The sequence below is a fragment of the Grus americana genome, chromosome 3 (genome assembly GCF_028858705.1).
Source record: "Grus americana isolate bGruAme1 chromosome 3, bGruAme1.mat, whole genome shotgun sequence".
In the NCBI taxonomy this organism is placed as follows: domain Eukaryota; kingdom Metazoa; phylum Chordata; class Aves; order Gruiformes; family Gruidae; genus Grus; species Grus americana.
This window is the reverse complement of record NC_072854.1, coordinates 99587820-99659553: the sequence shown is the minus strand read 5'-3', so window position 1 is coordinate 99659553 and position 71734 is coordinate 99587820. Positions and strand designations below refer to the sequence as shown.

General features: G+C 45.3%; 1 protein-coding gene across 1 annotated transcript; it reads left to right on the top strand.

Moving 5' to 3' along the window:
- The first annotated feature begins 17038 nt into the window (after positions 1 to 17038).
- PKDCC (protein kinase domain containing, cytoplasmic) lies at positions 17039 to 53860 on the top strand. The gene is made up of 7 exons (XM_054821734.1): positions 17039 to 17915; positions 31863 to 31985; positions 35141 to 35412; positions 38889 to 38968; positions 39700 to 39807; positions 49721 to 49894; positions 52628 to 53860. Exons 1-7 carry the CDS (start codon positions 17265 to 17267, stop codon positions 52711 to 52713), a joined length of 1494 nt encoding a protein of 497 aa, XP_054677709.1. The 5' UTR covers positions 17039 to 17264; the 3' UTR covers positions 52714 to 53860.
- Positions 53861 to 71734: the final 17874 nt, after the last annotated feature.

Below are 71734 nucleotides of genomic sequence, written 5' to 3'. Positions count from 1 at the left end.
GGATGGAAAATATGAATGCGACAACTTCATGTTCTTCATTTGCCTTAAAAAAAAAAAAAAAAAAAAAAAGCACAGTGACATCAGCAGTATTAAACATGCAGCAACCAGGTCTTTGGGTAAAAGCTCAACCAAAGAATTTGCTAAGGCAAAAGAGTTTTCAGGCTGCACCTCAAATACTGTGTTCAGTTTTGGGCCCCTCAGTACAAGAAGGACATTGAGGTGCTGGAGCATGTCCAGAGAAGGGCAATGAAGCTGGTGAAGGCACTGGAGCACAAGTCTTATGAGGAGCGGCTGAGGGAACTGGGGTTGTTTAGTCTGGAGAAGAAGAGGCTGAGGGGAGACCTTATCGCTCTCCACAACTACCTGAAAGGAGGTTGTAGTGAGGTGGATGGTGGTCTCTTCTCCCAAGTAACTAGCGAAAGGACAAGAAGAAATGATTTCAAGTTGTGTCAGGGGAGGTTTAGATTGGATATCAGGAAGAATTTCTTCACCGAAAGAGTGGTCAGGTATTGGAACAGGCTGCCCAGAGAGGTGGTGGTGTCACCATCCCTGGAGGTGTTCAAAAAATGTGTAGACGTGGCACTTCAGGACATGGTGGTGTTGGGTTGATGGTTGGACTTGATGATCTTGGAGGTCTTTTCCAACCTTAAAGATTCTATGATTCTAATAAACCTCCCCTGTCCACGTAATTCAAGCTTTCCCTGCCACTTGACACCTGTTCCGGCTGAGCTGCTTGGGTTTAGAGCTTCATGGTATTTTTAATGTTGCTTGACCGCGTCCTCAGTTGAGGGGTGCCACTGTGGCCCCGGGGCGCCCCGCCACAGCTTCAGTGATGGAAGTGCTCTGTTGGGGACGGAGGGTTCAGCACCCACCCTCGGGACTGGGAAACCTTCCCGCGCCCCCTGCTCGGCAAAGGCTGCGCTGCTCCAGCCTGATGCTGCAAGGCACGACTGCCCTTGCGTCCTGCCACACGCGCGACAGAAAGCAGCAGGTACAGAGAAGGCGGAGGATCAGGCATATGTCCATCCCTAATCACCATCTGCTTTAAGGTTTTGTTGCTCTTTTTCACAGTGCACGGTATCTCACTCTGGGAGTAGTGCCCCTGGGCCAGCCATTGATATCTTCTTCACGCTAAGCAGATTTGTATTTTCCTGACAACATAGGAGGACTTAAGTCTTTTATGAGAGTCCTTTTCTCAGATGCTGGGGAAGAGAGGTCTTACTATAAGCATGAAGCAGACCTGGTCTGTGTAGAAAGAGCAAAATCTGTCCATAGTACCACAGCATATAAATAATTTAACTCTGCTTAATTCTGTTACCTTGGAGTCCTAAAGAGTTACAAGAGGCCCCTTAAGTTTCAAAGGGAGTATAAAGAAAGAGTCGAGAGTACTATTTCAAGGCTAAGTCCCATATACCTGTCTCTGAAAATGAGATCTGAAGAGGTCTCAGCTGCAGTATTAACCCTGAGATATTCACTGGGCGCGTTGGGCCAGTTTGGACCCATTTGTTGGCGTCCTGACAGGCCCCTCAAGAACATACATGTTGGGAGTGTGTATCATTTAAACTAACGCAGTTTGCTGTCTCTACCAGTGTCTGCCATCTCACCAGCTTTACGGTAGCCTGGCAAGGGGGAGCTTTTGTTTTACAGCAAAGCTGGCAGCACCAACCCTGGTCGGTATTTGCTGGTATTGGTTCTCTGCGTGGCCACATCCACGCTCGTGCTGGCCAGAGCAAGATGGTTTAGCAGCAATGAGGTGCGGTGGCCAGGGCAGGAGAAGGCAGTGCTGCCTCTGCGGCTGGGCTCGCTCGTGCGCATGTACAGTGCGTGTGCAAGTATGGTCTCGATGCAGGACGCGCGCAGCTCAGTGGGGCTTTTTTCATTGACATCGACAGTTTTTCAGAGCAGGTCTTTGGACAGGATCGGTAGGGAAAAAGCCAATTTACTTGCGGTGTCTTACTGCCCATCGCATTAATCCTGTATATATATATATATAAAATCACATCTGAGTAGTGGTTTCCTTCCCTTGTTTAAATAAATTCAACTGCTCAGCTTCTGATTTCCCCACCAGAACTCCACATCAGTCAGCCCCATTTGTGGAAAAGTCAGCAAGCACGTTTCAGCCAGCGTGGGGTATTAACGTAGGAAGCCAACGCTGGGTTGGTTCTCCTTGTTCCTCTTACTGGCTATAGAGTTTCACAGCCTGGGATATTAGTAAATATTTATGTTTAATTACTTTCACTTAAGAAAAACAACCACAGCCAAGAAAACTACAGAGCAATTTAATGGGTTTTAACTTGCCACACTAAACCGCCTTCTTAAACATAATGAATTACATGAAGTCATCCGGTTTCAGACTCTTTTAAAGAGGTAATTTAATTCAAATAACGTTGCATATTACTAGCTTCAGTGTCTGAAAACATTTATAGTGCCAGTAACTGTTCCATTGCCCTGAGTTATTCTGCAGCCTGGAAGACAATAACAAGCTAAGCTTAGAAAAGTGCGCTGTGGTTTGGTGTCACTGATAGATGAAATTGCTCGGTTTGTTGCCTCAGGCAAGAAGTGCTGGGTGAGGGTGTTGGAGTCTCCTTTTAGGTAAAACAGTCTGGGTTAAAACAAAAACGGGAAAGTAAATATGGCATTAGCTGCTCAGCAGCATTGTTTTTGAATCTTTTCCACAGGAAAGCCTAAACAAGAGCTTCTTCCCTCTGGGTCCTAGCTACAATGCTGCCTTTCTTACGTATGGGGATTAGGTTCAGGTATATGTCCTTTGGCTGATCATTGCAATACGATATAAAGACACTTCTGTTCTCTGGCACCACTGCGGAGCTCATATTCAGGGAGAAAAGAAGGGGAATGTTGGGTTACCTACACAACTCTTTTTTTTTTTTTTTTCCCTGACAGGTAATTAGTAGAAGGAACTAAAGAAAAATACCTGTACTCTTCCATCTAGAGATCCCCAACTGCTGAACTACGTGTAGGATTAGGAACATCCACCAGGGTACTTCTCCCTCGTGAGACAAACTGTTACCATTGGTTTGAGTTTGGCCGTTAAGAACCAGAAGGTCTTGCCACAAAGGCTGTAAAACTTTGTGAGGCTTCCAGTGTCCTTTAAATGGTTGTCCTGTGAAGTAATTGCATACTCTAAAGCTCCTTATGGGGCTTAAGGGCTTTTTTTTGCCTAGGACAATTGCACGCCTTGTGAAAAAAAGCTGTAATCCAAATCCTGAGCTTCATTCTGCCAACTGTCCAGATGTTGATTGCTAAACTTGCGAAGGCTGCTAGATGTTGATTGCTAAGTAGGTAGCCTGCACGTATGTCTGTCAACATGTTAGAAGGTGCGCAGGGAGAGCCCCTATGTTCTTGATGTTTCTGCAAAGTTTGATACACAACATCTATTATGAGCACATATAATGAATGCAAAACTGAGGAAAGATTACTATATTAGAAAGTGCTGCAAGTGTAATAAACAGTCCACGCATAAATGCAGTCCCATCATACTTTAGCTGTTTGCCATGACTAGCTGTGGAGGTAATACTTTGCCCACTTTTGAATAGGACTGTGAGCACAGACAGCATTCAGTGGAACTAGCTTTGATTTCAGAGCTTATGAGGTGCCAGTGAAATTACAAGGCAAGGTTGTTTGACGCTATGTTTTCCAGTCATCTCCTAGTTCAGATACCTTTTCCCATCGATTGAAGTCTTACCTGAGAACACATTCATTCCCCTTGATTCATACGCCAGCTTTGAAGGAATTCCATGCATTTCAAGTTGACTGATAGAAGAGGGAACCTCTGACAGTACTTGTATGGGTAACAATATTGGCTTTTGGATTGTTTGAAATCTTTGAAGATCGCTTCACAGAATGGCAAAGGGTTTCTTTTCAATAACAGACTTGTGGGATAGGGACTGTCCCCTTCCAGGGATCAGGCAGCATCTGGCTGAATGGAACCGTGAGCTTGCAGGCTCTGCAGACTAAGTGACTGTATTAATTTGGTCTGATTGCAAGGTCTTCACTTCCATTGGCATCCAGCTAGCTCTGACTGCTCATTAATTATATGCTTTAAAGTTCTACTCTCGTAATACAAAAGTCACCCCTGGGAAAACATTGCTGAACATGCTCGATCAATGTATGATCTCTTCTTTAAAATAAGCCATGTTTAAAGTTGCTTAGGTGTTCTTACAGAAGACTTCTGATAGGATTAAAAGGGAACATAGAGCAATGGAAAAAATATTCTTCATTAGAAGGGATTACATTTAAACCTTTCAAGACGACTGATTTTTTTTTTTTTTTCCTTTTAACTCAAACTTGAGTCAGCTGTTAAATGGAGCTCAGAGATTATTTCTTGTCAGGACCTATCAAAAAAACCTGAGGTCACTAAGGCATTTGAGCACGCTGAGAATGAAATTTTCACTGCTCTCTATGTTGCGTTTTTACTATGTCTAAAAAACTGTATTCACTTCTAAGGATACTTAGCCATCTTCTAGGAGAACTAATTTCATTTAAGATCATGGTCAGTAATCAGTCTGGAAATGAAACCATTAATTTTAATGCAGTAAGGGCACATATACATTAAATTTTATTGCTTTGTCTGAATTTAAAAGGGCAAAAGTAGGGTAATTTCAGGCCAGTGTAAAGTTGCAGGTGGCTGTACTTTACTGCTCAGCTTTTAAGAAAGAAGAGCTCAGGGTTTCAAACTTTTAGTCCCACATGTCACTGAAATAAACTGGAAAGGTTTCAGGAAGATTTGGATCAGGCTTTTGGACTAGACCATTTACGTGTGAGGATCTTCTCACCTAAAGATACATCATCTGTAAAGCGCACAACAGACTTGACAGTGTGCTACCATTACGATCGGTAACGACACAGATTTCACGAGTCCTGAAACCTGCTACCCAAGCTTGATAAATGTAAAGATCTATTGTGCCAACTATAAATGCATTAAAGAAAGCACAACAATAAGAGCGCAACCAAAGCCAAGAATATTTCTGTTTTTTCAAAGGCTTCCAAACATTTTATATGCCGTAAGATCATATGCAGAGTCTAGGCATCACATTTCAAGTTAAAGTCAGACCTTCAGCTGTAACTTTGAATGTATGGGTTGGAATCAAACACAATATTTTCACATTACTTGAGTTTAGACTTTCTTTGTGGTTTTATGTTCCTGTTCAAAAGAAAGGAAATCCCTGATACCAAGACAAGTAATCTGTGTTCTGAGCCAATAAATCCTCGGGGAATTTGAAGCAGGTAGATTGTAAGAGGCCCTTTTGAGGAGTCTGAAAAGCAATGGGTGACATTAGACGGATCTTAATGAGAGTTGCAGGTGCTCAGCTTTTAGAACGAGGTCATTTCCCGTGTGTTGGCACAATGACAAAGATGGAAGATTGAATGGTTCTTCTAATTCACAACTCAGTAATATATATTCCTTAACTGGAAACGGCTGAAAAGATACCTTTGGAATGCTCTCGGTGCCCTAAACACGTCCTAAAGACTGCAGCCAAGTCTCAGCATCATTAAAGTAATAGATGCAAATAAGAACCAGTGATCAGCAACAGCTCCTTTCCCAACCCTTATCTTTTGGTTACCTGTTTAACAGAGATGTTCTGTGGCTTTGTTGCCATCCTGACTTCAGGAGAAAAAAACCAGCAGTGCCAATGCATGCCTTTGTATTTAATTTTAACGAGAAAAATTGCTCAGGTGGAGACTGGAGAGGCCGAGATGTCTCTCTGAGCCTTCTGGGAAAGCATAAGTTTGACAACATGTCCAGCCGTGGGCCAGGCCTAAAACACCATCTAAAATCACCTAACCTTCCTTGTTTGTCTCTTGACCTCTGTTTGTAGTGTCACAGCTAAATGATTCAATACAAATTCCCTTGAATAAACCTGCAAATAAGACCGAGCATTTACATTTCAAATGGATCGTCATTAAGGTTTCAAGCTGTCAATAGGACCAGCGCAGGAAAATGTTATTATTAGACCTGAAAGTCTTCAAGGGGATGCACGAGAAGAAAGGCTAATATCAGGGGACCAGTAATCTGTTCCTAGCCGTCTTTTAATTCTGCTTTGCAAACATGAATGATTTTGAGCGTTGAATGAAGAAGCAAGCTACAGAACCTGCACCGTGCGTCTAAACTACAGCTGGCTGGAATACTATATGCCTGAAGGCAACATTTTTAAGTTCAAAGGTAAACATTTGGTTTTTTATAGAGAAAATTAGTTGTACAGCATATTTGATTTAGTATACCGCTACCTAGTCCAACTCGTAATTGAAATGTATTAAAAAAATAACCCTACTTCCACTGACAGTATGCAGTTTCCTAGAGAGCCGCATGCTTGCTAGTAAACATCAGTCCTCTGGGCCAGGTCTAGAAGACAGAGGTCAGAACTTCTATAACTTAATATTTTTCAAGGCACCCTAAAGACTTCCTCTTGCCTCCCCATGTAAATTGTTTACAGCCTGCTCCAAAGAGGAACTCCCCTGCAGGACTTTGACGATGCCTGTAAACTGATAAAAAACCTCTCCCTGGAAACTTCCCCTGGTGAACCTCGCCGTAATATTTTATTGTCTTCCATCCTAAGTGTATACACAGGGATCATTTCTGGTAAAAACTCAGGCAATAAATAATGCTGAGCAAGGAGAGGTCTGTACGTTGAACCTTATTAAGGAGTAACGGTGGCATTTTTGTAGTTCTTCTTGCTGTTGGATCAAACGGGTAAAGGGAGCCTTGTAACGCTGCTCCAAACGCCAGCATGCGCTGACCTGCAAAGCTGTCACATAGCATTTGCATGCCATTTTGGACATTTTAGTATGACCCGCTTAGATTTTATTTCTTACAATTGTGAGGCTTTTTTTTTTTTTTCTGTTAAAGTAAACTTTTCAAAAGTGAGGAAAACCTATGCTGCACAATGAGGTATTGAGAGCCATGTGTTCCATGGTACAGAAAGATATGTTATGATTCTTATCTTTGTGAGACTGTGAAAAAATAGTTCTTTGTCCTCAAACTCATTAAAAAGTTATTTAATAAAGAACTTGAAACCATTATCAATATTTACAAAAGAAATGCTTGAGAGCTGAGTTATGTGTTTTGAAATTCACAGAAGGCTCAGTGCATTGAAGCAACAATATATGTGATAGGAAGTATAGCTGACATTTTCCAAATATAAAAACCAGATGATGGAAGGTTTAATTTCTATGAATTGGAGCAGTAGCTGAGAGCCTACTAATCTCTCAGGAGTATTTTCAGCCCATCGGGGTGCTCAAAGAATATAAAATTCTCAGCATTTCTGGAAAAGCAGTTCAGATTAATGTGATTTTGCTAGATTCAGAGGTGGCTCCAGTCTTTGACCTAGATTTGAAGACTAAAACAATTTTTAAGTTGGGTTTTTTCCTGAATAACAGCATATTGGGTTTTTTGTTTGGTTGGTTGGGGTTTTTTTAATTCTCAGGATAAATAGAGCCAATTTAGCAAGGAATATTTTATGAATAATAAAGGGCTTTTTTTACACAAATAGACAGTTTTTTCTACTTGCAAAATAACGCTGCTGACTCTATTGGCTGGGATCTATTATGCTTTAGAGAACGGTGGGAATAAAAAGCTGCCAAAAATACCAAAGGACCAAAAATACGAAGCACCACGTTAGGCAGTACTAGCAGCTCCAGCCTAGGGCACGGGCCCTGCACAACACAGCGATGCCCTGTTGCCCATGTACTTACTATTGCTGCAGGTGTATTTAGGTCTGAAAATTCTCCTCTGGGGTCCACACACACAAATATACAATTACCAAAAGTAGTTATGTGAGATGTTCACTCACATGATGCGTGAAAATCCTGAACGGTTTCGAGTGCAGATCCTGAAGTGCTTTTAAAAGCTCTGTCTTTAGCAGGCAGCTGGGTTTTTATACACGATGCAGTGTTGATGCTGTGTTTTTTCACCATGAGCATACTCCACTGCTCATGCCGTCAGGGCTATACATTTCCTACACTGCAGCAACAGTTGATTAAAAAATATTCGGGCAAAAGACAATAAAACCCCCACCTATTTAATTTTTGATTACACTCCAAGGACTTTAAATCTATACTTTAGCAGGCTCGAAAATGGTCAGACTGGAATGACGAGATGGCAACAGGGTCACAGAATAGACACGGCAACCAGAATCCCTGCAGAAGGTGGGAGCCTGACCACCGAGTGCATTAGTTTTCCCAGATGATTCCAACTCGGTGAGTATTCAATCAATATGCTGAGGCTGAGCTTTAGGCAGTAGTTGGATGAGGTCTAATCCATACATCTGGAAACAGCCTGTGTATCACAGAGAATACGTGCAGAGGGGGCTGCTCGTATATTTGTCCCATGTGTTTGCTTTTATTTGATTTTGTATTTGGGTGGGAAAGGGAAAGAGGAAATTCTCTGACATTTTCACATGCCTTTTTTTTTAAGTGACTCTGAGAAACAATTCAAACATCTTGTCTATTCAAACGAGAGGCTGTAAAGCGACCTGACATCTTTTGTGGATGCAGTCTTGGGTAGGAAGTACCACATTCCCATCTCTAAGAATCACGACTGCGATTATCCTGCCAGCATCCTTGGAGGTAGATACCAAAGGCATAAGAATAAATTACAGATCTAGGTCTTCCTCTTTGCCATATCTTTGTGAACTGGTAGATAGCAAGAAATCATCTTCTGAGTACAAAATACTCTGCTCCTAATCCTAGAAGCAACTAAGATTCAGAAAACACCCTTACACACCTCTTCAGTCTGGCCCTTGTATTTCTGTCCTGATTTTAATCCAAGATTGTTTAGGCCCTCCAAAAATCTACTACTGCTGCAAAGGATTTTACGGCCTGGCAAAATAATTGCATCAGTATCTTCTACAACCATGTGTAAAAGCTCACGGGTCCTAAAGCTCTTCAAGACTATGGCAACAGAGATATTAAAATAAAAACATTGGTGGTGATTAATTATGGATTAACAAAATGCCAGCCTTTGCTAGTTGTTCTGGGAGCCAGGAGGAAAGGAATCAGCATTGCCTCGCTGCAAGTGGCTCTATCACTGCAGCCGTCAAAAGCGAGGAGGAGGAAGAGGGCGCCAGGGCTGAGAAAGCGCCATGTTCTCTGCTGGCAGGAGGAAGGAGCAGAAGCGATGGCCGGAGGGGCTCGCTGCACGGAGGGAAAAGGGGGTGTGCTGGGAGAAGCAGGCTCAGTTGGTGAAGATGGGAAAGACAAGAAGACCACAAGTGGAGCCTGGAGAGGTGAGCGCTACAGACACAGTGGAGGAGGCAGCCGTCCCTCCCGCGGCACCGGGGCAGCGAGGCAGGCAGAGGGCAGCCACTTCCAGGGCAACGCCAGGGCTCTGCCTCCGTGGTTTGAAGTCAAATACTGGAGTTTCAGGCTTTCTGGCATTAATGCTGCAGCTGCCCGGAGCCATGGGTTGTCCCAGGCTTCGGCCTATCCTGATTTCTCAGAACAAGCTCCCAAAGCTTTTTTTTTTTTTTTGGATGGTACTTACAGAAAAAAGCGATAGTGGTAATGGTAAAATATATTGACTTTAATTCATCGGTCCCAAGCCATTCAGTAACCACGTTTGCATGACTGCGCACTATGCTCATGTAGCGTCATGCTTAGCGCAAATGCTCCTGTGACATTGCCTGAACATTGTGCTTCCCATAATAACTCACCGAGCCATGGCCAGAGAGAATCACGCCCCGGGCTCAGCAGCAAGTACAGCACGTGCCCCTGCCCTGCAAAATAGCTCCCTTCCGACCTGATCCTTGGCAGAACCCCCGGTTACACGTGCTGGGTGGTTAGACCCCATGCTGCTGAAGCTGTTCCTTCACTTCTGAGCAGGTTCTTGTTCAATGTCAATTCATAAAGCTCCACAAATGAAGCCTATTCACACCTGGGGCCCATCCCCCTGCATTAAAGTATTATTGTTTATTAGGCTGAACGGATATTATGTACATGTGTGTATGGTTTTTCATTTCAGATTATGAAAAAAAAAACCCGAAGTAAAAGTAAGAATGCCAGGAGTATCCACAAGCCACGAAGAGCTTGGATTGAACTACAAACGCGGGGACAAGGCAAGGTGGTGTGAGTCACTGAGAGGAGCGAGCCCTGCGTTGTCTCCTGGCTGCTGCAGGATCGGAGAGACGTCATTTCCCACTTCCCACCCGAGGTGTGATGCCTTCCGCTTCCCTTTGGGAACAGAGCCTTCTGTGAGCAGCACTGGCACCCCAACTGCTACTCTGGGGTCCTGACGCTGGGGACGCGGGGCATTTCTAATGTAATATAAATCATCAGATGAAAGAGAGGATTTAAAAACAATTTATTTTGTGGCCGGTACTTCAAAATACTTTACAAGTCATATCAAGAGGATTTTTAAAAATCTTTCTTTATGAGTTGCTTTCTTTTCCAGAATAGTATCCTTGGAAATGACCCACTGGTTAAAAACAAAACAATAACAAATCCCTGTGAAAAACAGCCCTTTGAATTTCCATGAATGTCATTACCTTCAAACGCCATAGGAGCCTGCACTGTGTTTGGGTGGCACTGCGGAGAAGACAGAACAGTTGGAACAGAGGACTGGCAGCAATGAGATTACGCAAAGATAACGTCAAATGTCATCCAGGCTGCTGGTAAGTACATTTGTCTGCATACCAGGCTCAAACAAAACGCTTGCAATGTGAATTCAGGTCTGCGCCAGGTCAGGATGCTACAGTTCACATCAACGCGGTCCAGCAAGACGCAGCCATGCCACCACAGTGAAATCAGTGGGAAGGAAAAACCCACAGAGTAAACAACTCACCTAAAGAACTCACCCAGAAGCTCAGTGGCGGTAAGTTCAGGCAGCTGCCTGTGCTTTTACCCCATTTTGCGCTAGATGATGTGACTCTTATTTGCATATAGACATTTGCACCCCAGCTGTGCTGGCAGGTTTTGTTTTTCCAGGTGCCAGGCAGCACCCAGGAGCTTATGTTCTTAGACTAAGCGGACTTGAGGCTTGCTGCCATGTCACTCTCATCAGATCAAACATGTAATTTTTGAAATGCCTGCGAGAGGTGACCTAGAGTCTTTGGCATGTCCTCAGGGAAGGATCAGCCATGGGAACTGACATCAGCTTTTTTAAACAATTACTGGAGGAGTTCGCAGGGATATTATTCACAGGCTAGTTAGTAGAGGGCCTGCCATATGGGAGCTCAGCCTTTCCTCCTGGCACAATGAACTAGGGGAGCTGGGCAGCACCCAGGAGGAGTAAAAAAAACTACTTGAGGTGCTTGGAAACATCTGCCTGTCCTCAGCTTACCTACCCTCACCTTTGTAGAGACGTGGGACAGGCCCTGTCCCTTTGCCAGTCTCAGCATGCCAGGAGGAGCAGGGCTGCCCTGCTGTATGTTTTGAAGGCACCTTCCAAGCTGCCCTCATACCTCTGCACATGGTCCTGCCATTTTATTAAATTCTTCTGAAGTTGCTCCTGACCTAAGCTAAGTACTTTTCTATTGACATCAACTTTTGCCACTTCACTATTCACCCCCAGGTTATTAATAAAGCATTAAACAATATTGGTTTGAGTCCTGCTCTCTAGGGCACCTCATTATTAATCTCTTTCCCTACTAGAATTGGCCATTTATTCCGTACCCATTTATAACCAGATTTTAATCCATGACAGGACTTTACCTCTCACTTTGTGGTTACCAAGTTTCCCTAACAGTTTCTTGTATGGATGTTTATCAAAAGGCTTTTGAATGTCCAAACAAATTACATCCTCTGGTTGTTCTTTGCCCACTATTTTATTAACTCTTAAAAATGTAAAAGGTCTGACTGGCGAGATTTATTCTTATAGTGGCTACGTTACTTTTTTCCTTTGCTCGAGACTTGATATTTCCCTGCAGATTGTAAAATATTTAGAGCAGCGACTCTCTGAACCTTGTGCCTTGAAGCACCAACCAGATATGTTGTCAATGTTTAATTAAAAATAAAAGCGAACGTAATATACCGCTGACTTTCTCAACTACTTCCTTGTAATGAAGTTAAGCTAATAATGTAAAATTTCCATGGGTTCGCCTGTCTGTGTAAATATTTACAAGGTCTTTATCGCTGCAGTACCAGATTTCCACAGGCATTAATGGAGTTATCCTTGTAACACCTCTCTGATACAGGGAAAGTTTAATCCAAATTGCCTGAAGAATCAGGGCACACTGACATCTGGCATATAAAACCCAAACTGCTGTGCTTTGAGAATACAGGTTAGGAGATAAAACACCTTCTTCCACTTACAGACACTGTATTCACAAAAAAATGCAAGAATCATCACAATTCAGAAATGTAATCAAAAAGGCACAGTGCCCTAGCATCTCTTCCCAAGCTCTTTTAAACCCCAAAGTTCATTTTTCCCTTTGGAAAAATGCAGAGCACTGCAGGTAGAGTCCAAGCTTTTCCTTTTTTTACAGACTGCCTGTGCTTGCAGGTTTTTGCTGGCTCTGCTAGTGACCATTTATTTTGGACTCACACCACACATCCAGAGTTTCATTATGCATTTTTGCTCCAGCCAGAACTAATACAATTGGCTGCATCTCAGCTTGCTTCAAATGTACAAGGGAGTGGGTTTCCTGAGAGAAAAGGAACAACATCAAAAAAAGAGATCTTGTTCAAAGTAAAAAGCACTAGAAAGATTTTGCTACGTAAGAAAACTTACAAAAGGCTACAAAATATATGCGTGCAAGGGCCCACCACTGGCCTCACATCCCTGAGGAAAAAGAGGCTTTCCAGCCTGCCCTGAAGGCTGACAAGACCTTGGCAAAGCAGGGAATGACGGAGAGTTTGGACATGGAGGAGCCCTCAGCAAAAAGGCATGCAGGATATGGACTTGCATTTTCAAGGGACTCCTGACCTCACGGCTGAGGCTGGGCTTTCCAAAAAAAGCTCTCCTTCCACATAAGCAGCCAGAACAGGTGGCCAGGAAATCAAAAGGTTATGAAGTCCTTTCAAAAAAAAAATTAACTCCTAAGTGTCAAAGGGGAGTGAGACCAACAGTGGGACGCGCTTGAAGATGCCTGCTTGTGGGTGTAAAAACAGGGATAGTTGAGCTTAGTTTGGCAAATGTCATTGACTCCACGAAGCTGGGCTGGGAACACAGAGGGGGACAGGAGCGTGGGCGCTTGAGGTTGCTCCTGGCCAGATTTGGATGCAGGCTCCCAAACCTCTCTTTCCCATTGCCCGTTCCTGAAACACAAGCTTTGCCTCCAGGACGGCCATGGCTCCTGCAGCAACAAAATGATTTCCCCAAGGAGCAGTCAATATATTGCCACGATCTTAATCTTATTTAGCGTGGTAGCATGGTTTTAATTTTTCCCTGTTTGATCCCTCAGCTTTAGGAATATTGATAGAAATGGGGACTGTGAAGATCAAATAAGGAGCAGCCTGTAGCATATGAAAAAATGCCCCTCGGTCCCCACTCTCTCCGTGGTGATTCAGCTTTTCCAACTGCGCTGCCGAGATAAAAGGCTCGCATGTGAGCACAAGTGTTCGCAAGGTCTGTAATGCTTTCAGCGCACCGGCTTGCAAAAGAGCCTCGGCTGCGGGAGCAGATACCGGCTACTCCTAAATCTCCTTCAGCGGCGGGGAGGCCGGGTGGGGATGCAGAAAAGGCTTTTGCCCCCTTTTCACGCCGGCACGGGCTGGTTGCTGTTCGCCGCAGCTCGCTGTTGACTTTATTCGGTAGCTCTGTTTGTGCATCCGTGTTGATTTTCCCGGCAGCGCGGTGTAAGGAGGCTGGCAGTCCCCCGGGCCGGGCCGAGCCGAGCCGGGCCGGGCCGGGCCGGGCCGGGCCGGGCCGGGCCGGGCCGGGCCGAGCCGAGCCGAGCCGAGCCAGGCCGCCCGCCTCGCCCCGGCACCGCCGCCCTAATCAGTGGCAGGCCCCGGGCGCGGGGTAATTAGAAACATGGCAGGGGCTTTCTGTCTTTTGAAATCTCTCAACATCAAAGTGCTCCGCGCAAGTCGTCCTCCAGAGGTCGGCTCCCATATCTAAATGACTGATGTATTTCATGGTATCTGTCGGGAGGGATATAATGAAGAAAACCGGCATAGAGATGGGGCATGATGTGAAAAACAGGTGGCCCGCTTTACCGGGTTGCGGAGCATCTGTTTTGCAGTCCGGTTGTGTTCCCGTAAACTGCGCAAACACGGCAGCGGGCGCGCAACCTCCGCGGCGTCAGGCGCTGCCCGGGCCGAGCCGGCGCGTTTCTGGGGGGAAGCGAAGGGGAAGGCAGAAGGAAGTAGGGGCTGCTCTCTTTAAACCACTGCCTCCTCACGGTAACAAGCAAAGCCCGACCGCCCCCCTGTCGCTGCAGACCGTCTCCTTCCCGTCCTGCAAGAAGAGCGGGCACAGCCTCCACCTCGGGGAGATGCACACCCCGCCAAACACACCCGCGCCCCGAACCACGCAGGGGTGCAGGTGCCATGCGAGGTCCCTGGCAAAGCAAGCTTCCCCCTCTCTCCGCTCTGGCCCTCAGCCGCTCCCCGAGCCTGCCTGCACCCCCCCGGGCACCCTCCGCTTTCGTGGTGGGCAGGGCCCCTCGGAGGAACCGGCTCCCTCCCCTCCGAGAGGTTGTTGGCCTCGGGTCGCCTCCGGTTTGGCCTGTAAGAAATATTCCGCTGAGATCACGCCGCTTGCTGGTAACGTTTCCAGGGCCTCCTCCTTTCTCGGCTTGCACAACCGCTCCGACTTTATTCTGACTCTGTGCAGTAATAGAAAGTGTTGGCTAACATCAGCTAAGCCATAAATCCAGCCAGGCGTGTACGTTTCATGTGCTCACGGGCAAATCGCCGTGATTTCCCCGGAGGACGCGCGGGACTGCGGGCTGCGCGCCTGCTGCGCGGCAGCTGCGCTCGGCTCGGGAAGCGCGCACTGGCGAACCCCTCCGCGGCGACTTGGCCTGCAACGTGCGGTTTAAGATGACCGGCGGGATAATACCGCACGGTGTCTCCTCGGGAGCCCTCTGCCCTGCTGGGGAGAGGGCGAGGAAGGGCTCCGCACCGGGGGAGGTCCGGTACATTCAGATCTCCAAACCTACCGCGGGAAGGCAATCCGAGCCTCCCGCCGCCTGCGGGGCTGGGGTGGGGGGGGAACCCAATCAAAACAGGGAAGCTTGCAGGTGTCCCAACATCTTTGGAACCGCATTTCGTATCGTTATGAACCCTCTTACTCTGGGGGAAAAAAAAATATCCCGGCCTGAAACCCGGTCCTCCTCTACACCCGTGAAATCCCACTGACCGCAGCAGAAACGGGCTGCCCCGGGAAATCTCCAACGAGGCTGCCCTGGCATGGCTGGAAGGTAAAAAACCCGCTGCTCCCGCTAGATAACAACAGTAACGACTGGGGAGGAGGGGGGACACGACAGACAACGACAACACCAACCCCCAAACCCCAACACCCCCCCACCCCCAAAGAAAAATCCCTACGGGATACAGCAGGCATAAAAACCCGCCTCATCAACACCAGCAGCGAGTTTCGCCCCCACCCCGGCCGTGGTTCCCCCCAGGCCGGGGGGAGGGCAGGTGGCACCGCCCCGGCGGGCGGAGCGAGTTCCGCGGGGCTGCGGGCGGGGAGCGGGGGCTGGGCGGCACGCCACGCCACGCCCGGGAGCCCGCTGCCCCGCCAGGCACAGCCCCTCCCCGCCCCGTGTTATTTTTTATTTTAATTGGTGATTACGCGCCCCCCCCGTTATTTTTATGTGGTGCTTAGTGCCGGGCTCCGGGAGTCCCGCTGGGAAGGGGCGCCCGGTCCGGCGTGCCGCGGGCAGGCAGCTGCCTGCGCTTTTGCCCGCCCCGTGTGCGGGGCCGCGGGTGGGCCGCGCCGCCGGCGACTGCGAAGGGCTCTCGGGAGGCAGCGAAAGAAAGGCGAGGCTGCTGGGAGAGTCGGTGGATCTCCCACATCCCCTCCAGAGGCTGCCTCCGCCCGCCCTCGCCGCTGTCTCCGGCCCCCGAGCGCTTCCCTGCGGGTCCGGGCGCCGGCGGCGGGCGGGCGGGGGCCGGGGCTGAGCTTTCCCGGGCTCCGCTTTCTGTCGGCGCTGGAGGAAATGCTGGCTAGCACGCTAGCTCCTGGGAGCCGCCGCCGATTTTTTTTGTTTGGTGGTGGGGTTTTTTTGTTTTGTTTTGTTTTTTTGGGGGGGGGGGGTGTGTTTTCCCCCTTGTGTGTCCGATGTGTATTACCTAAGTGTCTCGTCCCTTTCCCTTATTGGAAATGAATTCCCACTTCCATTGTGGTGAACTTTGCCTCGCCTGACTCTTTACGGCTTTTCTCTTGTTGATGGGCTTTCCTTTGTGGAAGTTTCGCGGGCTGATTGTATTTGTTAATTAGTTGCTAACAGCATCGTAATGTGGGCTTGATGGATAACCATGTCATTAGCACTCACCCCTGCAATTCACATTTCCAACCGGGCAGGGGCTACCCCATGCCGAGACCGTGATTTGTGGCTGTAGTCTCGTGTGGGTGACACGCACTCCGAGCCCACCTCTCCGCTCCCCTGCCCAGCCCTCCTCCGCGCCCGCGTTGTGCCGGAAAAAGGCATCGGAAATCCCATTTCTGTGGGTACGCGGTGCTTGTGCCCCCTCCGCGGCTGCCAAGGACGGAGACAGGGCATCCCGCACAAACCAATGCCGGCGCGACTTTCACCGCACGGCTCGGACACGCGTGGGAAGGACCACAGCCGCGCAGCTGCCGCCCAGCCCGCAGGCACCGGCCGAGGCCCGCCCTGCCCGGGAGCCCCCGGCCGCGGCACCCGTCAGGGGGGCGGGGGGGGTGTCCGCCCGCTCCGCCCCGCGCCTTCCCCGCCGGGGGGCTCGGCCGAGCCTGGGAGATGTAGTCCCGGCTCCCGGGCCCGCTGGCGGCCGGCGGGGCTTCCGCGGGGGACTACGTTTCCCAGGCCCCCCTGCTGCTCGGCCAGGCCGCGGGAAGGGCCGGGCTGTCAATCAGTGCGCGTCGGCGGGGGTAGCGAGCCGGGAATCCCCCCCGCCCCCCCGCCCTCCTCCGCGTCCCGCTAATAATAAGTGCTTCAGAGGCTTAAAAGCAGGGAGGCAAGTGTCATGCGGGCGCGCCGTAAGGGGCTGAGCTCCGGCTGAGCGCCCGGGTCCGCTCTGCCGCCGGCACAGCCTGGAGAAAAAAAAAAGAAAAAAAACCCCAAAACCAAAAAAACCCCAAAAGCCTCGGAGCTCGTTCCCGGGAAAGGGGCGAGAGGAGAGAAGCCCGAAAGGCTGGACAAGCCGGCAGCGAAGTGGCGATGAGGCGCAGGAAGACGGCGGTGGCGGCCGGCTGCTGCCTCGCCTTCCTCCTGGGCACCCTGCTCAACCTCCTCTTCATCCCCGGCTCCGAGCACCCGCCGCCCCGCGACGGGACGCCCCCCTCCCCGCCCGGCGCCCCCCTCTACCCGCCGGAGGAGGAGGGCGGCGGCGGCCGGGCCGCCCTGGCGCAGCAGATCCGCGAGCGCTACGAGGAGGTGCTGCGCTACCGGCAGCACCGGGCGGCGGCGGCGGGGCGGCGGCCGCTGCGGCCGCGGGAGCGGCGCCTGATGGACCTGGCGCCGCCGCGTACCTCGGCGGAGCAGCCGGGGCCGCGGGGCCGAGCGGCGGCGGGGCCGCGGGCGGGCGCCTCGGCCGAGCTCTCGCTGGAGCCGCCGCTGCTGGGCTGCCGCGACATCCGCAATGTCAGCGGCGTGCAGTACTTGGGCTCGGGGTACACCAAGGCGGTCTACAAGGCGGTCCTCAACCGCACGCTGGCCGTGGCGCTGAAGGCGGTGGATTTCGGCGGGCACGACATCGCCCACTGCGTGCGGCAGTTCTCCGCCCTGGGGGACTGCTACCGCCTGGCCGCCTACAAGATCGTCAAGGAGATGATCCTGCTGCAGCGGCTGCGCCACGCCAACGTCCTGCAGGTACGCGGGTCCTGCGCGGGCGGCCGCGGAGCCCCGCCGAGGCGGGTGGGTTGCGCCGGTTTTCCGCCGTTTCCTTGGCCTCGCCGCGGGCAACCTGTCGGCGCTACCGCCGCCGGCCCCAGCGTGAGCAGGGAGCCGGCCGGGGCCGTGCCGCGGAGCCCCCCCCCTCGAGAGTTTAACTCGCCTCCCTCCATCGGGAGCCGCAGCCCCGTCGAGAGGCGCGGTGGGGGCCGGCGGTGTTGGCACAGAGGCAGAGAGGTCCCTGCGGGCATGGCGGCTCTTCACCTCCACTCCCCATCGCGGGTCCGCGGGGAAGGCGGGAGGCGCGTCGATGGGCGCTTTCTGCCGGCAGCCGCACACCATCAGCGGTGCTCGCCCCCCCGCCCGTAAGTGATTCGCGCCGGGCCCGGGCTCAAGGCCGATGAAGGGTTCGGGATGCGGCGCGTTCCGCCGGCCGCCTGGTGCGGGGCGAACCTGGCGTCCTCCCGCCACGGCCCGGCCTTGCGGCTTGCTTTCTGATCGCCCTGGTAAATAATGCTGAGGTGAGGAAGGGGGCGAGGGAGAGCGCTTAGGGAGGACGGGGGACCCCTGGCAGTGTCTGCGGTGGCTCCCGGCGGGCGCAGCCGCTGAGACGGCGCCGTGCTGGGTACGCGCAGCCCTGGCACACGGGTCAGCCCACGCAGTAACCAAGTGGGACAGGCCGAGTGTTTGTCTCGTTAGCCAGCGCGCCGACACCGCGGCACTTGCCAGAAGGGCTGCATAGTAGGACTGTTACACATCAGCGTGAATCTCAACGGGTCCATTTGGATGTAAATGCTGGTATGGAAATTCCTATTGCGTTTCGCATAGCACGAGCGTTGCAGTAGAATAAAAAATGAACGTTAGACCAGACGGTCTCACAGTAGGTGCTTTTTGAACTGAATCGAGTAAAGGAGTTTTGTGTTTCTTCAGCAGCAGCAGCAGCAGGAGTACCAGCTCCCCCACGAGAACTTCAGATCCCAGGGATCAAAGCTCTCGAGTTTCATATGCTGTTCAAAGAAAGGGTAGTCATGATTTATCCACAAGAAAATAGATATTAAAATTCCTTCCTTCCTTCCTTCCTTCCTTCCTTCCTTCCTTCCTTCCTTCCTATTTCCATATTCTTTCCTCCGTGGTGCTGGGTCTAACTATAATACACAAGGAGAACAGCATCTAGCAAGCTACACAGAGCTGTGCTCCTAGTAAGGATGTTACTTGCCCCTCTGCTGCTGTGATGAATTCTTGTTGGAGAACCCGTGCTGGGGTGCAGCCATCGTTACTGATTGAGTTGACAGCAGCAAATACACCCTACAGTTGTAAACGCGGAGAGGATTTTTTTTCCCCCCCCGAGGCTGTTTTTCTTGCTCAGTGGAAGGGAGCTGGCCAGGTTGAGTTTGGTGGGCGCTAGTGTTTCTTCCCCATGTTACTCGTGGGTAGTTCTCTGCTCTGGAGAGATTAATTCGGCATTAGTTTGGATTAATCCTCCTCACAAAATGGAAGGGGGCTGCGTTGTCTGTGAAGGGTCCCGAGCAGAAGCCGCGGTGTTCCCGCGTGTGCGGGCAGGGGGACCCCCGGCAGCGGGCTGGCAGCGCTGCTGAAGCTGCGTGGAGCACCGCTGCCTCTGCAGCAAACCTCAGAGGAGCCGCAGTAATTCACTCCTCCGTTTCGCGATGTCAGGTGGACTCTGGAGGGGGAAGCGAAGGCGAGGTGTGGGGTGTCCCTTGGCGAGGAGGGCTGGGGCTGGAGCAGCTGGAGGATGAGCAGGCGCTTCCACAAGCGCCGGGAGGAGAAACACGCCCAGCCTCCGCGCTGGGAAAATGCTCTCACGGGCAAAAATCCCGCCTGTTAATTAGGGCTTCATATTTACATGCCACCCAATTTAAAAATAGGTTACACTTAAATCAGAAACATGTTTTCAGTTTCGTTCCGATTTTGTCATCGCGTTTCCTTTTGTCTGTCCTCCGTCTCCATCAGCCCCTGGCAGAGCTGCCTGGCTGAGATCAGAGGAGCCCTGACTACATCACCCACCTTTCCGTTTAACGTATTTCATTCTAGGGACGCACGGGGCGAGGTTACTGCGGCGTAAATGAGGGATAAACGTTTGATAAGACGTTACCTTGAAAGGAGACTGTAAAAATCGACCCGATGGGCTTTATCTAGGCATGGTTGGGGCAGCCGTGAGCGCCAGAAATAGGTCTCTGGTGTCAGGCCAGAGTCGTGAAACCGATGCAGAAAATGGGCACCAGCGAGCAACGTGAAATGTCTTGATTATGTCTCTGTTAAAATCTCAAAGGCGATAGGATCTACCGACCTCAAGACTGATTTTTAGCTTGTTTTCAGCGGAAGCCGGCCCAGGGCTTGGAAATCACTGTCCAGGGTTTGCGGCCGAGGGACAGAAAGCAGTGCAAAATCTCCTCCCCTCTTCTGGCTTTTGACAGGCGCTTCAGCTTCCACTGGAGCACTAGGACCCGTACTGCCTGCGGATGCCACAGGCACCGCACAGCGTCTACTGGGCCAGCAAAGGCCGGGACCTTTTCTGCTTTCCTCCTTACCTCTTTCTTTTTTTTTTTTTTTTTTTTTTTGCTCCTTACCTCCTCCCGGCGGCTCCCAAATACGAGCCGGCTGCTATAAATAGCCCGAAGGACGTGCCACCCTCCTGCCACCCTGCCGTGCCGGGGGAGGGGTTGGCGGGCAGCCTGCAGCAGCCCCGGCTCGGGGCAGGAAGGGGGCAACCGGGAGGATTTTGGGCACGGAGGCGGGCGAAGCTGTCCCCCCCACGCCGCGGCGGGAGCCAGCACCCTCCCGCGCTGCCACCGCGGCTGGAGCCGGCGGGATCCCCGCAGCCGCCCGCCGGGAGCTGGAGACGATCCGGGGCTGGCTTGAGGCAAACGGGAGGTCTTCCTCCCCCTCCCCACGCCGCGGGGCGGGGAAGCGGGTTCGGCACCCGCGGACCCATCCACGGACGCCGCTGGGTCGCCGTGGGCAGCGGAGCAACAGCCGCCCTTCCCCGGGCTGCCTCGTCCTCCTCTGCGCCCGGCCCCTCCGGAGCATCCCCGGCCCCGGTCAGGGGCTATTCGGGGTGAATGCGTTCGTGAGTTTCTTTTGCTGGAAATAAAATTCCGTGTAGGTTCAGTCCTAGGAAGGGTTTTTTTCCTGTAAATCTCTGGCAGCTGACAGCCTGAAGTGTAGTTTGTAAGATAACAGGCTTGTTCTTTACTGTCTCAGCAGTTCCCATTCTGGCCTGTCTCTTGTCAAAATCAGCTTTTTTTTTTTTTTAAGCCATCCTTTTAAAAGACTCGATTATTGTACAATATATGATAGAGGGGAAAAGAGTTCTTTCCAGAAAGTACCACTGCCTTCAGACAACATGTTGACATATCCACCGTGCCCTCCGCCTGGGGAAGGAGCCAGATGTGTCGGCTCCAGCAGATGTGGCGAATCAAATCTATCAAAAGAAACATGGAAAACCGGCAAGAGGGAGAGTAGTTCCGCATTAGCCAACGCTGAGGCGAAGGCAGCTTGCCTTCTTATTTTTATTTCCCTCCGTGATGCTCTGCCCATCACTTGTATGCCCGCCGCAGTGCTAGCGCTGGGCCATCGCCCCCCTTCCCCCCGCAGTCTGGGGTGCCCCCCCCCCCCCCGCCGCCCCCCTTGCTGCTCGCCCGGGCTGCCGGAGGCTCCCTGGGCCGCAGGGAAGGGCAGGTGCAGTCTGCAGTGGAAATATATTTGGTTTGGAGTGGGGAAGAGAGGGGTGGTTCATTAAAGTTGATTCTATAATGAAGGGCACTGGGGAAGAGGGGGGGAACTGGGTCACTGATTTATTGTAACAGAGGATTTAGTGGCCCGCTAATTGCTTTGCAGTCGCTCTGTGTCAAATGCGGTGCCTGATCTTTTCCTTTCCCTCCGTGCTGCGGTTTCTTTTCTTGCAAAGTTCAAATGCTGCTGTCTGAATCCTGGCTTTCCTTGCATTTTAGTGGGGAAGATGATTTAGTGTGCTTTAATTCCTCCCTGCCCGTATTTGAGGAAGAAAAGAAAATCAAACCATTTGCAGTTAATTTCAAACAATGAGCGCGATTGTAAAGACACAAAGGCAATGTTTGATTTACTGTAATAATGTAATTATAGCCCTGGAGTATCAGAATTAGGGGTGTTGCCATTCATGGGCATAAGCGGTTCTTTGGAGGAATTCTTTCTTCCTCTGCCTTGCTGAAACCGAAGAGAGGGGAGGGAAGGTTTGAAACTGCAGATGTTTAGAAAAGTGCAAGCTTATTTCTGTGACAGCTATTTATCAGCACTTCTAGTGTGAGTTCACAATGATTCATTTAAGAAGGAGCTACCGCTTTCTTAAAAACAAACACAAAAGCTCAAGGAAAAGGCTTGGCTTTGTCTGAAGCCAGTGGAAGACACCAGCTGCTAACAGACCCAGTGGTTTGCTCACTGCCCGGACAAGGCCATTTCATTTGGCTTCTTTAGCTTTAGTGTAAAGTTAAAACATGCAGATGAAATACTGGGATGGCATCAACAGCAAAAAAAATCACTATCCAAGTTATGATGTCAAAGCAGTTTCTGTATGGATTGGTTCAGTCAGCACTGGTATATTTTTTTTTTATTGATTTGTTTTAAATGGTCATGATTATGGTGAGAATATTTATCGCTTAGAAAATTCTTGAATAAAATAGTGCTGAAAATAATACATCACTTGCTGTTGACAAGTTCAGTAGACTTAAGATGTGCTAGCCGGTCATGATATTTTTAAATACCTATGTTTAAATAAGATTTTCTTTTCTTTACATGTGATAATTAGCAGACATTTTACCCTGATGGCTTCCCTATACATATGCATAGCCAGCAGCATAAGGCAGTTTTAGTTTTAATGTGACAATTAAAATAGTAAAGCTTTGTATACGGTTTGCTTATTCCAAGTGGAAATAGTCTTTCCAAGTCTGAAGAAAGTCAATATACAATTAATTTCCAGTGGAAATACATTTGCATAGGGAGCCTATGGACTCTTGAAGGTCTGGTCCTTCCCCATCCTTCCTGCATGAATCCACTGTTGTTTTCGCAGAAAGGAAGGGGGAAGGGGAGATCAAGCCGTGGTGGAAACAGCTACTCAGGGATCTTTTCCCTGTTGCCAGCGGGTGGGCATTGAATGCCCTTTGTGGTGGCAATGGTGCAGGATTCCCAGCAACAAGCCTTGATCTGCAGTTGGCTGGAGTTTGACCATGACAGCTTTGGGAACAGCTAGGGATTGCTGATACTAGCTGGTGGGTGACTACATGGAGAATTTGTCATTCTGAATTTTGGATGGGGCAGCAGAAGTTCACAGTTCTGGGGAGCAAACCTTTCAAAACCAAGCACCTAATGAGAATTAACCTTCCAGGCTGGGGCTGGCTGGGGTCTGACCATGCGCTGCACACGCGGTCATCCGTAGGGGATTGCTGCCAAGTAGGAGGGTTGGTTCAGACTGGGAATTTTTTCTAATGCTTTTTTAAAGTGGCTCAGTTGAGCTTCTTGGGACAGGTTGGCTGAAGATGAATGAGGCCACCACACACGGTGCAAGACCAGGCTGACACCTTTTGTTTCACTGGCGTTAGGATCAGAGGAACATCAGGTCCCAGGCAGATGAACCTGCCAAATCCTGATGAGGTGGCAGGAGAGGTTCACACTGCTAGCTTGCCACCTCATTCCTCCAGTAAAGCTGCCACCACCGCTGCCTGGCAAGCAGAGATGGAACTGCTTCTTTGTCCCAGTCACTCTACTGCTTGACATTGCCGTAGGTGCACCTTGCAGGACACAAGGCGTCTAAGGCACTTGGGCATCCGTCAGAATTGTTAGTGGTGGTCGGTATAGGGTGTCAGCACTGGACATTTCCGTGGGTGGAGAGAAAAAAAGCAGGCAGTGCCACCTACTGATGGCTTGGTGGAGACAGCTCGCTGCTGCTAACAGATGTCCCCACAGCCCCAAGGAGCTCGGGGTGGAGTGGAGAAGGGCAGAGGGAGCAGACAGATGCGGTTTGGCGAGGAAAGAAGAATTACACAAAGTGCTTCTTTATTGCAAGACTGCTTCCCAAAAGGCCCAGATGTTATCCTGCACTTTTAAGAGTGAAGAAAGGATCTGTTAACAAGAACTCCAGAGCTGCTGGAAGCGCAGAGCTGATACAATTGCAAACCAACTCTAACCGTTCGTGTCACTGGAAGGCAAGCTGTACGTCTTGATGCTGAACTCGCCAAATAACCTTTTTTCCCATTGAGTTGCATGGGATGGCAGAGGGCGTTCAACTCGCAAAGCCGTTGGCAGGAACAGCTTTCCATAAGGCACGTGCCATCACATAAGTTAAAAGAGCTACATCGTCCTTTTGAAAGCAGCATTCATAAAACTAATCCCAATCATTTGTTGAATGATTTCTATGATTGCTTCTCAGTTTTATGTGCCATGTAAATCATTCCAGAAGACTCTGGTTTGAATTTCTGCCTCCTTTATGGGAGCTGATGACTTGTAATGTCATCCAGTTTCCTTCAGGGGAGCCCAGCACTGCTCCTTCTGCACAGCAGCTTGGGGAGATCAGTGGTCACCACGGGACGCTGTGGGCACGATCAAGTTCTCCCTTGCTGCTCTCCTTCGTTCATAAGGAGCGACATTGAGTGAACAAGGCCACTCCACCCTGTGAATATCCTGGCCCAGAAATTAGTTATGACCAGGGCAGAATTGCAAGGGACAGCACGTGGGTTTTAGAGCTTCTCTTTTCATTCCCCCAAGCGTGGGGTAGCTAGGTAAACCTCTTCTCCCTGGTATCCAGTGACAGGATGCTTGGGAACGGTTCAAAGCTGGGCCAGGGGAGGTTCAGACTGGACATGAGGAAGCATTTCTTTACCAAGAGGGTGGTCAAACACTGGAACAGGCTTCCTGGAGAGGTGGTCGATGCCTGGAGCCTGTCAAAGTTGAAGAGGCATTTGGACAATGCCCTTAATAACATGATTTAACTTCTGGGTCAGCCCTGAAGTGGTCAGGCAGTTGGACTAGATGATCGTTGTAGGTCCCTTCCAACTGAAATAGTTGTGTTCTCTTCTGTTCTGTCCCGGAAGGGCTCACCAGGGCTGGCAGAGCTCCGCTCCTCTGGCCCTCTACTCGCCGCACAGACACAGAGCGTTGGTGGACTCAGGCGTGAGCTGGCCCATGCTTAGAAGGGTTGCAGTCCTGATTTATGAAGTGTCTGTGTCAGATATACAAGCTGGTTTTTTTTTAAAGGACTTTTTCATGGATTTTTGTGCCAACACAGTCATCTGATGGTTCAGATTGGTGCTTTGTGGCATCTAACTCCCATTGCAATTTTTCATTTCTGTGATGGCCATGAAAAACTTGACAAGAACTAGTTCTCACAGGCACTATGCTAATACTAATATTGACTCTAGACTAATTTTAAAGGAGTTGTTATTTTTTGTCACACTCAGCTGAACCACTCAGTTTAGGTAGTAGACACCAAACATGGATGTTTTATATTGTTTTAGGCCAATTTGGAACAACATAGTTTGGAAAGAGTTGCTTTTTTCTTGGACTGTGTAGCGGCAGATAGACTCCAAGCTTATTTAAAGCTCACCATGATAAAGTACACGGTGACATGGCTCAGATACCTGAGAAATAAGAATTATAGAGATGGGTCTAATGAATCCAAGTCAAGCTTTTCCGAACGTGCAATGCACAGAGGTCGTTTGATAGTTTTGTAGTGCAAAATCACGTCGTAACGAAGGGTTAATCTGGCGGTGTGGTGGAGCTGAATGCAGTCCTGTGGATGGAGGTCAGGGGAGCTTCTGGTCTGGCTATTTACAAGATAATGAACTGCGCCTCCAGTGATATCAGCCCATTTCCATTGAAATCATGGTTGTATGAGTGATCTATTTGTCTCCACTGGAAGGCTTTACAAGAGCAGGCTACTTGTGTGACTAAATATTTGCAGGGTTGGGCCTTGAGCTTGTGCAGTGCAATGCAAATTCACAGTGCTGTAAATGTTTTTAGTAGAAGAATTTTCCACTTCAGAGTCTGAGGAAAGCAGGGAGAGTAAAAGGGAGATAACGTTACTAAACCATAAGATTACAGCCAACGTAATATGTGTCAGAACAGCAGGTATATATGGGTATGTATACACACACATATATGTAAAATATATGGAGATATCTGTGGATCTCTGTGGATAGACAGACAGATATGGTTAGATATACATACGTGTGTGTTTCCAAATAACACATTCCAGTTTTTCTATTAATGAACTTGCATGTTTAGTAACCGTGCCAGGTATGAGATTCTTGTACCTTCTTGCTCTTCTGAAGTTTAGTGCTAATCATAATAATACATTTATAAATAAAAGCCTCGGCAGACCTGTGAATGTAGAGCTTAGTATTTGAATTACCCACGGCTTGCTGTCGGTTGCAGTACCCAGCAGCAGAGGAAATCCTGCCGTACAGCTTTCAGCGCACAGTTTCGGTCCCGCTCTTGAAAGGTTCTGGCGTGGTGCTGGGGATGCCCTGTGTGAAAGTCTTTTTCCAGTGAAGCTCAGCGCTTGGCAGGGCTTGATTGCTAGATTTCAGTGAGGAAAATCAATTCACTTCTCATGAGTCATCTCTGTATATCCTGTAGCAGGAAGGCTGATGTTTGATCAATCTTTATTAAGTTTAGGCCTTTCAGGGAACCCATCTTTTTTCCAGGGAGATGTACGTTACAGGTTTGCAAATGCTTTTGGGCTGACTAGGTGTGGCAATGTATAAAAATATTTTAATATATAGTTATATATAAAACATTAAAATATAGATGCAAATATTATGTCTATAAGTTATATATAGAAACACACATATGCACATATGTATATATACACAGGTATAGACATATATTATATGGACATATAGGACATATATATGTGCTTGTGTGTATATTTATATATTTATATACCATCGGCAATGAAGGGAAATATTTAAAACCCGAGGGATGACTAGATCTTAGAGTGACATAAACGTCTTAAATCACGTGCAGGTAAATCACAGCTGTATCAGGCAGTGCTGTATGTTCCTGCTCTCTCAAGGACCGTCCCGGTGCTCCGGGAATGAAAGGTGAATCCAAGGATTTGTTGCATAAAAAATATTACCTTCACCTTGCTAACAATAAAGTAGCAAGGGCTTCTAAAATGTGCTGTTCTGGTTTTGACATGTAGCAGCTCAAACAAATAGCTCATCAAATGGCTACACTGTCAGTCAGTGTTTTTTATTTTCCCTGGGCACCAAGTCACTACAAAATACAATCTCAACACCACCAGTTCTGATTAGCTAACCCTGTGTCCGTGTATTTTTGAAATTAAAGGCTGTGGCAAGTGTTGACTACTGTTGTTCTTCGTAAAAGTGATATTTTTTTTTAATTGCACATTTCTATTGTGGGCAGCGGTTAGGCATTGCTGTAGTAAGTTTGGGCAAATCCAAATTAAAGGAGAAGAGAATTAGGTTTCTAGAAATTACTTCTGGTGTAATGCAGTTGAGCCTGTCACTTATATTGCAGCTAGCAATAGTGTTCTCGAAGTTTCTGTTCCTGGAGTCATGGAAGTCTCATGTTCATTAAAGAAAAAAGCTTTTGTGGTTGTAGAGAAAAATCTAAAGATTGTGAACATTAAGGGCTAAAAACTAGCAAGGCAAAGAAAAAGATTCACAACGTGTTGTAATTTTTAGGGAAATCGCATGGTCTGTACAGGGGAGTTTTGCCCGCCAGAAGCCGGGGCGACGATTCTGCGGCAGCCCGGCAGCGGGGCAGAGCCGAGTCCGGCTTGGCTTGGGGAGGGTGGCCGGTCCCACCGTTCCCGACTGAGCAACCAGCCTCTATAAATGAAATGTAACATTTTGGCGGAGGTTCTGGCTTGACGTTTATTTTTCTGAAAATCCAGCTAGGGTGCCTACGCTAATGCAGCAGGGCCCGTTGTTTGCACAGACTTACCCTGCTGATGACAGCTTAATAAGCTCCTTTATTTTGTGTTTTTATTCAGTAAGCTTGCCAGCTTTTGTTTAGGGGCTGACCTCTGCTTTCGCCCTCCCTCCCCGCCCCAGCTCCTCTGAAAGGGGCACCTCTGTCCCCATAATTTGTAGTAAAAGGGAATTGTAAAGGGAGGTGAACTGACCGGCTGTAGGGACATGGGATCCTACAAAGCGATATAACTTTTGCAGGAGCTGAGCCTGTGTGCCCAGCGTGCCTAAAAACTGTTGAAGCCAGTGGGATTTTTGGGTGGATAAAGATAAGGACCGAGCCTTTATGACTGAGAAAATCCAAACGGAGAGGGAAGGATTCGGTAAACAGGTCTACTCGAAATGAATTACGGCAAACGATGTGAGAACAGGTCAACATTTTGTATCTGGCATACGTTTTTCTAAACAGACAGAAAGGCATCCCAATATTGTGACTGTTTGCTATTAGATTCTACACAAAAATCTATTGGGGTGGCATTTAAATGCAGTGACTCGAGATAGCAAAAAGATGTGGGATTGTATTTCTTTCCATTCATTTAATTGGAACCATGCTGAAGAGGCGTATGAAAACCATCACTCTTGAATGTATCTGAAGTGTAGCTTTGCGATGCTGAGAATGATGTCCAACCTAATAGAATTTCAGATAGAGGAGATATTTTGGCTCATCTTTTGCTTCCAGCTATATTCAGTTTCCCCGTGTGGTTATTTTTCTTGTTATTGTATGCATCCAGCTATCTGTTTCTTACTTCACCGTCTGGGAATACCAACCATTTTGCTCATTTCAGACCTTAAAAAGGATTGGACAAAAAACACAAAGGAGGGGGGGGGGGAGGGGAAGTATTTTGGGTAGTACCTCTGTACTTGTTGTTTCTGTGTCTTAATAAGTCAGCTTCTTAAACGAAACGCCTAAGAATTACTGTCTGGGAATATTTTGCATCTATATATATTCTGTATTTTGTAACATCTGTATGCTGGGTGGTGGTTCATCAGGAGGGGATGAATGTAACCATTTTAGATGCTTAACTGGCTGTTGGGACTTGCCCAGTTTGTAATCATGGTAATTGCACATACAAATATGGCCATGTAATTACATGTGCATTTTTGCATTTAGTTTCAGGAGTTCATTTAGAAAAATATAAATGCGGCCCAATAAATTCTTTATATCTCGGCCTTCTGTGCTTTTATAACTCTATATAATTATGTAATAACACTGCATCTGAGAGGTTTCGCTTCAGTAAAAGCAATAAAGAGCTCACGTTAGATTATATATTTTTTGAGTTAGACCTACACTAACTTGCTCAGTATTGTGTTCTTCAGCTTGTAAGATTAAGTTCAGCAGTACTCGTGCAAGGAAATTTTCTGGTGAGAACAGAGAGCAATTTAATACGAAACCAAAACTGAATCAGGTAATTTAAGCTTCCACAATGACAGAAATGATTAAATGGGCATTGATATAGTAAAATACACCAAATACTCAGATACTCGGGCAGTAAAGACTTTTGCCAAGGTACAAATTGGATACTAAAATGGAAGAATTACTTACGAGCAAAGTTCCAGCTCTCCGAGAACAAATCTAAATCATTATTATTACTATTGGCATTCATGGATTGAGATAAAATAGATACAAATAGGTAGTGTAATTCATTACTACTTATGCATTCATATGCACATAAATAGATAATAAGACTAATGTCTCAATATTTTGCATGTACAGATATGTATGTATTATGTTTTTATAATCAAATGAGTATATAATTGTTGTTTGTCTGCCGTATTTCTATTCCTGGAATGGTTTTCACAAACGTTGAGAATGACTAATGAAGACTGATGGCTTTTTTGTATTCATTGTTACTGTAAACCAACAGTTATTGCGATACTGTCGTTTCCCAGTCTGTATTCCTTGCTAATTTCCCTTATGGCTTTTTTCCCAGTGGATAGTATTACTCTGCTGAAGACAAGAGCTGAACTCTGCAGATGATACAGAAACAGATGTTAGATTTTGACACTCAGAAGTGAGGGTTTTCAAACCTACCCAGCTTCATCCTGCCGCCTTAGTCTGCCCTCACGCAAGGGAGACGTGAAATACCTCGTGAGAACTGCAGCATCCAGCTTGTCTCTGAGAAACGATATATATTGTATTAAATATTTTCATTTCATTTCAAGCCTCTTCTCAGAAGGCTTAGACAGAATTGTGCCAATGCGATCCTCTAAGGTAGTTTGCAGCACACGAAGATTTAACTCCTGTCAATGAGCTGCACAAAAATGGTGTACCAGATGATAAGGAATGAGCCCAAGTCTGCTCTGAATGGCTCTAGATTAAGAAATGATTGGTGTTGCAACCTTTGTCGTGGTTATGGCAGTAAAGAGAAAGGTCCGTTTTCCTATTTGAAATGCTCATATCGGCATCCATCACAAACCTCTGTTGTGCATTGATGCCAAAATCTTTCTGGCATGTTTTAAAATAAAATCATCTAGCTCTTTTTTTGTTTAGGTTAATGTCTGTGTTTAAGCAGCTGTTTTGAAATGCAGTGCCATTTTTACACCAAAAAGAAAAATTGTTTACTTCTTTTACATTTTTTTGGCACCCTTTTTTCCTTTAAAAAAACACAGTCAGAGCTAGCAGAGCGGTTCATAACAAATCCCGTGTTTGCTGACTTTAGCCTGGTCTTGGCTTTTCTGTCTGGGAGGGTCACAAGGCGTAAGGATGTGCTCGATACTGGAATCTGCGCGGAGCGGCCGTGTTCAGCCTCACCGCGCTCCCTCCAGCCGTGGCACTCGCCAGCCTGGCGCTCTGCTGTCCTGGTGAATTAGGGTCGGTCCCCGTTCTGGTCTGCGTGAGCCTGGCTGCTTCTGCAGGGCCATATCCGAGTCCCCTCGGCTCAGAGGAGATCCCCGCCAGCTTCCCTGAGCTTTTTAAAACTAAAAGAGGTTTGAGAAGTCAAATTACTCGGGGCAAGGCAGTGGAGGAATAGCAGTGGGGCATTTTTGAATGCTACATTTTCACACAGACCCTTTTACTGTATGGTTTATTTGACTGGGGGCAGAGATTACATTTAATTTTATTTCATGTGCATGCTGTTCTGGCTGGAAAGTTGCAATCAGATCCTTATCAGGCTCATTTAACCGCCGCTCTGCCAGAGCTTGGCAGGGAGTTTGTAAAAAGCCTGTCCCCCAGCCCTGTCAGACGTTGTCCCACTCCATATAAAGCAAGACATCGCTTCTCCACAGTCTTTAAATATTCTTCTTGTGCAATTATTTGTGCAAGTGAAAATTAATCATTCAAATGTCCTTGGAAAGCAAATACAAGAAGGAGCTGGAGCATAGCCGAAATTGCCATTTAAATGCTTTTAAATTGACGAAGCTACTGGCAGATAATATTTTGGAGTATTTGCCCTTCTTTAACGATACTGCACACAAAAGTCCAAGTATAGCGAGAGACAGTTTCTGGCTGGGAAAAGATAAGTTTTGGCACTTCAGTTGTTTTTCAAGCTACTGTGTCATCGAAATACACATTGCCACTCAATGACAAACAGCAGTCCTATGGGAAATGTCATTAAAAGCTATTTTGTGATGTCTTTTAAGCAGAAAGGCAAGGATTGCATGGGCAACTTTTCCTCCAATAGAATTCTGATTTCCCCCCCCCCTTCTCTTAAACATTCATTGGTGTAGGATCCTGTACAGAGGGATACGCACGGAGCACTTCACTGGCCTTGTGCTGTGCGATGCTCGCAAGAGACTCTGCTAGCTAATTTGGGAGTTTCAAGGGAGCGTCACTCACACGAGAGGATATGAAAGCTATTGGAGGGGCACTTCAAGGCAATACAGTATGTAGAGCTCAGGGCCTTGTAAGAAATGCTCACTTTGCACCTCAGCCACAGAGAAACGTAAAAGCACGCAAAGACGTGTTACACTGATATTGCCTGGTTGTGATTTTTTTCAGCTCTATGGCTATTGTTACCAAGACAGCAATGACATCCCAGACACGCTGACGACCATCACTGAACTAGGCTCGCCTTTAGAGATGATTCAGCTTTTACAGACTTCCTGGGAAGACAGATTTCGAGTGAGTAACAACTGTTTTAAAAGGCCTTTTAGGAGAGCAATGAATACAAAATAACATCAGGCATGAAGCAGGGGTTATGTACTGTGCGGTGCAATTCATATTTATTAAACATTTGCTTTGCTTATGATTACATCTTGGTTTAGAAACAACATTTAGCACTCCCTTTCTGCAGCGTTTAAGATAATGTGCTATTTTGTCTGTTGATGTTATCTAATTGTAGCCGGTCATATGCTTTTTATGTGATATCTTCTAACATTTCTTACTTGTTAAAGCTCGAGGCCCAGAATTTTTGGCGTTGAGCGTTGTGTTCTGCAACTGGGATTTAAACAATAGAAGGATGTTAGATTTCTCTCCTGATCCTTATCATAAGTTGGTTTTATAATTGTCTTCTACTGCTTCCTGCTCTGTTCGTCTCTTACTGGGGGAAGAGTGAAATAAATGTACACGAATCTCAAACCCGGGCTGTCCACCATGTTGGCAATTTACCAGGAGCACGAAGGTCACATTTATTTGTCCAGAATGAAGCCAGACTGCAGCAATGCTTTGATCAGGACAGCGCTGTCTCGCTCAATGTATGTTGGGACGTGTCGTCGGCTGAGGTTAATTCCCTAGGGCGTTGCAAGGCAGCAGCAGTCTTCATCTGAAACACTTTGGATCGCATGGCTGCATCTGTACCAGAAAATTAAAAGTGCTCCTGACTGATCTCGGAGACGAACCAGGGAGGTGCAGTCCGCGTCTGTACTATTGAATTTTTGTGCTCTCTGAAGGCCGGGTGGCTGCACGCAGGATGCCCGTCGGAAGCAGGATGCCCATCGGAAGCGGTCCCTGGGCTGTGCTGCCTTCTGGATCGCGCCTGGGGACCGTGCAGGAGAGCAGCCTTGGTCCCGGTCAGACCCGTGCCGGAGACCATGCTAGCAAGCGTGCGGGTGGGATTAAGTTCCTGTGCCCAGGAATGTTCCCTGCCTGGCAGAGTTTATTTTACTAATACAGATGGAGCAAGTGTGTTCCTGGCGTTAAGCTTCAGCTCCCTTTTCCTGAAAGAAGTATGGTTTTAAAAAGCGGTAGAGGTGTTCGTCACGGCTCCCAAAATACAGGACCTGTCTGTGGCTCATCTCATCCGGGCAATGCAAACAATGGACTGACAGCAACTACGTACGAAGTAAATGGCCATGAGATATGTTAGATTATGGGTAATAAACAGGGAAGTTTCCTTCCAGCATGGATATTTCTGAGTGAGCAATTGCAAAGGGAGAATTGGATGAAGGTGCTGAGCTGATTCACAGAGGTGGAATTCCAGATGAAACATTCCTGTGACCGCTGTAATGACGTCTTAGATAATGTCGTGCTCATTAGTTTGTCTAGGATGCATCTAACACAGAGGAGGAGGAAATAAAATCATACCTACCTGATATGTGAGACTTGTTTGTGGTCCGGTCCTGAAAACGGCTGTGTAAATATTTGACCTTATTCCTACAAATAACAATTTCCTTGTGTTGAAGGACTCGGCAGTGAGCTTGCTCCCCAGATGAGCACCTCTGCGCTCAGCAGAGGTGCGTGATTCAGAGCAAAGCCTTCATCTGTGTGCTCAAAGCTTGACGTGAAGCCTCCATCTGTGTGCTGCAAGCGTGCCGTGCAGGGGTGCTGGCAGTCCCAGCCTGGCAGCAGGTACACAGGGCAGTGGCCCGTCAGGGGTGGTCACAGAGGTTGTCACTGCAGGGGCAGGTGTTTGAGAAGAGGCAAAAATGCCAGATGACAACCTGTGTTTTTATCCAAGCTAAATTCTGCATTCATGGGCGATTGAAGATGCCTGCACCATAGGTTAGTTTGGGCTGGATGTGCCTTTTATATACAGCGTATTGCGGGATGGCACGTACATGAATCCTGTGTCCTTCCAGAGGGAGGAAGGGATGGTCAGGTCTGGCGTCCTGTAACCAGACCTGTGTTCATCCACACCTACGGGCATCTCCATGCGAACTGTGGTATCCTGCAAGTAGGACAACAGTGTTGTAGTCCGGTCAAGCAGGAGAGTGATTATAGAAGCATGAGATAGTCCTAATGTCCCATGGGTGAAGGGTTTGTGAGAGATAACCTCAGACATAATCAGCTTTCTTATGAAGGATGCATTTAGGTGCTCCCCTCAGAATACCGTTTATGCTCCGAGATTGAATTTGGATTTGACTACTTCAGTGCATGTGGCCTTAACAGTGTATTTTAAGAGAAAACAACGATTATATATGAACGATAAAAAGCTTGCTAGACTGAATAAGACCTGTTATTAATTTAATGCATAGAACAAAAATTCCAGTATTTAACTGTGTTCATATTAATGCTACATTTGCATTAATACATTACGTAGCGGACCCTAAAGGAATGCTTGAATTGAAAACAGTACTTTGGTAAGGGGACTGAGTTCAACGTTCATGGAGTTTGCTGTCTAGTAACAGTCACTCAGGTTTCTAACCTGCGATTGAAAAGTGCAGCATCAGCACAGAGCTCCCACCCCAGCCGCAAAGTGGCACGGGAGGGTCCACCAAGGTAGACCCACCAAGGCAGACGGACGTACGTGCTTACCCTGAGGTACACTGAAGAGTTATGGAGAAGCTGTGGAGCTCTTCTTTCTGGGAATTTGCTTCCTTCTCCCCTGGAAAGACGCAAATGTAAGAGGAACCAGTGGAAAAAAAGTAGAAAAGCAGTCCAAGTCCAAAGCCGGGGTCAGTATGGAGGCAATACAGACACCGTCTGCAGTTGGAGCTCCAGGCACCGGTGCAGGGCGGTCCGGCCAAAACACCCAGATCTGGAGTTTGTAAAAGAGCAGAATCAGACTGCGTGGTCAAAGCCTGTGCGTAATGTGTTATTAAAAGTTAATGCTTTTATTTCTATTAAAAGTAAGAATAGAAACCATGAGCCCTGCTTCAGGAATAGTGTGGGAAAGCACTGGTAAAGAAGCTTATTTTTGTTTCAAGTCTCTAAGGGTTTTACAGTTAACTATGGTAATCCTATGAAAAATACCTTAGTTGCAACATTCAGTTTTGAAGATAAATTATAATGCTTATATTAAGTCATATATTTATGAATATATCTTCAGCTAAAGTGGTTTCATTTATATACTTTACACTGAGAAAATAACACAAGGTACCCACATTTTTGCATTTCAGATATGTCTCAGCTTAGTTCGACTTCTGCATTATTTGGCTCACTCTCCTCTGGGCTCCGTGACGTTACTGGATTTTCGCCCTCGGCAGTTTGTGATCGTGGATGGGGAACTGAAGGTGACGGATCTGGATGATGCCAGCATCGAGGAGAGCTCTTGCACCAGTAACAGCGACTGCTTCATGGAATTCCCTGCCAGGAACTTCACCCTGCCCTGTTCTGTTGAGGGACGGTGTCAGAGTATGAACGAAAAGAGGAATCTCTACAATGCCTACAGGTACGTGGTCGGGTAAGACAAAAGAGAATTGAAAGCGGGCAAAAAGTCTCCAGCGTCCTTGATAGTTATTCACGTCAACGAGTACGTATTGTCTCAGAACCGTTACCCAAGAGTAAGCGAAGCCATGAATAATTGTTTCATTTGTGAAAACACAGCGTTTATAACTTTGGAAATGTTTTGCATACTTTGAGTGTGATTCACCGCTTTTCGTCTAATTTTACGTTGGTTTCATTCCCCTGAGTTCTTCACACAAGTAGAGATTTTCATAGGAGGGAAGCAGGGGTGCCTGGGGAGGTGGGGGCCCTTTGGCTCCGTGATGAGATGCTGGTGTGAGTTAAGAGGGGTCATCATGCGTTTTCCACCGCCGGCTGAGGAAGGGGCTGGCTTCAGAGGCGGTGTTAGACCTCAGCTCTCATCCTGCACTCCAGCTCGATGCTCCCCACCTCACCGGAGCCTGCCTCGGTAGGGTGGCAGCAGTCCCCGGTGCAGCCGCGGGGCCACAAAGAGCACCGTCAGTTGCTGATGATCTGGGGCACGATGCCAAACCTTTGAAAGCAAGGGGGTGCTCCCTTTCGCCCCCCTCCCCTCCCAGCCCCTGGTCTCTGTGTGGGCAGGCGCTGGGGGACTGGCTCCTGGTGCTGCTCCCGCACCGTGGCAGCACTGTGCCCGTGATGGGGGACGTGTAGGTGGCCGGCCACGCCAGACCAGTCAGCCATGCTGGAGAAAGTGTTCAGCCGATGCAGCCGGCTGACGGGTGCTGCTGGAGCAGGCGTCCGCCTTGTCTGATCCAGATAGGAGGATCTCAAAGCAATGCCATAATGGTGTGCTCATTTCTTAGACTTCCCTTTCAAGTATCGTGCCATTCACTGCCTGCCAGACCACAGCGAGGAGAGGCTGCTCCAAAGAGAGTCTTCTGCTTCGGTCCCAGGGCGCTCACCAGCATGTGTGTTGCATTAGCTGACCACACTGAAATGGGCCGCGCCACATGACAGCCATCTGCAGTTGTGCAGCGCAGTTTTTAGTGTGTCCTGCAAATTTTTCCGTTTCCATCTGCTCGGCTTAAAGATCCTGCTTAGCTTGCTAGCTTTTGGTTAAGACAGTTTTCCTGCTCTGGCTAAGCAGCCTTCAATAGGCACCCATCCATCTCGGTCGTGAGTGGGGATCCGTCTGCGGTGTGGTGGGCTTGCGGCAGGTTGCTGGTCTCGCCGAGGGAAGCGGTCTTTTTCTATTACAGTTCGTAATACTGCCTCCGAACCGCGCACCGGCACGTAACGCGCGCACAGTGCCCCAGTGTTTTCAGCCCCTCCTTTTGCTTAATTCGATGGAGACAGTGGGGTTTTGTTCAAAAGCAGATTCACGCTATAGCAGGCTGCGACCACCCGTGCTAGGGCATTAGCAAGGAAACTGCACGCTTGTTTCAGAAGGCTAAATCTTCGGTTCGTTAGGTATCGGCTACTAAATGTTGTATTTTCGTGGATGCGCTCTGTTGCTGTAGGGTTAGAGATTGCCCTCAGGAAAGGGTTGCTGGTGCTGTTAGGTAGAAGCCAAAAGCAGCAATATGTCAAACAATCCATAAAACCCTTGTCATTTTAAAGTACAGCGTGCCCTAGCCTTGAAAGCGTAATTAGCCTATCTAGCTGGTTTCTTTATGAGGTAAATAATTAAAGGAGAGAAAACATTTTGGAAAAAACTCTACTGTGCAAAACTGGCCCATCTTGACTTTCAGATGGTTACCTTCTGTTACAAATGTGCCTCTATGGGTTTTCCTCCGAATGTTTGGAGGTACAATTTTCAAAGCACTGGAGAGTTTTAAAAGTAAGGATGATTTTGAACTATTAACTAATGGCTGATACAAATTTTCCATCATTGACGATTCTTAAATTAAGAGCAGATAGTTCTCAAAAAGAAGAAAGAAAGGAAAAAAAAGCCTGTAGGAACAAATGTAAAAGGATCTGACGATCCGTGTTATGCAGATCACAAAGGATGCCACTGGCCCTGGAATCAATGAATAACAAATGTTCCTGCAATTAAGTTGTGCAGGCGCCAGCGTCTCTACATGTCAGAATTTCACATGTGGGTGTTTGCATTAGAACAAGTCGTATATTTATATAGCCACGGAAAAACAATAACCTTCGTGAGTCCCATCCCTCCAGTGTTTAGCAAAGTAAATGACAGCTACTGAATTGTTGCAAAGAACTATTCACAATCAGTCGGACTCTGCTTATGGATAATCTCTAAGCAGAAAAATAAGGTAAAATGTACCAGGCAAATTATTCTTTATAAATGTTATGCTGCTCTTTAGATTTCTGTGTATATTTATATTGGCTATTTCATACTTACCGCTAAGAAAACTTACCTGGGGATAATCCTGCTTAATAACTATATTTAAATATATAAATACTATAAGTATTATTTATAAATAGATAATATAATTTTTGTAAAGGATGAAAAAGGGAGTTAAAATCTCAATGAAATATTCATTGTCTAAGTGGAATATGTCAGCTTAATAATACCTGTGTCTATGATCAATTTTTGTTTTACTTTTTATTGATAGTCACTTAATTTTTTAATTTGTGCTTATGTAAGATGTCTGCTAGTCTCCCTCCTGAGCGTGAGTCCCTGGAGGTCTCTCTTTGACAATGTGGTCTCTGTACATGAAGAAACATTTACTTTGCAGGTTAGATGTAAAGCAGGGCAATTTCCAGTTGTGTTCCTTTTCTGCTCATTACCTGATATTTATGATATTCCTGAACTGTCCATCTCTATCTTAGGTTGCTGACACTGTGTTTACAGTGGGTAGTAATATTGGCAGAGTAGTAGAAATTTGAAGGAACAATATGAAAATTAAGTGATGATAAAGGCATATTGTTTTTTTCTTTTGTAATTAAGAATGTTAAAATGGAGAATATACATCCATCGATGAATACCTACATGAATGCATCTTGAATTTAGATAAATGGTGAGAACAGAGAAGACATTCTGAATGGCAGTGGCGTTAATAGGAAAAAGTCTTTCTCCTGGCCATTCATTTGAAAGTCTAAGAAAACTGTGGAAAAGAAAATAACAGTCAATTATTTGAAACGAGCTGAAATTTCATTTATGCACTTTCAAGGTTTGGAAAAAAGCCCCCAAGACTTTTGGGGTTGATGGCATCCTTTTAGTTTGTTAAAGTACAGACAGCCTGGCAAATAGTCACAATCCATGGGGCTTCACAGCAAATTTCTGTATTAATGGAACATTTACACGTAGTTACAAGGCAGCCTTGTGTATAACAGCGTGGTCTAGGTATGCCAGACAGCTACGTGAATAGTCTCAGCTATATATTTATTTGACTATAGAATATGATTATATTTCCTGAATAGGTCTGTGGCTTATAAGCAATAGGAATTTTATTCTTTATGTTGTTCAGTAGTTACCAGACATTTGTTAAACTCTTTTAGTAAAATTTTTTAATACGGGTTACTTTTCCATTGCAGGTTTTTTTTTACGTATCTTCTTCCACACAGTGCTCCAACCTCACTGAGACCATTACTGGATAAGATAGTCAACGCAACAGGTAATGGCAGTAAACGTGGTAATGCCAAGTTTTTCCTTTTTTTAGTGTGACTATCATGTTTGGGACGGTGGGGATGCTGCTCTTCCATTCAGTGCAATAGTTCACTGGGGAGAACTGCATCAGAATGCAATTCCTTGCAGGATCTGGAGGAACCCCTGTCTCTGGCAAGGGGAATTTTAATGATAAAACAGGATACTTCCCCACTGCCAATGGCAGCAGCAGTGCTTTTATACCTCAGAAGCCAGAGGCAAGTGACATTACCATAGATCTTTACTAATTACCAAGGTGTAGTGCCTTTGGGACAAGAGTTTGCATGTGCCTGTAAATCTAATTGAGGGCTTTCAGTGCATTGGTCTAGGGGTTTTATACCTTGTACTGTGTGTATTCAGCGGGGACTTTAATGATGCTGGGCTACAGCTAATGAACAAGCAAAGCCTTTGGAGTTGCCTGTATTGGCTGAAGTTTGTCGCTGGTGGGGAGCTCACCGCAGTGTTCCCTGCCCGCAGGCCTGGGGCTCCCAGCTGGACGAGCCGGCCTTTGACATGCCTGGCTCACGTCACGTACGAAACCCAATTTGTAGTCACTCATGGACTCCATGACCACATCACAGCGCCGTTGTAGAGCAGGGCACCGCTGGGCTCTGATGCTTAGGGCTTTATTCGAATGCAACCTCGTGTTGTCCTGTGCAGGTTGCTCCTCATCTAACTCATTCTTTTTCTCTGCTTTTAAAGGAGAACTTCACTGGGGAATAGATGAGACGGCTGCTCAGCTAGAGAGAGTTTTGAATCTCTATAAGAGTGGAGAGTACCTACAGAACACGACCCGGATGCCGAAAGCAGGTAAAGTGATCTTTCTTGAAACTTAAAATCAGAGACTGTCTTTATTTTGGGATTCGAAAGGGCAAATGTGCAGAAAACAGGGCTCAACGGCCCTTGAAATCATGCACGCGGTAATCTGTTGTCTGCTTTTTGCTTCCTGGGAGCCTTCTGAAGCCCTCCTCACTAAATGAGGTAGCTGCACATCCATAGGTGTGAGCAGGCTGTAATCGGGATAAGGAAATCCAACGGAGCATTGCTCTTCATAGCAGATTTGTGGAAAATGTTTTTCATCACATCCACACACTTATCTGCTGTTGGAGTATCAGAACCTCCCCAAACGTGAGTCCAGGGCAATCTCATCAAGATGCCGTAATCCTCTGTGGATTTCCTAGGATTAACAGGAATTTCTTGCTACGTAAGCACTTGTAGATTGGCAGAATAAAATTTTGCAAGAGAAAAATAACGTGTCCCTCAGCTTCTGCTACTAATAGAATAAAAAAGGAAAAAAAAAAGGACAGGATGAACACGAAGCTGCATAGTAGTATCTTTTCCATAAAATCTCTGCAGCACTACAGGTATGTAAAATGCTCTTTAAGCTGCTATGATATGGAGGGATGCATATCCTTCCCGGAAGGATAGCTTGTGGAATTACCCACGTCAAAGAAGATTATGTGTGATGGAAATGACTGTTAAATCTAACAATTGAAAAAGCTGTTTTGCAAATTATTTTTGTGTACGTACAATATTCATGTCAAACTGTCAACATAACTGACTGCAAGTTGATAGGAAAATTATGGCTTTGCTGCAAAAGCTCAGTAAAGAGGGAAAGATGGGTTCTAAATGAAGATGAATGTTGGCACGGGGGGTTTGAAAAGTTCAATGAAGCATTTGCTCTGTGAAAGAGACACAGGAGCCAAATTCATTCCTGTCGTAGCGCTGTTAACCTCAAAGGGCCATGACACCAGGGATGAATTTGACCCACTTATCAGAATAATTCAATATTTATTTTGTTGTAAAATTGGCAGGAAAATTGTTGCAGGTGTTCATTTAACTTTCTAATTTTCAGCTTTTCATCACAATCTGTGCTGAGTGATGCCTGTCAACACAGCAAAATTATTTTCAGCAGTACAATCAATAGTACAAACACGTCCTTTGTTGAAGAAGTGCCAGGAGGGCTGAAGTTTTTCTGTGATGCTGGTTGATTCCAGATTTAACTGCTGTATCAGGACAAGATGAAGTTTTGAATTTTAGAGGGCTGTCGTGTTTGTAAAGAATCTTGGAGATTTAAGCTTAGGACAGCGGTAGGAAATGTAACAGTGCAGGTTTCTACTAATACGGAGCAGCGCTCCATGTATATTTGGCTACTGTAATAATTACACATTTTTGTGTTAGTTTAATTCCATAGAGTCCTGGATAATATAACGCAGAATCTGCTACCCGTGTTCACAGTTACTAACGCCCTTCTGTGCAAGGAGCCCTTGTTCTGTGTAGGAGGACACTGCTCATGGACTTTGGCACTCTGCAGCGTGAGCAAAGATGTTGAAAGTCCGTAAATGCTTTGTGTAACATATTTGGCGAGTCTATATTAAAGACCGTGAGTGTAATATTGAATTCCTTGATAGGAAAATGTTCTCAACCAAGGCAAGCCTGAGGAATCGGAGATCTTAGTGGAAATTACACTTAGATGAGATGTATTTTCAGACTTAGCTGCCATGCCTTTTAAGATGTGCAGGCCTGTTTCTTGTTTGTTCTAAGGCTACTTTAACCAAACAGAAAAGGGGTTGTAATTTATTTCTATTTTAAGGCTCCCTTTCCTTGCCAGAAAAGTATGAAGAAGTTATATCGTGAGGGTGAAAATACACCTACTTAGTCATTTGTATCCCTTTTATTCTGAACACATTCCTTCCTCAACCAGTATTTGGTTGGTAATACCATGCTAGAATTAATTTATTCTCAGTCCAGGAATTGTGGAATTAGAAATTATTAATTAGAAATTATGCAGAGATTACGGAACGAGAAATTCTCCTGTGGTATGGTGAGGTTGCAGGAGAGGGTGACAGCGGTGCTGGAAAGGACTGGTGTCCGAGTGATCAACCTCTCCCCGCTGGCAGGATGTTCCCAGCTGAGCTGGCGTCCTGACCACCGAAACCAGGGCTGAAATGCTGAGCAGATCGAATCATTTGTGTAACTCCTGCTGGGCGGCGGAGGGGGAGATGGGTGTGGAAAGGGACAACTGTGGTACTTGCCCTGGCTGTCAGCAGAGGTCTTGCTTTGGCCCTGTTTGAGGTCCAGGAGGACACGGTGTTACACTCTGAAAGCAAAGAAAAAATACTTTTAAGATCGTTGGATCTTTTTAAAACTTTTCTGCCTTGCTCTACAGCATAATGAAAGTTCAAGGAGAGGGTTTTCCAACCCAGTGCTAGGTTAAGATAAAACTAGAGATGGTGGTTTGGTTCTCAGGCCAGATCAGAGTTAATCAGAGCTTTGCATTTGTACACCTTTGTGCCAAGATCGAGCAGGCACAAGTTCACATCGGTTTTGCTCCAGGTGATGGAAATGTCACAAGGTGACTGGCTCCCAAGATTTTTGCCCTCGCAAGCAGTAGAAATGGCAAAAATTAACAATGCCAGTCTCCTTTGGCATCTAAAGGGTTGTGACAAAATAAGGCCTTTCTGGTGTATGATCTATTTTGAAATCCTAAAAGCAGAACTGGAGGAGAATTCAGATCCAAGAATCGCAAGATTTTGTTTTGGTTTGGTTTTTTTTCAAAAGAAACCACAGAAGGTTCAGATAACAGTGCTTCAGAATTTGTCTTTGGTCTAAATGCTTTGAATTATCTGTTGTCTTGGATAGAGCATTGTAAATTCATACTAGGAGAGAAGAGATCATGATCTTGAGCAAGTGATCTAAGGCCGTAACTAAAACATAAACTTTGAGGAAACAGTCTGTTATCTATCTGAACCTATGTTTTTGAAAGGAAGACCTCCTATGAACACCATGAAGTGAGAAAGGTGATATTGATAATCAGTAGGGAAGTGACATGAAGAAAGTTCTTGTCAACCCTAGTGTTCCCATAAATAAAGTTTAACAAGATGACATAGTCATATTACAGAAGGTCTTGGATATTAAGCTTTCACTGTGCTTCAGTTGTAAAAGATTTTATAGTGCTGTAAATTATATTATGCTCTGGACTTTGCTTTAGTATCTTAGAAACAGAGTAGAGGTGCGGGAGACATTTGATAGCTATGTATGTGTTCTGTAATCATAAATCACACTACTGTTCGTGTTGATACAGGAACATTACAGTGTTTAAAACAACACCATGAGCAAATACATTTATATTCCATTGACTGTTGGTGTCTCTTGCTGGAATCCAGAAGAATGTGAATTAAAACAGGAACCATGTATTTTTTCTGACATATGTTATCTAAAAATGATTAAGTCATTCCGTTAATTATCCAGATTAAGAAGACTATAAAAAAAAAAGCTGATGATGTTCATCAGTAAAGTCCTGCCCCAGTATCAACATCTTTATTACTTCAATCAAGTGACACTGATTTGTACCAACTGGGTGTCTGGCCCTTGAGCTAAGCCCCAGCCCTTCAGTTAACTCAGAATTTACTCAGAAATGCGTGAAATCAGCTAACACTAGTAAATCCGATAGCTTTGTTATTCATTAAAGCTAATAGATGACCCATTATTAGGCCTGAGGGTGTGCAAGTCCACGGAAAGGCATAATTAGCTGCTGCTGTTAGTTGAAAGTACATTCTCAATGCTAACAAAGCTGGAAGGCTGGACATAAAGCAAAGACACTTCATGTTTCCCTTTGTCTTAAGACAATTTGGCAGGATTATGCTGTATGTAAACATTTACAGTACAACAGTGTTTTGAAAAAATATTCTGCAGGGTCACTATAGCAACCTGCTTAGGAAATTGTAAATCCACCCAAGAATTATTGAAATCGAGGGGGATGTCTGTGTGTGTTTGCGCACATGTGTATGTGCGAGAGAGAAATTTTGCAAGGTTGCTGGAATATTGTTTGAGGCAGTTTGTGTATCCTACGGCAGTCCACAATGCGCAGCCGGGAGCGTACTGCAGCCCAGATTCCTGCTTTACCTGGCACTCGGGTGGTTGGTGTTTCTTTCCCAGGGACGTCAGGGCTGAGGGGGAAAGGTGCACAGGGCTGCAAGCGTGGGCAGAAAGTCTCCCTCTGCGCCCTGCCTTGCACAGAGGGCTTTCCCATCAGCAGCCGGGCGATCCCCGCACACAGAGCAGTACAGGAGCAGGTTCCTTTGCACCGTACGGCACTGGACGTACAGTGGGGCTGTGTAGCTGTATGGCGACCGGTTGGTTGTTGCTCACACGTGTACCCACTGTCGTGCAAACCGTGCGCCCTGTTCAATAGCAGTGTGTTCTGCCGTCGCTAAACTTCTTCAGGTCCAACTTGGCAGCGTACAGCAAAATGCTTTCTGCTGATGGGTTAGGCCCTCAGCTCCTTTCAAGAACGCTCACTGAAGAAGTCACCGAGGTATTTTACAAATCCCGCAGGCATCTGTCTCTAAGCCTAAATACCCTGCACGTGTGGCCCTAGACACCTTCTGGCTTGTCCATCATCAGCATCGTTGTTTTTACGAGCGAGTGGGCCAGATGCAGCTTAGAAGCATCTGTGGCACTAGTTTGGGCTGGGGGCCCTCAGTACCTCGGTGTGCACCGCGGAGGTGGCCGCGGGTGCCCGGTGAGCGGCCCTGGGACGTGGGGCGCGAGGCAGATAAAGCACTCCAGCTGTGTCACGTGAGCGGGAATAAAATGTGAGGGAACATGTCGTTCTTCTCCTTATTTATTTGTGTTTTGGTGACAGCCTGCATACCGATTTAAATGTGGCTCTACTGTAAGCACAATGGAAGCATATAAAAAGAGGCAAGCCTTACTTCGCTTCCAGCCTGCGCGCGGGAAACAGCCAAAGGACAGAAATACTCACCAGAGAAGCGGGGCTATCTCCCGGTCTGACGGCAAAGCCGTGTCCTGCCAGGCCTGTCTGTCCTTCCAAACAGTTGGGATTCGTCAGAAATGATTGAAAGCAGAGAGACGCGGGACGCGCCTAGCATGTCATTTTCACAGACATACCAAAAAATAGTTTTGCGAGACTCGTTGTCAGAAGCATGTTTAAATGTGAGGTATTGAGGCATGAGGAAAATTTCAGCATAAAACGAAGCGTACTAAAACCATAAGTGTATTATTGTCTATTTAGGATCCGAGTCTGTTCTCCATAAGCTCCCTGGGAATCGGTGGGGACTGTTTGTAGAGCAAAACACCGCTCAATACCACTTTTTGCTGAGATTGGCAAGATCAGGCTCTTTCTGCTTACTTGTAAGCAAAGCAATTAAAAGCAAATCCAGAGTCGACTGCCAGTGTTCCTCTCGAGAATGGAGGGAGAGAGGAGGACTTCTCTCTCAAGGATGAACGTTACTGTGTCTGTGTCATTGACCCATGGTGTATTGGCAGGTGATAACTAGAAAAGAGAACTGGGCAAATCTCCAACGAGTAGCTGTAGTTGGTAGTAAAAGTGCAATCTGGCTGCTGTGGCTGAAATAAATGGTCATTAGGACTGATTAAAGTCAGATTTAGGGTGATTCAAACAAGCTAAAAGGGGGAAACCACAGGCGGTTTCACATAGTTTATTATATACTTGCCGAGTTATTTATATGATTCAGTCTAGTCCAGTGAAAATGAGTATGTTTATAGATTGTAGTCAGCTTTGGGACAACACAGGTGATTTTTGATGGAAAAAATTTCAAAGGAGATTTTAAAGCATTGACTTTCTTTTGTAGCACTTGCCCTGGTCAGTGCTGCTACAGGTCGCTTTTAAAGATGCCTCTTTTACCTGTCACGAGAAGGTGCTCGGTTTGAAAGTCACTGTGGCTGCTGTGGGGGCTGGCTAGCGCTGTAAGAAACTTGTAAGAAGATTTTGGCCTGATTGAAACAACATATTTTGATTGACCAGAGCAAACTTGTAAAAATATTTTAAAACTATTAAAAATATTGCAAACCAAAACTTCTGAGGATTGCCCAGATTCAGCATAGCAAGATATTTTGAAGTTTCAAAATGTTTACAGGGCAGCACAAATGTTTCCTAGCAGGGATTTATTTGTATAACTGTGAGCAGCAAATCAGCTTCCGTGTGTTAAACCAGAGTAAATCTGTCATAAGTGACATCAGGATCAGGCTTACTGCATTACATTTATTTGCTTCAATCCTCACAAAATTGGTAGGTGGAGAAAAGGATTCTTTTTCCGTTGTGATACTGGTAGGAGCGTCTTGCATTTCTCTGATCTATTCCTTGCCATTGCCTTGATAGACTTTATTTACTCTGTGTCAAGCTATGTGTATGTACGCAAAGTGTAAATTTATGGCTGCATTTATAGTATTAGGCAAGTATTTATTGGTTTTAAACACCATTAGTCTGGAAATCGACCAGAACTTTGACCTTTTTATGATGTGATTTACTGCCATCAGCCTTCAAATTCCACAGACTCCATTTAAGCAAGTTTCAGGTCTTGGCAAGACAAAAACCTGAGCTAGGGCTGTCTTCAAACCAGTGGAGTTTTGCTAAATTGAGCAGATAACTGCACTGTAGTGACCAGGATGACAATTTAACGGTATAGGGGAAGCCCAGCTCTCCTGCAGGCTGGGGCTGATGGAGTGCAAGCAGGAGCAGGAGGCGCCTGTCATTGCCGGGGCACATCTGGACGGAGGGGCATCCTTCAGGAGCGTCCTAGTTCACGAGAGGAGTGCATTTCTTCACAACTTGTACAAATAAGGGCTAAGGGGTCAGCCTCCTAATTTGTCGCTGCGTAAACAAGAGATTCCAGGGATATTTGCACTCGCCGTGCAAACGGGGAAGGCAGCTACCTTGCTCTGCTCAAGGTAAAGTGAGTTTTGGAGAGAAATGCGGTTTCCTCAGGCCAGTGCTCGGTTGGTGTTGCAGTGAGTTTCTGATCAGTTCTGACTGTAATAGTTTCAGAGGAGATTCTGTGTTGGTTTCCCGGGGTGGAGGGAGCACCTGGCTGGTTTGGGAGCGTGAGCCAGGGTGCAGGGCCATGGCGTGTCCCACTCTCTGCTCCTCATGGCCGCCTTCCCATCGGGATGCTCCTGGGGGCAGGCGCTCCCAGGCAGCCGCCCCTGCTGCCTGCCATGCAAGCGGGGAGAGAGGCTGCCTTCTTGCCTTTCCCCCTCGTTGCATCCCTCTCCCCTTCCCACAGGCAGCGTAGGCAGGATGCTCAGATCCCTAAACTGCAGGCATTCAGCGATCTGCCAGTTCGGGGGAGCTGCCAGAAGTTGCCTTTGTGGAGCCCGTGTGACTCTGTGCTTTCACTTAGACTCCAGTGGCTGCACTTTCACCTGCTTGGTGCTTGATGATCTCCCAACCAAGGAGAATGCTCTTTGCATGTGGGTCGCACTGCTGTGTACCTGTTAGGCTACCCTGTTCCCACGAGTTGTTGCAGATGGTGGTGGCTTGCCTTGTGTAGGAACCGGCAGGGAGAGCAGGGACAGCCACAGGGCTCTGCTGCATGGTGAGACCACCCGAAGTACCGGCGTGGAGGTTTCCATCCTCTCTTGCACCTGCAAGCCAGGACCTCGCCATCACCATCACAGTTATTGCTGGCCCAACTCTGTCAATTAATGTGTCCAAGCTGCCCAAATGATTTACCGGGCTCGGTCACCTTGAAAAAGTCAATGGAAAGGGAGAACTTTATCTCCTACCTCTGACAGAGCCTTAGGTCACGTAAATCACTGGTGCTCTTTTGAAATCTGTTTACATCAGCAGGGAGCCTAACTCCTGACAGCTGTAACAGGAACAGCATTGAGATGAAAAAAATTGCTAAAGGCATATTAAGAGGCATATCTGTGTGCAAAAGAGTTCAAAAATTGGACAATAATTCAAAATATGGGTTTTCCAGATGACCTTCTGCCTTTCATGGAGAAAAATACATGACGTGACATGGGGCTGCTCTGCCTGCTGCCCTGATGGCGTGCCGAGGGATGCTGCAGCTCCCTCCCAGCCCCGGCATGGAGCCCGGCGGGCTCCGACAGCGCCCACGGGAAGGGCTGGGACACGCTCCCTGCTGATGTGGAGAATCAGGCAGATGCTTCATCTGCTGCAGCAAGTGCCATCATTCCGTGAACATCCTCTGTGGTGTGGGCTTTGGCGCAGTGCAGTGTTAGGTGGCACTTCTGTAGCCGTGCAAAGAAAAGTTGTGAATAGTCACATTTTCTGTCCAGTCACACGGCACGCACACCGACACAGATAGGTGTATATGGTGCTGACAGCGGTGAATTGATTTTTTTGCATCTCATTTGCACACACCATTTTACTGACCTTGGCTGTGAGGTACAAATCAGTACTCAGCAGTTACCGTACAGAGATAAGAGAATATTACTCAGTTACATTCAATTATTGTTAACACTGTATGGTTGATACAGCAATTCAGAAAAAAACAAAAGAGACTTTACCTATCCAGCCAGTAGCGGTGTATGTTCTGACTTTTCTTCAGAAGAAATGTACACATATTTTTGATGGAGAAATGACCATTTGTAATGTGAAACTACATTTTTATTTGTTTTGGTTTTTTCTTCATGTGCATGAGTCTGCATTTTCTGAATTAATGAAAACTTTTTTTGCCTTTAAGCAGCATGCATGCGATCAGCTCTGATTTTGCTTCTTGTTTGTGAATGTTTCTTATGATGCTGTTAATGAGCCAGACTTAGAAAAAGAATGCACTTACTGCATTTGTTCCCCAGTATTTCAGACTGTGCGGTATGAACGAGCACTTGTAGATGCGTACTTTTCCCAGATGAAATACCGGCAGTTCAGAGTAGTAGACACACTCACCTCTGACTCGGTGGTGTTCATACAATGTGCTGCCTGAAATATTAGCAGGCTGAATCTGCAATGTCAGGCAGAAAGTGCCTGAACCAAAGTGACTTAAGAATAGGCTGTGAGTCAGGGCCGGCAGCTCTGGTTTCCATAATAGATATAATTAGAAGAAATACAGAATGTTAGGTTTTGGGTTTTTTTTTTTTAATAGGATGTAGGGGGAGAGAGACGGGGGGGAACCATCAATTTGTGCGTCTGGATGCTAAAGAGAAATGTTTATAAGTGATTAGGTGAATTTGCTGATGCATTCATTAGAGAAACTCCCATCAGCGGCTGGGAAAGTGAGAGGAGCTGTGAACAGAGAACAAGAGGCAGCTCATAAAGGCAAGTGAGACTGAACGGCAGCCAAGGGAGAGGAGTAATCGGCAGGGCAGCGCGGAGGCGCTGGGCGAGGACCACGCTGACATGCTCCCTCTGCTTTTTGTTTTTTCTTCTCTTCGGAGGCCCATCAAGCGACTCCCCTTTTGTGCTAATCTGAGCAAGCAAAAAAAAAGTTTGCTTAATTAAAAGCCTGTCTTTTCTTCCTTCTCTAAAGGGGCCGGAGGAAAATAGCATGCTCTTCTGAGGGAGAGGGAGGGCTAGGAACGCCTGGTCGGGTCTCACCCCAACAATCCCGCTCACTGTTAAGAAGTAGGACAGTGAGTCAGTTCATTCAAGTGGATGCTGTTTATTCAATGGGACATTCTTCCTGTAAAACTCCTAATAAAACCATAGCCTCGCCTACACGGTGGGGAAGGGGAAAGGGTTTTGTGCACAGACTGTTTATTTACAGACGCTTTCTGGAAAAAAAGGTGAGAAGAAAAAAGGAGGAAAGGAAAAGGAAAGTAAGGTGCAGAGCTATAAACAGGTTTGGGAGCAAACCGGGGCTGGTACAGTCTAGCTCGTCACGTTTTCCGTCATATATCCCGCTCCTAAGCTGTTACAATAAACCTTGCCTGCTAAAAAACAAGCAGTTTGCTAGAGCTTTCAAAACAATTGTTTTGCTCTGGTTATTTGCAGAGTACAGGCGGGTGCCTGAAGCTTTTATTCCTGATGAGAACTACAGATGCTGGCCATCTTACCATCACAAGGGCTGCCTCCTCTCTGTGTTTGATGTCAACGAAGCCATTGAGATCTGTGACAGCTACTCCCAGTGCAAAGCTTTCGTCCTGACCAACCAGACCACTTGGACAGGTAGGTCGCGGATGCCGTGGAGCAAAGGAGCAGCTGAGTCACGTATTCTGGCTGCTTTAGGTGCTTTAATACAGTTCAGGGAGAGTGCCACCCTGGGCTGTGGGAGCCACCACCAGCAGCTACAAGTTTCTGAAGCTCCAGCTGAGGTGGTTTGGTTTTTGGTGGGGCTTCTCTTTGCCAGCTGTTGGGGGAGCAGGCACCTGCAGGCAGGCTCAAAGGAGCTGGCATCAGAGGGCTGCGGCACATGGACCATAGGTCTCCAAACCATGCCATCCGAAGTTTTCTTTTACAATACAGCAGCAGAAACGACAACAAAAGCCTGTGACCTGGTTTTGCAGTTGAAGTGCAAGACATGGTCCAACATTTGGATTTAAATAAATCTTTCCAATCCGTATTGGTTGTCGTGGTTTGACACAAAACCAAACAGGTTCTCCTGTGCGTCTAGCTGGGATTTCCTGGCTGGTGTCAGAGATGCCCTGCCGCTGGTGGGAACACTGTGCCTCTAGCAGTAGGGCTTTGGCTGAAGGACAGCGAGGAGGGAGGGTTTAAAACCAGGTAGAAGTAGAACTTCCAGGGGAAAATCCCATTTGCTACCACAACTCATTTTCTTGTCTAACAGAACACACTTGTTGGAAAGAGCAATATGCTTTCCAAAAGGTCTGTGGGCCTGGCAGTCCCAGTGGGGTTCCCCTGAAGGCAGGCAGTCGGTGCCGATTGACATCAAGCGGAGAACTGGCCCCGGATCGCTGCTTCTGCACCAGACTTGTGCCTATTTCAGGCAACTCCAGACCAATCTGAGAAACAAAAATGTTACGAGTCTATGCTAAAAATCTCCAGTAGCTGCAGGTCTGGGGTGGCTGAGGGTTTCGAAGAGCCGAATGCTGCAGCCGGCTCCCAACCCCGTGCCCCTTCCCTGTGTTCCCAGGAGAGCTGCGTGCCCCACAGCCGGCCCCGGCCAGCTCGGCTCACAGTGTTCCCCTGCGTGCATTGCGACCCTTGAAGGGTAAAGAAAAAAGACGTGTTTGTGTGTATAAGTTGCAGCAGACCAAATCTGTGTTCTTTCACAATATTCCCCTGAGATAAAACCCCCACTGAAGTCAGGGTGAGTTTTTCTTCTGTGTGTCATCTCCACACGTGCAGGGCTGTTTCCCTGCCTGTGATTGCCATTTTCTGCTGGGGCCAGGCTGGCTCCCCTGCTCCTGTGTTAGGCGCAGAGGCTCAGCTTTCTGTCTGTACATCTGCGATCACAACATATCTTAACCTTAAAGTCAAAATTTATCCTGTGTGCAGCTGAGTTGTGCTTAGCTGAGCAACATAAATACACACCCAGGCCAGGCTTATATACATGCCTAGCAGGTCCTCAACTCTGAAAGCATCACAAACTAGTAGAAACTTTAGACAGTTCATACATTTCAGTGTTTTAGGCACTGTACTGCTACGGCTTTCTGCATTTCTTTGTGCTTCTGAGAGGTTTGAACAGAGACTTCCATGGAACCTAGAAAAAACTGATTTATATTAACCTTGCCTGTGGTGAACTAGTGACTACTAAGTCATGTCAGACTACTTATAGTCAGATTACTGAAGTTAATTGATATGCTAAAAAACTAATTAATATGACACAGGGAAATTCATAGGAAATTTAGAGGAGCTCCTGTCTCAGGTTGTAATATTAAAAGCAAATGAGACATATCAGTAATATTTCTAGTCTTATTTATCATTCCCTTTAGTGTGCTGTTCTTGATGCACGAGCACTCGAGTCCCTGAAACGTGCAGCACGGAAATTTGCTCTGTAGTTGAGGCATCCTGTTTGCCCTGGGATACTTTTTAAGAAAATAGAGTTATGGGAGCCCCTAGAGAAGCAGCTGGGAGTAAATAGCATTTAGTTTTCTGAAGTTTAGGGAGAGGGAAGGTAGAGGTTGAATAGCTGTGGAAAACCTCTCTGTGGGCTCTGCGTCATGGAAGGGCAGTGCCAGTGAGGGTGCGTGGGACGGCACGTACTCGTCGAGAGGCAGGGACGTGAATGAGATGCCGGGTCAGTAAGCGTGGGGAGATACAAGAACTGTGCTGCAGCTCCCGCAAACACCGCTGAGTGAAACCTCACCAAATTCAGTCCCCCCTGGCCTTGGATGTATGTGAGGCAGGTGCCTTACACTGCCCAGGGTGTTATCACTTGCTGGCCGTTTCTGCATGGGTAGAAACCTTGTTCCAGCTTGTTTAAAACCCAGAGCTATGAAGTGATAAGCAAGAACTATTTCAGGGGAAGTCATGTTTAACATACATTGCACTGATCACTTTTGCAAAGATTCGAGCATGTGAAGACGATGCGGCTCCTGTACAATCAAACCAATGTCCTTCATTTAAGCCCTGAACTCAAGCCTGTTGTTATCAGCGGGAGAGTCTTTAAATACTCTTTTAAACATCATGGGAAATTTGTATTAAACTCTTCAGACCTTTCCTTCATTTACCATGTTAGCTGTGCACAGCCGTATCTTAACCATAATTAGGAAAGAGTAAACATACTGAAAGTGGAGGAGATTCTGTGTCATTTTAGACGAAAGCATTTCAGGTTTATACCAGTTGAAGTTAAGAGAGAGTTTTCCGTCTTGTGTTGCCTGAAGAATGCGTAGGTTCAAGAAGAATATGAAATGTCAGTGTTTTAAGGTAGGCAACCTTCTGCTCATAACTTCTAATTTTTTTTTTTCCTTACTCTGCCCCCTTTCCTATTTGGTGCAGGTCGGCAGCTTGTCTTCTTCAAGATGGCCTCAAATCACATCATGCCTGATCCTGACAAGATAACATATGTGAAGGTGACAGACTGACACCTGAAGTGGCTCAGTGTGATGCGTGAGTGACAAGAGCTGTTTGTGTGTAACTATAGGCAGCTGTTAGGTAGAAGGCGGCTGTGGCCAGAGAGATAATTGCACTATTATTCATTCTAATCTATAGAGTGCTAAACAAAACTTTAAAGAAATAACCTGCATGACCAGGATGAATGTGCAATAAAACAACATTTTGAAAATGTGATTTTTAAAAAAAAAAAACAAAGGAAAATACAAGATATGATACACTGTTAGGGTATAACGTTGGTTATAAATCAGCTGGCAGCTCTGGCTTTTCTAACCAAGGTTAGCATAATGTTTCTGACCTGTACATGTGCATACAGGGGTGAAAGTTGATCATTTCTGTGGGAAGTCTGTATCCTCCACACTGATATTTATTTGGGCACGTACAATCACAACAGAGTAACTGAAGCATATCAGTTTGTAAGCTGAATAGCAAACGTTACTGAAGACAATCAGCATTTGTGTTAAAGCTATCGAATACGCAATGCTGGCGTATTTGTCAAAAGGAAGGAACTGGTTATGTTTAGAATTGCAAGACTGCAGCTAATTTTCATTTTTGCTTCCAATGTTATCATAAAGTTTCATTTTTAATTTAAAAGAGCCATTTTGTCGGTCTAGCAAATCACATAAGCATATGAATAGTCCCACTGAAAGGCTAGGGACTTACCCAAGTGCCGAGTGCTTTGCTGAATAGGGATAGGCCTAAGCATATGCTTACAATTAAGCCCGTGCTTAAAACTTTTGTTGAATCGAGTTTGAATTGTTCAGGAAGCCACATCTTTGACAGACTGGCAAAACAATCCAGCTGGTGGAACAGTACTAGTTTAATGACTGTCTTGCAGTTATTCGTATTTTTTATCATCGAATCCTTGGTTTTCTAAGGCACCGCTTGCTAATTCTTAGAGTGAATGAAGCAAATGACCTTAATAATGTCAAATGAATGCTAGCCTTAATTATATATAAAGTGCGTTTTACAGGCATGGTGTGTCTAGAGAATTTGCTTTCAGTGAAAGCAATAAAGTAAATGCTAAAGTGACCAATGTCATACTGTTTTGTAGTTTGTACAGTCAGGAAAAAAAAAAAGTGCTTTTGTTTCTCAAATAGTTTATTTTTGTAAAAAAAAAATAAAATAAAAGATAAATACAATTTCTTTCCTACTTGTTTTTTGTGTGTGTGTGTCGCAAATAAATGCGTAAATCCAGTGAAGACTTAGACATAATGTATTGTACGTAAACTTAAGCCTGGGATATGTTTTCCAGGAAGGAACTGAGGTTGTTCCAGTGGCTCTCAGTGAGGGGTGTGTTTCTGGGGTACGTGGTGGCTTTGTCTATGCAGTCGCCTGTCACAAAGCGAGTGGCTGTTGGAAGACAACACTTGAGCAGCCCTTCCTACTCTGTGGTTTGTGTCACGCTGGTACCAGTCTTTCAACATTTGAAAGGGGCGAGGATGAGAGCAGAACCTGAAGGAGTTGCTCATGGGGCTAACTGGTGTATTTTCTTTGCCAAGGAAGGTCAGGGAAGGAGAATAGGAGAGCCAGGGAAGCTGGGCAGCAGTTGTGACCATGCGGGAGAGATGGTCTGTCCGACGGTGACACCGTCGGCAGCCCATCTCGTCTCACCATGGTTTCTCTGAGGTCACTGATACCCTAATGACTTCTGGCAATTGACTGAAATGACATGCTGTAACGGCCGTAACTCACAAATTATCAAACTCCCAGCCGTAATAGCTCAGCTGATTGTGTCGCCGTGCACTTAGGAACCCATCAATCATGCTGTGGTAATAAACAAACACTACAGATTCTTTTAAAATTGCTACATAAATCATGCCAACACATACTGCACAGTTCATTGAAGTGATATGGGTTGTTAGCACTGAGGTGCTGGTATGTATTTTGAAAGTCTTTAACCTCCTGTGATTGCTCTCCTGTTAGGCACTGTACACTGTTCCAAAAATACTCAGCGTTTGAAAACAATGTGAATGGTTAAATTCTTTAGCTGCATTCCTAGGTAAAAATATCAACATTTAAAAGAAAAAAAAAAAGATATCCAGGGTAATTCTTTAATGTTGTAGGCAGGTAACTTAGGATAATTTCATTCCATCGCTTCCCGCGCACCAGAAAAAAATGCCTCTTAAGTCAGGAATTGTTTATCCCTGGAATTAAACAAACTTGCCAAACCAATTTACATCAGCTTTTGCAAACAGAGATCAAGTAAGCAAGAAAGAAACTTAGCTGTGGGCCAAGAAGCTGGATTCTAAATTTCAGCAGTAATCAACTTTATACAGGCAGTTTTATAACTTTCCAGTGGAAATGCTGATTAAAATCTTAATAAGAGAGGCGTGATACTACAATAAGTGAATTTAAGAGCTGTAATAAGTGCTGGTAAAAGTCTGAATTTATGGGGAGAAAGTGTCTTTGGCAGCAGTGGGTCTGATTCAGCAAAGTGCCTGGCTGGTGCTTGTGGCATGGAAGCCCCTGAGAAGCCACAGAGATGAGGAGGAGGAGGAAGAGGAGGAGGAGGAAGAAGCAAGGCACAAAGTGAGCTGGCAGATCCAGGCCAGCCAGCCTGGGAGCTGCTCCACATTTTCTGTGGAAAAGGCATTTCTATCTGTTTTTTCCCCCTAATGTTTTGACTGCTTTTTACATTTCCTGGCTTCCTCAAGCCACAAGGTAGAAATATGAAAGAAGACACCCACAGGGCTTTAAACGACTGATGTCTGTGTGCGCGCATGCACGTGTGTGTATGTGTATACGTATTTATGTATGTGTCACTCTGAACAGGGAGAGCTTATTTCCTCAGTGAAAAAGCAATTGGCTGTGCACAAAATGAAGTGCTAAACAGGATGTTGAGTTCATCTGGAGAAGTGAGAGCTGTGTGAGGCGGTGGGTGCTGCGGCTCTGCGAGGGGCTGTGCTGAACGTTTGGTCCTGTCCAGCACCGCAGTGCCCCAGCCAGGCTGCGGCTTGGAGACCTCCAAGAGCTGCCCTCTATCTCCGTGACGCTCTCGTGAAGGGGTGACACTAGCCCCACCACTGGGAACAGACTCCAGGCAACGAAGCGGGCACTGCTCAGCATCACCTCTGACCCAGCATCCCGAGGGATGTAGTGGAGGCATGCTGAGATCTTTGGTGTTTGCTTAGACCAAAATAAAAATGTGTTCTTTTATTTTTCTGTATCTTGTCTGAGCCTACTGTTTTCTCTCTGGTCATTTTTCAAAGCTTTCTCCCCAACATCAATGCATCTTTTTAAGCAGAAAGCTGAGGTCTCGTGTATTCAGCTTCAGAAACAGGTTGTTACAACTCGTATCACGTGTAAGAGCTGTGTGGTGAAACTAGTGATATCACCACGAGCGTTCATCACCCTGACAGAAAGCCTGAAAACAAGCGGGCCCTGTTGCCAGCTGAGGAGCTCAGGTAAGTTTGTACAGAGAGTGAAGGGGGTTGGATGGGCTGCGAGACATTGGTGAAGAGTTGCAGGAGAGACGTTCTTCCAGCATAAGATAAAGGAGTTTAGTGTAAGTGCAACTACTCCTGACATGCTTTGCCCTGCCGCTAGCCATTTTGCTTAGTACTTCTGTCAGCCGTGACCACCAAGCTTCCCAGATGTGTGAGAAGGACGGCCGAGTAGGGTGTGTGGCGGGGGGGCGGCAGCTTGGAAGGAAGGCAGGCCTTTCTATCACCAGCTACTCTGTGTGGTGTGGTAACTGCTGTGGAACACTCCTGGAGCAGGACCTGACCGTAGCAGGTGCACAGTGAAGACCTTAAGACTTTGCCCCTGCCTCTGAAATTCAACTTAACAAACAATGTGTACTCACGGTAAGTCAATGCAGCCTTGTGTTCATACCAGGTGAGCAAAGGCGTAGACTTAGTGACTAATCAGTCAGTCGCAGACAAGCATCCTGACAGGCGTAGCTACCCGCGTGGCGCTCTGCTGCGGCTGTGGAGAGCCGAGCCCCAGCAGCTCTCCGCAGGGCTGCCCTGCACGGCCGCCCGCCGCAACTGACGCCCGGGGACGTGCGGGAGTCACGCGTTACGAGGAGAATTGGAGAGGGGCAAAACATATACCATTACTCCACTTCTAATGGTGCTGACCCTATTAATGCTTATAAGGCCCCGCGCCTTCATGCATTGTTGCTATTCAGAGCAAAAAAGACACTTTTGTTGATAATAATTTAGATTAAGCAAATGATTTAGAGGACTTGTAATTCAAAGCATATGGAAGGTGATAGTCAACATCCAGAGATCATCCTATGTTGCCTGTCAGAAAGGAATATATGATTATGGGAATGTTCAAACTTTGATAGGGAGAGGCCTATCTTGTATACTCTAGCACTGAATTCTTTGAAGACTAACTAAAACCTACTACCGGGGAGAAAAAGAAAAAAAAAAAAAGGAAAAATGGAGTGGCAAGACTGTTTTTCCAGGAAAACATATCCTTAACCTTTTGGTCAAAATGCGAAACGCTGTTGAAAGAAGGCAAACAGATTTAGGTTGAAAAGACTTGAGTGAAGTTTTCATCAATCGACTGCAGAAAGAAGAAAATAGAGCTCAAAGAAGAGGAAGATTCGTGAAAAGCAGGCAGTATATAAAGACTTTACAGCCATACTCTGCTTAATGCTTTTCAAGATATGATAATTTGATCCTTTTTTTAAAGAAAACATATATTTTTCTCTCTCTGAGTTTTAAGCAGGAGCGAGACACATTGGGCTGACTGTGTCTCAGGCACGCAGGGCACATACCCTTCCTTCAGCACAGACATGGACCGTGGCATTTTAACTCTAATAAGTTGCTTGCAAGTAAGTACAAGTGATTTTTTTCTTTTTCAAGTTGACATGGATGCTTTTAAGAGCTGTGTTTTAAAAATATGAAGGAAACAAAATGTTGTATCTCTTCCCTTCATAGTTGCATGCAGTCAACAATTGCCTTTGTGTAATTGGTGCCCCACTTCCCCATACAAACTGAGGGGAAACATAATTCAGTAGGAGACACCCTCATTATGAAACTGTCTTTGATGTCAAGCCAGAGGGCAAACACCACATTTATTAGAAATTGTGACTTGTAAACAAAAAATCCCTGCTAACCACAGTTTTTCAGCAAATGACCGTGAGGCTGAGAAGGAAGACTAAACTATCCAGTGGCTACTTGAAATGATAAAGCCAGAGTCTGATCTTACTTAGCTTGATTTTAGTTCAGTTCATCCTTGATTTATGTTCATACAAAACAGAATCAGACTGTTAGATTTTAAAGTAGCTATGGAGTAGGTGCTAAATAAAACCTGCCTCTTGGACCTAAATGTTTGGAGCGTCTGTGAGGAAAAACCCCACTGATTTTCCCATATGTACGCACACGTGTGTGCGTGAGCACGTGGGTAGGTTCCTGTGAGAGTTAAACAATGATAACATGAAGAATTCCCTTACTTCAAATGGCAGCTTTAGCAAGACACAGTAAATTAAATACATACTATTTAAGAAATAATCTCAGGAAAGGAATAAGAGTAAATAAATGTGTAAATACACGTTTACACGCACTGTTTTACAGGTATAATGCCATTCTTATTTATCATCCTTGTGCTGACTTCAAGTATGCCCTAAGAACAATTTCCAGTTTTCAATATTACAAGTACCTGGCATGTATGAAGATAGCGGTACAAATTGGTATTTACGAATTGCAGCTTTCTATAAATACACTAGAAGGAATGTGGAGCAGCCAGTCAGACAAACAGATGACCAGGGGCACAGTGGCACAGTTAGAAGTGGGTATACTTAACGTTTTATACAAGACTTTGGCTTTGTGCGTGTTCATGACCTATTAAAAACCTTATATGACTTACTAGCAGGTCTTACCTCATTCTTGGACACAAGCTGTTGTTCAGTGTGGACACTACTATTCCTATATGTTTTACCATCCTTGCCTTTAGTCCCAAGAGTGACAAACCTAAAGCTTGTTTGAAGAATGGAAATACTTCAATGAAATGTCAGGTTTTCATTTGCATATGGTTCTGATTTCTGATTCATTATAGAATTTAGATAAAAGACAGCTCTTAAGCAGAGAGAATATTATGGAGGCAAAAAATAATGCCTGTTTTATCGTATAGGCAATGAGTTTGCGAACAGACTCTGCACAGTCTACCTGGAGAACTGAAAAGTTCAGTGACTTAGATTGTGGGTCAAGGTGGCAGATATGAAAAGAAATCACCATTTTTCTGCCTTATATTGCAACATATGTTCCATGACCTATAATTATTCTGATATACAGTCCATTTCATCAAGACCGAGCTCCTAGAATCATGTGTTTATAAGGGAACAAACTTTTCTTTGCTACTTTTTACCAACTATTAAAGAGTATGAATAAAAGAGACCTCTGTAAGTGCTATAATCTCGCGATTCAGAAACCACTGTAGTTGTGGTGCGACTGATTCTGCACAGCTTCTTCGCAGTAACAATCAATGGACAAGAGTAGGCGACTAAAATTAGCAGTAATTCCAAAGTGGATGTTGATGCTAAACAAAAATATCACAGGATGGCAAACATATCTCATTCTAAAAGTAATAGGAAAGGGGCATGAGAACTATATTAAAAAGTGTAAGTTAAAAACTATAGTTAAAAAGGTGTAAGAAAAACGGAGATGCCATTCATACAACAAATATTTGTATAATTTGCTGTGAGGGAAAAACAAATATGCAGTACCAAAAATTCCACCCTAAATCTCAGGAAGAGATTAACACCCTTACCTCTCTGAAGTCACCAGCTCATGTAATATCAGTTCTCGGTTTCTTTGGTACCCTCTGCAATTTATTTCTGTCTGAATTTCAGCCTTCCAGTTTGAGCTCAGAGATGGTGGACTCCTTGTGTGTGACAGAAGGAAACTGCAGCAATGCAGTGACTGCTCAACCAGCCTTGGTTCTTGCTTCGTGTTGCAATTCCCTCACCAAAGTTGCATAGAACATGCCTTTAGCTTGCTTGGAATAAATTCCTTAACTACTAGTGTTCCTAATAACTATGGACTGCTGACAACAGCTACATTTCTCCTATGATGAGATAAAGCACCCTCCAATGCCATCTAGTGATGCTGATAGAATCTTTTTTCAAAAACCTAGATCTGTGCGTTCCAAGTAATTTCTATGTGTGTGTATCTATGATTCTTATGCTTTCATAGCAAACCCAGAACAATTTTTCTTCAACCAATTTCAGCAGTTTTTACTAAGTTACTCAATTTATTGTATTATTAGTATATTGTATTTTTGCTCCTTCTGAATTGTTTGGCGATATAAGAGGCCACTGAATCTGCTCCAGCTGTCACCTGGGAAGGAAAGTTATTTGGTGCCATATTCCATGTTGAACACCTTTAATTCAAACTCTACCACTGGACCGCGTGAAACTGGCTGTTCAGTACCTTCCAAGGGGTATGCAGCTCACTTTAAAGCAGAGCTCCAAATGCAGAATCCTGTAGAAAAATACTAATAATTAAAAACCTGCACATTATTTATTGTAGCAAACCAAATACGAATGGTATCAAATTTCTGCTGCCATGTCCTCTCGGAGCTGTTGAGGCTGATAAGATTTCATACAGCCACAGAAAATCTGGGGAACGGAACACAGAGGGGATGAAGGAGGGAATGGCAAATTTGCTGTGTTTAATGTATTGGACACCATCTGTATTTTATTCAAATAGGGTTATATATTTTGTGAAAATAAAAACCAGCCTCATGAGTCAGTGTGTGCAAGGCAGTCACTCGAATATCTGTAATGGGAAACATGTTTTAGGTTGGAAGTTGCAAAGGGAAATCAAATGTTTGAAGTGTCAAAGTTGGAAAAATATAAAATACGCCTGACACCGTAGCTATTGAAGCCAAAATGAATAAATCATCATCTCAGGAAAGAAAACCCCACCAAGCTCTTGGCTATAACCTTCATTTTCCTACACTCAAATAAAATTACATACAACCTGATAATTTAACCAGACTTGTCAATAAGAACTGATGGCTTCAACAGACACTGTCACTTCATGCTTCAGTGTAGACTTCAGAAGCATCCAATATATTATCCAAGAAATAAATTTAATGTCAAACTTTTCTCTTTAAGTTGATAGATAGAAGAACCTTACGCAGTGGAGCTGATGCAAAATATGTCATATTGCAGAACACTAGAGTAAAATGAAATTAATGCCAGCTCAGTAGTTTATTCCCTGTGTACGGCTTTTCCTGAGCAGTTATATAAGAAGTAGGGCAAGCATGACTTCCAAGAAGGAATTTGAGAAAAACTTTGAGGTTACAATAATAGGAGCCTGAGGTTACACTCCAATTTCTGGTACAGTCTCGGTATAGATTCTGGTCAAGTTTTAAGCCGTTTTCTCTTCATGTTAGGCTCAGTGTCATAAATGTGATTTACAAACATAATAGCACCTTTCTGTGCCTGTCTGGGGAAAGTTATTGGGACATAGTGTTTTCTGGCTTTGTCTGCATCAAGGCTTTATTTGTAACAAATGAAGCAGCTTGATGGAGAGATGAGAACACTGCCTGTTTAGCTGCAACTTGACATGCAATGATTTGGGCAAACTGAGGACTTTCGTTTAGTGTTTAAGATGCATACATACCTATTTATTTATTTGTCAGAAGGGAATAGTCTCTGGAAATTGCAAATCAAAATAACGCCTCATTTTTATTTGCTGAAAATAACCTAGCTGGCCTTTCACTTGCTAAATATAGATTTGTTGGTCTGAAGCCTCTGCTGTGCGTAGCCTTAGCTGAATGCACTAGTGAGGGAAAGAGGGATCGGGACTGGCTTCGGCATCCCCAATCTCTTTTACTCTGGCCCTAGGTACATGTTGCAAAAGGCCTTCATTACCTGTTTGGGCTCTGTACAGGTCTCAGAGGACTGTAGCCCCCCTGGGAGAGGTTTTAGGAGTGATCCACCTTCTCCACCCCCTCTTAATTTCCTTCTCTTTCCCAGCTGTGACCCGTAGCGAACAGTGCAGCTTCTCAGCCATGGTTTTACGTTGTGAGAAAGCCCCAGCTTCACCACGCGAATTACGTTTAGAGGTAAGCTGGACTTCTACGGAATGGTGCCAGGTGAGCAAACTGGGCAGATGATGCAAACTCCAGTACTTTCCCCCACACTAAACAGCAATTAGCTTTTGAAAGGTCCTGTTGGCTTTCAGAGGATCACGTGAAGTTAAGTATCCAAAACTGTGGTCACACTGAGAGTCTGCCACCCAGGTAACTTTTGCCTGCTCCAAAATGACCCTGATGGGTCTGACCAGAAAACCAGTCACCCCGTCTGCGATGTCTGACAGTGGCCAGCAACTGAACCCGAAGGAAGGAGTAAGTATGGACCTGACCCTTCTTCTGACACTCTCCTCCTGTCTGTCAAGCAGCAGTTCAGCATTTCCATGAGGTTAAATTATGAAACCAACTCCAGTCATTATCTACAAGAGTGTCATATCACTTGTCTTGGCAGCTGTGGCAAAACCAGTATCTCCTACTTTGAAAATAAATTCAGCTTTGGCTTGGTGCATATACAGCAGCAGGAAATCCTTATTCTGTGACTAAGTGCTTTTCTATTGACATGATATCTTAATTAAATCTACAAATGGAACACGTCTTAAGTGTTTTCAGTAATTTTTTTTCCTCTGTGAATTACTTTCAATATTTGTTTGTCAGCCAGAAATGCGGTCCAAAGGAAGTTGGAAACAAAGCTCAGCTTAGGATCTTGATATTAGCACATACAGTCCACATAAGGCCATTAAAAACATATATTTAGCAAAACCTCAGCCTCCACAAAGAAGGCAGGGCTTTTCACCATCCTTGAATATTAATGTAAACCTCTAGGAGCGGATGATATTGCTAGGTGTAGATTGGAATTTTTTCTTACTCACCTCTTGAACAGTTAGTTATGAAAGTTCCTCTGCTGATGGAACTAAAACTATGCAATGCTGCATTCTTTTTGACATATATTACTATTCTATAGATCTGGACTAAATAAGTTTCTGCTTTTTCTGGATATAGCTTGTAAAAACAACTGAGGCAGATTCAGTGCTATCTGATCCTGTAGTGCAGGATCTCCAATCTCAGTTGCTCAGCTCCGGTCCACAATTACCTTGTTGAATGAATGGATTATAGGTTGAACTAATTCAGGAATTATGGTTAGGTAACTGAACGCTGAATTTGGGCTATTTCTTTCAGATGACTATGTGGACATGAAATATCTAATGTGTCTATTTTTTTACAACATTGCTGTTAAATTCACTGCTTGGAATGCAAGTTTTAAAGCATGTACAAAATTTCTCTTCTGAGGTCACCTGTTAATCAAATGTACTTACTAGAAGACATTTATAGGCATGAAATCGTTATTGTTTTCCAATCTCCAATTGCACTTAATGTGATAAACTTGAAAAGCCCAGTGATCAAAGGTATTAATTACTCTGTTTCATACACTGAATACCTTTGCTGTACATGAACATAAGAGATCCGATCCTCTTTTCAATCTGCATGAAGATTTTATGAATGATTCTTTATCTCCAAATGTCTACGTTTCAAAGTTATAGTTACCCACCTTTCTGGTAACTGAAGACGACTACTAAGAACAAAATACAAAAGGCTAAGGAATTGGAAAAGCTGAGATTCCCTTACTCTTGAGAAGAATTTGTATCCTATCTCCTAAGCCAGAAAAATGTTTGTGAAAAACTGCAGGAGTACAGAACAGAGAGGAGGAGAGAGTGAAGCCTGTCTATTTTCCCTAAACTGTTATGTTCACCCATGGGACTCGACTCAAAAAGCTTACTGCTGTCACGTGAGGTACATGAGAGGCAAAGGAGACTTAAAACATTTACATTATAGCTACTTTAACTTACCTTTCTTACTCCTTTTGGTTTCTTGCTCTCTATCATGTTATAATATAGCAGTTGTATGTGAACTGATGGCTTAAGTCTGTTTTATGAAAAGGTCAAATTCCCAGTGCCAACCCATCCTTTCTGAACTGGACTGCAAAATGAGGGCTCCTCATGCAGCCTTTGCTCTCTGGCTAGTCCTAGCCCAATACAAACAAAGCCATTGACTTCACCATGCCTGCTCGTATGAATAAGGCCTGTACGATACGGCCTGTACGTTCCAAATTGCCTCTTTTTTTTTGTGCCATTCACACCAGGGATTAATATCTGTGGGAGGCTTTTGTGAAGCCTTCACCCTCTTGCCCTTCCACAGCCCAACAGTAGTTGTGACTTCAAGGATGTAGCTACATTTTTTAATCTATACTGGCCCTTTGTAAAACAGCACTTTAGCATGCAGAAACTGAAAATTTTCTTACAGTCTGCAATTTAAAGTCCCAAATTGCCTTTCTTGGAATACTGTTGGAAGGGCTGAAAGCCAGTGCTTTTCACTTCCCACTGCTGGTTGATATTTCCCTGCCCTCTGTCAAAATTTCAAAAGTAGAGAATGGCAGCGGCTGTGGAATACAAGCTGTCCGTTTGCTCACCTAAGAAATGATGCATTGAATATTCATTGTTCCCTATTGCAAAATGTCATTTTTCCGTGAGTACTGCTTGAAGCAGTACAGAGAATACATTTGCATAAACCATTTGTCAGAAACAGAAGACTCTTTGTGAAGAACTATTAAGAAACCACATAATCTACTTTTCTGTTCTTATGCAAGTTCCAGGGAGAACACAGAGTTCCTTTGTAAACAGAATCTAAATACAAGAGCTGAGTATGTTTTTTCTGCAATCAAGATTCCATAAATAATAAAATCGGAGTTCAAAACCAGAAGTACCTGAAATTGTTAAATATAATGTTAATGATTTCCTGGCAGTATTTGAGATTCAGAAAGTTTAACACTACTAATACCCATGCTATTTTGACCAAGCCGAACTCCCCATGCCCGGTTCTGTTAAATAAAGCTGTAATTAATCTGCAGTACAAATTTTGGTATCTCCAGTTCCTGGGCAAAAGCATTTTTATAATACATCAGGGGATGTTGATTCTGTAAATTCAGTTGTGGGTTTTAATAGCCTTCATAATTCATTGCTGTCTCAATGATTTTCTGCTTTTATTGCCTGTCTGAGCCCTTTTGTCTAGATAGGTGGCCTTGAAGGTTGCTTTTTTTTTATGATACCACCTTTCCTACTTAACATTTCATTGCCCTTCTCCAGTAGCTGATCCCGTGCACACTTAAAGAGGCCCTCCACCACCTCCACGATCACACGGATTGGGATAAGTAAGCCAGATAACTCAAGGCAAACAAAGCCCAAGTGTGGCACACTGAACAGCCAAAGAGATTACTGCTCATGCGATTAACATCTTTTCATGCCCCTTCTCCCACCACAAGATGGTCTTGTTTCCTTTTCACCGGACAACACAGTTCAAGTATTTACTTGTTGCATTTCCCCGCAGGGAATTACGCAGGCGTTTCTGTCATGCCCTGGGAGCCCTCCCGTGCCTGGTTGTGCTGCAGAGGGGAGGTGCAGGGGCAGCGCTGCTCAGCAGGGGAGAACTGGCAAAAAAGCTCCGCACGTGTTTTGCTAGGCAGTCTTGGCAGAGACCACATTAATGTAATCGCTTTCTGTTTTATTAATGGATAACTCCTTGTTTAAATTGAAATATGAAACCTTTGCAGATAACATATGCCCTTAGCGCACAGCGAGTCATTTGGCTTAGCAGAATGCAGCCAGTTACCTGCAATTATTATCAACAAAAGTCATATGGACTAATTATACATCACCTTTAATCCCAGTGTATCAGTCTGCTGCCAACATTCATTTACATTGGCCAGTCATGCTAGGTGCTGAGTGCCTCCTGATACCAGCCAAAGTCAAGGTGCCCTGGTCTTTCCTGGGGCAGCGCTAGACCTGGCTGGAAGCCCCACAACGCTGTTTGCTGTGTGCCTGGTTTTCTAGCTGATTATATTCCAGAATTCTAATAGAAAGTAACTAAATTGATGAAGTTAAAAAAAGAAAGGGAAAAGTGTAGGAACCACCAAATGCAGGAGGCCTAGTTTAAATTATCCACATTCAAATGATTGTATAATGATATTTTACAATTGCACAGCTCTAGACTCAGCACAGTGCCTACACACAAAAGCCCTGTGAGACCACAGTGGCACTGCAGGCTAAGCCCAAGTTTAAGCAGACAGAAATAGTCCTCACTACTCAACCCTTACAGTATATCCCAGACTTGGGGCTCAAATCCTTGATCCATCAACTTCTGAGTTAATTACAGAAAACAATAGCACACATTCAGCAAGAGGAGCTACATTCAGCAAGAGGAGCTGAGATCTGTTTTTCTCAGGAGCGATAGATAGTGGTATCTGCAAATGTCCTCCCCAGATTTTAAATTAATTTATCTGGCTCACAGCTGTTTGGTGTTTGCTTTCCATAATGTTTGTGTGATCGGACTTTACTGGCTCAAATATTTGCAGAAAGTGGATTACTGGAAAACTTGAGGAAAAACTTTTCAACGTAAACACGAAATGAGTCCTTCTGGATGTATTTGTTCACACATTCAGTGCAGAAACAGCCAAATTGGTCTGAGGCCTTTTGGCTGATCTCTAAACAGCACAACCCAAACGTGCTTATCAGTGACTCCAGCCAAAAACTGAAAGCATATCTGATTAACTGGACTGAGTTGTGATCAACTTAGACGTATTGAGAAAAAGAGGCAAATTTCATCAAACAAACTTTTATGGGCTTGCCGCAGCCCTGATTGAGGCTGAAGGTGATTTTTCCCGCGGGGTTTTACACTCCAGGATGTGGTGTGCGTCCCACGCCTGCCTCCGTCTCCTTCCCCCGCTTCCTGCGCTCCCTCGCCCCGCTCCTGCCCCTGATGGGGTGTGCCAGCTCATGGTGGGAACAGATTTAAGACTATCCACCAATCTCCTTTACCAAACTAAACGAGGAACAAAACAATGCAAATCTGAATAGTATTTGGTGTACATAGGAAGTATTTAATTTTAGCTTACATTTAATCAGACTCAGGAGGGTTTCTTACATGCTAAATGGAAAGTGTGGAAGATAATCAGAAGCAGTAAATGCCAAATGGTAAGCATATACAATAATCAGAAGCAGGTTTAAATATCTTAAAATGCATTGATGGCGATATCAATATTTTTTCATAATTTATTTGTTTATTTCTTTCATAAATTGCTTTTAAGATGCAACAAAAAAAGTATTTACCTTCTGCTCTGAAGTTTTCCAACAGCAGATGAGTTTTAGGCACACATTTTTTTTCTTATCCAGCATACCTCTGTTTTGAACTCTGGTACACAACAGCTCATTCAGTACTCGTCAACAAAGTTGGTTTGATGGTGCAGGCAGAGAACTGAACAATTAACTCTGAGGTTAATAGCAAGAGTATATCACATGTATTTCTTCTATTTATAGATCCAAGAGCTTGAAAACAGCTGTGCACTTTAGGCGAATTATTTACTTTTGGTTAGTAACAACACTTAGCTTAGCATCCATGGATCCAAGAGTTAGCATCCTTGCTGGAATGCAGAAGGGTGCCAGGTAATAATGGTTTTATAGTGTTAATATGCGAGGCTGGGATGGATCGGGTGGCTTCAAAGAGGGGGCTGCCCTGTGGTGGTGTGCGGGTTTTATATTGGCGAAGGGCATGCTGCTCAAAGATCTTATTTTCATTCAGCGTTTATGAAATACACTGGCTGGCTGTCAGAGTACTCTCTTTCCACGGCAAAGTTTTGTTCTGTTTTTAAATGTTTCTTAACTGTAGTTTTCTGACTGCCCCTGCAAAGTCCCAGCAAGAATACAATTTTTCTGCTAGATCCTTGAACTGATAGCTGTCACACGGGATTTTTGGGCTGAGATTTTTGAAGTGATTATTGCAGCCAGACAAAAATTGTCACCTATATTTAACAACAGTCAATCCCTAAGCTCTTCTGAAAATCTCAGCCTTTCCAATAACGTAAAAATTTGGGTTTCTGAACTGCCCAGATGAAATTACTCTAGGGAGTAACTGTCCATAACAGCGGGAAAGGAGAAGCCTGTGCACATTTTGTGCACTATTGCTCTTCTGGCTGCAGAAACATGGCACAGCTGGAAAACTTAATCCTGAATATTTTACTAAAAATAAATGATTGCTCTTTAAAGACAAAGAAGAAAGCAGTATGAAAATAATTCTTATATTCAAAGTAGGTCCCTATATGTCCCTTTTCAGGGATTTTCTTCTGATCTTTATGTTCCCCATATTCCATATTTATATTGAATTAACATTGTACTTGCATATTCCTCCTCTCATAAATATGTTAATTGGACACATATTTGTACTGAGAAAATGAGTTACTAAAAAGCAAACACTGCAAATGAATGATGATATACTTTGTGGCATGCTGCAGAGAGGGGTGATTAATACGACCCTCAAATGCAAGAGGTGCTGATAAATAGGTTTACAAGCTTTGCCCTGCAAAACCCAAGCTGGGCGCATGAAGTTTTTTGCAGAATGGAGGCCTGCCCAGAGCCACGGGTTTTTTGCGAGCTCTTGCATCCGTTCCCTCTTTCTGGTCTGACTTGTGTCCAAAATAAGGTGCTGGCAGTCAGCAAGTTGCCGTGTATCTTGCAGAAGCACTAACTTGTTAGCTGAGTGATGACTCCAGACTCAGCATTCCCTCAGCTCTCACTTGTGACAGTGATTGCCAAAGCTAGTGGTGAACCAGATAAGGTGGGAGGAACAAGCACGAAGTACTCCTCTGGATTCCTTTTGAATTTTTGCACAGTGACACATCATATGGCCTTAATGTTCTTTAGCCTAAGGCTGTGCATGCACTAAGAAAGAATGCAGAGTCATTATTTCTCACTCTCTGTTTTCAGGCACAAAATTAAGATCTCGCATGTTGTACCAGAATTTCAGGGTTCATTACTTTAGCAGCAATCAGAATTACTAAGATCACCTTTTTATCAACCCAGGTGGAAGACTAGCTTAGCAGAGCGGCTATAACTTTCAGGAGAGCCTGGGCATCTCCTGGGCTTAGAAGGAGAAGGCAGGATGAGAGGGGCAGGGCAGCAGTTGCTCTGTTTTTCGGAAAAGGTTAAGAACAGTGCTCTGGCACAAAGAGAGGGAGCGCAATCTGCTGGAAACATTGCTGCCCAAGCACTTGGGGGGGGCAGAAACATTGCTGCCCAAGCACTTGGCGGGGGCAATCGCTTAGGTGTTGCTTGAGCCTCACCATTTCTGAAGCCGCTAGCTCTGCCAGGTTTTTGCTTGTGCCACAGAGAAGCGCATAAAGCTGCGGAGGATCCAAACCAGCCTGTTCAGCTGGTGTTGAAGATGAAGGCTTGGGAAAAAGCAATCCACCCTAAACAAATTCCTCCGTGACAGATGCAGGGTGGGTGGAACCATCACAGGAAAGTGGTAGATATGTTTATTTGGCAAGAATTCATTCTAATAGTCCCAAGATACCCACAATATTTAATATCTAAACACAAGAGTAACTGCCACATGTAACAGCATCACCTTGATTTTAGGGCATCCTTTCTAGTGGCTAAATTTACTACTTTTCCAGTCATTGATCTATCAGGGAATCCTTTTCAGAGTCATGTGAGTTTTATTAAATGTTGGGTAATATGTGACCCCATCAAGTGAATGCAGTGTCCACTTGGGAGACTTTTGTTCTATTCAAACCTTTGTTGACAATGAAGCAAGCTCTGCTATCGGTTGCCGGGGGGCGGGCAGCCCGGGCTGAGCCGCGCTTTGATTGATTTGCACAAAAGGAACGAGAATATTCCTGAAACTCTTGAGATCACTCAACTCTTCCTGCCAGACTTCAATGAAATATAACATGCAATCAATTTAGCTTACAGCCAAATTCTCCCCTTTCAGCCCCCTCTTTCCTTTGGTGTGTCAGCGAAGATAAATGAAAGAAGCAATAAGGAGTACAAACAGCAGTAGCAACGAAAGCAGCAATTGCTTGTGTAGAGGCGACTCATGGTGCCAGGCCAGAGCAGAACCCACAACAACTTGACCAAACACAGGAATGAATGAAAGGTCCTTTTGAAAGGGCAAAAGAAAGACCGCGTTGACCTCTTGGCAGAAAGAGGAAACTTCAAAGGGTTTACAACAGTTAAAAGACCCAGTTACACGCAGCAAAAATGACTTGCATTGGATGCTAACACAGCGAAACTAAACAACCTCACAGTAAGAGATATAGCAGAAGGTGGAGTAGAGGGGGCATATTTTCCGCTAGTCGCTGGAAAAATGTCAAAAAGGCTAATTCTGTCAGTTTGGCGTTAGGCGTAGAGCTCCTTTCGAAGCTGTACATGTGAGGAAAACAGAAATTTAGACAGAACTCCTAACAGGCTTTGGAAAAGCCAGATACATGTTTTCTTTTCATTTTTCTCACTAAGAAATGTTCTCATCATGAGCTTCTTTTGGAAACATTTGGCGGTTCCTTAGGTATGACAGAAACTGTGTTCGAGGAAGTTAGAACTAATGAAATAGGGTATTTAAAGAGAAAGCTTCTGAATGACCTGAGTGTTGCATATGATTTATGAAAACTGTATTGAAAAGGGGAAAAACATGCTAATTGCCTGAGATAGTTGCATTCTGCTGTTTTTCTTCATCTGAGGTTCAGGTTTTTTACTTGCTTGATACAGCTTGGAAGGTATTTGATCACACATAATTTTAAGCAAGAGAGAGGGCGGCTGGCTGCAGTGAGACTGTGTTCAGGGTTAAGCAAGAACATAAAACCTTTTGCTAGACAGTGATCTTGCAGGGCTCTGTCTCTGAATTCCAAGGATTTGAGAGCAAGTCAGTCACAGCACTTCAATGAACAAAGACTTTCCTCTTTAATCTACTCCAGTTGGGAAAGATAAGACCTCAAATGGAATCTACTTCAAGACTAGATTACACATTAAGATAAGCATAATATGATAAGGACCGACTGACACAGCTTCTGTAAGGGCAAATTGTGCAGCTCTATCTTTCAAGAATTCCTTGGAAAAATGCATAAAGTAAGAGGTGAAATGTATCTTTTGAACATAATTTACGTGGAATTTCAAAAGGCTTCTGACAGGACCCTGTGTGAGAGGCTTTGAAATAAAATAAATAGCAAGTCATGTTGCCAGCCTATAGGATGCTTGGAATTCATAGTAAATAGCCAATTTTAAATTAAGATGGCAATGAGAAAACATGTTGGGCTGCTGTTTATTATTTGAATTATTTTGGAAAAAGAGATTGAATGCAATTTGTTAACACATGATTCCAGATTGGTAACAACTAAAGAGGACCATTAGACACTCCTAGAAATACTTGTATTTGCCCAAAGCATTCATTCTTCCATCAGCATTCTGGCAGCTCTAATGAAATGTAGTATGTCTCAGAAAATATAATAAACTTCTCATTATCGTAATGGACTTTGATCTAACATGGTTCCCTGAGGAAAGAGATATGAATCATTGTATTACAGCTTAATGAATATGCCTTTCCAAAATAAACTAACAAAGAGAAGGATTAGAGAAATACTTTACAGAAGTAATATCTCAATGTAATAATGATTTAATAGAAAATTATGAATGATACCTTTCCAGTTGCACCACAGTTCAGTTTTGGATGCCTCAGTATAAACGGACATGCTATGCATAGAAGCATAACAAAACCAGTCAAAGTTACGTGAAGATTCACATGAATGATTACTTTGACTATAGGTATTTGACATCCAAAAGACAAGGTTAAAAAAATAACATGCAAAATAACCTTTCTTAAATTTAGGCTTTGGAGTGCCCACATTCAAATTTGTGGGTTTCTTATGTGTTTAAAATAAGCATATGCTTACCAGGTGCACAGTCAGTCCTTTTCAGCCTGAGAGATGGGAACCCATTTTTCTGAAAGCCATTGACATCGTATTTTGCAGTTTCTTCTGCAGACTTTTTACATGGTAGTCCACGAATCCCTTTATCCACAGCTCATGAGCTGAAAACGCAAAATAATGAATGTCAATGTGAAGAGTAGCCATCCATTGCTTTCTTCTTTGCCCCACTGTATAAACATAACGAGGCATCTGAT

What these genes read in the sequence shown, in the direction of transcription:
- PKDCC (XM_054821734.1), top strand. Translation starts at nt 17,265, where the DNA reads ATGAGGCGCAGGAAGACGGCGGTGGCGGCCGGCTGCTGCCTCGCCTTC. An exon ending in AATCTCTACAATGCCTACAG is followed by an intron (nt 35,413 to 38,888) that starts GTACGTGGTCGG and finishes TTTCCATTGCAG; the next exon opens with GTTTTTTTTTACGTATCTTC. An exon ending in CAACCAGACCACTTGGACAG is followed by an intron (nt 49,895 to 52,627) that starts GTAGGTCGCGGA and finishes TATTTGGTGCAG; the next exon opens with GTCGGCAGCTTGTCTTCTTC.